The sequence below is a fragment of the Ovis canadensis genome, chromosome 6 (genome assembly GCF_042477335.2).
Source record: "Ovis canadensis isolate MfBH-ARS-UI-01 breed Bighorn chromosome 6, ARS-UI_OviCan_v2, whole genome shotgun sequence".
Classification (NCBI taxonomy): Eukaryota; Metazoa; Chordata; class Mammalia; order Artiodactyla; family Bovidae; genus Ovis; species Ovis canadensis.
Genome location: NC_091250.1, coordinates 115052144 through 115124232, shown reverse-complemented (window position 1 = coordinate 115124232; position 72089 = coordinate 115052144).

Here is a 72089-nt window from a genome sequence, read left to right as displayed (position 1 = left end):
AATTCAAACCATGGTTTTTCCTTCATCTTCTGCCAAGAGTCTTATTTGAGCACCAAGTACTTCAGCGTAGAAGAATTAAGGTCCCATTTGGACTTTTTAAAATGCTCCTCAGTTGACTCATTGGAAAAGACTCTGATGCTGGGAGGGACTGGGGGCAGGAGGAGAAGGGGACCACCCAGGATGAGATGGCTGGGTGGCATCACTGACTCGATGGACGTGAGTCTGAGTGAACTCTGGGAGTTGGTGATGAACAGGGAGGCCTGGCATGCTGCGATTCATGGGGTCGCAAAGAGTCGGACACGACTGAGCAACTGAACCAAACTGAAGGAGACTAAATAAGATTTCTTGTATACCGTTATTCCATATACTCCTATTCACTCAGAAAATTCATCAACATATATATTTTAAATATTTTGACAACATAAAACTTTAATGAACATTTTAAAAGGCCTTTAGGGAAGAATTTTTGTCTTTAAATAAAAATTAATATACTACAGATAGTCCTTAACTTACAAGCAAGTTTTTTCCAATAGTATATTTTCATGTCAACAGTGTAAGATTTAGAATGTATTTATCACAGGACACAGGAGTTGGCTTAAATGTACTAACTCATTTTATTTTCTATAATACTGCTGCTAAGTCACTTCAGTCATGTCCGACTCTGTGTGACCCCATAGAAGGCAGCCCACCAGGCTCCCCCATCTCTGGGATTCTCCAGGCAAGAACACTGGAGTGAGTTTCCATTTCCTTCTCCAATGCATGAGAGTTAAAAGTGAAAGGGAAGTCGCTCAGTCGTATCCGACTCTTAGCGACCCCATGGACTGCAGCCTACAAGGCTCCTTCGTTATAGGATTTTCCAGGCAAGAGTACTAGAGTGGGGTGCATGCTATTTAAAAAAAAAAAAAAAACAAACCTCCCACCAAACAAAACAAGGTTTTTATTAGAAAATGTGTTCAGAACTTTGTGACAGACACTTGTGGTTGGCTGACTCCACAGTTATTCACCAGTCCTTTCTCTCTTTCTTCCCTCTCTCTACAGTAGAGGGTGAAAAAACTAAATACTTGCTCTCAGTCTTTCTTCTAGCTGGAGGTCACCATGTGACATGGTTCAAGCCAGTTATAAGTAAGCACAAGTCTATTGGATCTTCAGTGAACTCTTCTGCCTCTTAACCAAGAAAGAGAAAAGAGGAAAGCTTCTTCATTGACACTTCCCCCTTCCTATTTTGGATTCAGACTTGATGCTGGCTATGGTAATCTTCTTGTGGTCAGGAAACAAAAAGCACAAGGCTAAAAATAACCTCCAAGAATGGCAGAGCAGAATAATGGAAAGAGTAAAGGATCTGTGACAACCCTGGAGCAGCCAGACCAGACACCTCCAGTCTTTCTTTCGTGTACTAATGGAAACTATATTAAAATAGTCAGTGGTATTCCATTTTCCTGTTACATGCAGCCAAAAGCATTTCTAAGTGAGACAACTGCCAACTGTGAATTCTACATGGCCCCTATTATAGCCAAGCTGTGGTTTCCTTATTTCCTCCTGTCTACTGGGCAATGGAGGGGGGAGGGGCTGGTCCAGATTCCCCTATAGGCCTCACTCCCTATCTGTTGTTTCAAATTTCCACTGGTCTTCATGTCAGTAGTGGAGTGACAGAGGTAAAGAGAGGCAAAGGGAAGAGATTTTTCACATGGGTTTCAAAGGAATTGAGGTTAAAAAAAATAATAATAAAGAAGTGAAGACTTCTAGTAAAAACACCTAGGGACTCACATCCATCCCATTTGATACCTAGAGCAAAATTTAAGGCTACCTCATTTCTTTTCCTCACTTTGAAAGAAGAAAGTGACACTCCCAATGCTCTACCCTCAGTACTTTTCTCATTTCCTTAACCTACTCAGTCAACAAGGAATCCAATCTGGTGTTTTGTTTTGTTTTTTTTTCTTGCCCACAGTCCTGAAGCAAGTACTCAGCTCTTTTGACATTTACTGAGAATATACACCACTGATCTGGCGGGAAACAAACAAAGGGAAAATGCTTCCCTTTTAGGGTAAAATGATACGACCTTTATGGAAGACAATGAACCCACATGAATCAAAATCCTTAAACTGTTAGAAATCTAGTTGGGTTTTGGTCTAACTCTTCTCTCACCTCAGCTGATTGGGATGATACATCCCCTGGATTTAAAAAGACCCCAGCTGGACTATTTACAATAGCTAAGACATGGAAGCAACCTAGATGTCCACTGGCAGATGGATGGATAAAGAAGCTGTGGTACATGTGCACAGTGGAATATTACTCAGCCATAAAAAGGAATGAATTTGAGTCAGTTCCAGTGAGGTGGATGAACCTAGAACCTGTTACACAGAGTGAAGTCAGTCGAAAAGAAAAACAAATGTCATATATTAACACATATTACAGAATCTACAAAAATGGCACTGATGAACCTATCTGCGGGGCAGGAATAGAGACACAGATATAGAGAACAGACTTGTGGACACAGCGAGGCAAGGAGAGGATGGGACAAACTGAGGGAATAGCATGGAAACATACACATCACCATATATAAAACAGGTCGCTAATGGGAATTTTCTGTATGACACAGAGAGTTCAACCCAGTGCTCTGAGACAACCTAGAGAGGTGGGATAGAGTGGGGAGGGGGTGAGAGGTTCAAGAGGGTGGGGACATATGTATACTTATGTCTGATTCACATTGTTGTAAGACAGAGACCAATACAACACTATAAAGCAATTATCCTCCAATTTTAAAAAAAAAAATGAAAGTTAAAAAAAAAAAGGTCCCCAGCTGGGAAGGATAACAGCTCTACTCCACAACAGAATACCACCTGACGTCATGTTTTAGCATCATGCTTTTTCTGTCCTCTCACTCAAAATCCTAATATACTGTTGAGACAGATACTTGCCTCGTTCCTTTCACTATTTTCCTTTGGTTTGCCTGGCTGTTTCCCTGCACAGAATTTTAACCTTGACTAGATGGCTGCTAAGGGGCTGCCTGGAGTGACACCCAGTGGTGGAAATGAGACTTGACAGTGGCTCCTTGTTTCCCAAGGTCAGCTAACTCACAAAGCCTTTCCCCTGAATGTTTCTCTCAAAGTTCCCTTCCAGAACTTTTTTCACACTTCCTATAAGCAAAGTTTTTTAGCCCCAAAGGGTATCCATTTGCTATCATCTCAATCATTTTTTTTTTTCCGTTCAAGGATCTTTGTTAACCATTGACCAAGCATCTGCTGTACAGAAGCTCCTAAAGAAAACCTATCAATAGCAAAGGACCAAGATTTTTCTTTTAATAAAATAACAAGGTGGGAGGCGTCTTCTTCATGAAATTCCTGTTGTTCAGTCCCAAAGTCGTGTCAGACTCATGTCTTCTATATTGATATCTTTCAACTCAAACTCGTTGCTACAGAAACTCCTTCGTTTATGAACTTTTGGGTGTGCTGTGCTAAGCTGCTTCAATCGTGTCTGACTCTTTGGACTCTACAGACTGTAGCCCTCCAGGCTCCTCTGTCCATAGGATTCTCCAGGCAAGAATACTGGAGCGGATTACCACGCCCTTCTCCAGGGATCTTCCCAACCCAGGAATCGAATTTGAGTCTCTCGCACTGCAGGCAGATTCTTTACTGTCTGAGCCACAAGGGAAGCCCCATGAACTTTTGCAAACAGGAACAAAACTACATGACAGGGAAGAACAAGCAAGCAGTAACCACTAACAACAGAGAGCACCAACCCGAAATTTCTGAACATCCTTTGGGAACCTAACCTGTTAATTAGCAAAGGAATTAACAGGAGCCCCAGGGAAACAGCAAAAGCAAATTGTAACAAAAATCAAGCAGCCAAAGTTTATATTCCAAAGTCCCAGTAATAGTTTGCAAAGGTCTTTCACAATTCTCTTATTTTCAGATCTCCTTCCAGTGACCTTCACTGAGCTCTCTTATTAATAGATAATAGATTTACATTCAGTTTTCCAAACACTATCTCCGCAGTGCCTCATCACATGCTGCGAAAGTGAACCGTTATTTCTGGCCAGTGAGAGAATCAAGGCCAAAGCAACCAAAAGAAGTCAAATCATTAAGTACTGTCAGAAATGAGGAATAGCATGGTTGTAAATGAGAAATGCCCTTTATTCTCAGACCCTGAGGGGTAAATATCTGTACCTTTATGAAAGGTAGGGGCATTTTAGAAATGAGAGTTACTATTCAAAACCCCTGTATTAGGAATATTCCAAAGTGGAATTGCGAGATCAAGTCTTGCCAGGTCTCTCAGCTGCATCATTGAGCCACTGGCAGGGGGCTGGGGGGGGGGGGGAGCGGCGCTGGTGGCTGGCACAAGCTTGGGACGAGGCTAAATGCTGTCCTTTCTGATTAGAGTTCTTGACATCAATGCAGTAGCCCACTGCAGTCAAGGAATCCTTACTATTCCCAGAACAGTAAGTGTTAATTGGGATTAAAATACCGACCTGAGACAGTACAGCCTATACAGTGTGAATAATGTCAGTTCCCACTGCTCCCACCTGGTTGTTGGAAAGAATGGGGTAATGTATGGACGCTGCCTAGCAATGCACTTCACACACAGTAACTGCTCGCCAGAGTTAGCTTTTATAGAGCTTCCCAGATGGAGCTAGCGGTAAAGAACCCACCTGCCAATGCAGGAGACATAAGAGATATGGGTTCGATCCCTGGGTTGGGAAGATTCCCTGGAGGAGGGCATGGCAACCCATCCTGGTACTGTTGCCTAGAAAATTGGAAAATTCCATGGACAGAGGAACTTGGCGGCCTACAGTCCATAGGGTCAAAAACAGTCAGACATGACTGAAGCGACTTAGCATGTATGCACTGAAAGAAAATCTAGGCTGCTTAAGTCTTTAAAGAAATGGACCTGGAGCAGATGTCAACATTTTCCACTTAAGAACACAAACTGTGTCTCAGTTTGGGGAATCCCCTCTAATTCTGTGGGCTTCCCAGGTGGCTCAGTGGTAAAGAATCCACCCACCAAGCGGGAGACTCAGATGCAGTCCCTGGGTCGGGAAAGATCCCCTGGAGAAGGAAATGGCAACCCACACCAGTATGCTTGCCTGGGAAATCCTAGTGACAGAGGAGTGTGGCAGACTTAAGTCCATGGAGTCGCAAGAGTCAGACACAACTTTGCAATTGAACAACAACAACTCTAATTTTACAGCAGAATGAGAAGGAAAAACCTGCATGTGGTCACCAAACAAAATAATGTTTTCTCTCCAATGTCAGGGAAAGCATCACAGCCAGCAATGTACTACTTTTGACCCCCTCCTGCAAATATGTTCCAAGGAGCAAGCTGTAAGGAGAAGGGTGTGCAAACAGGATGCCCCACTCATCAGTGTCTGCATCAGGGTCTCTTATCAATGAGAACCGAAAGTCACTAGATTCCATTAGCACAGAGCTATCAAGGTATTGATGAGGCTCTGAGAAGACCTGTCCTTTATTGTAAGCTGCCTCGACATGCTTTCCTGATGGGGAAGGGAGCCTGTGGTGTCCTCTGCATGCTTAAGTATTGTTAGAAATACAGGGCGAGGGGGAGGATACAATTAAACCAATTTTATCTTAGCCAAGGACTGCATCACATGTCTGAGATCAATATGACTCACAAGACATATAGGTGGTTGATAGAGAGTAAGTTATCTTTAGTAAATTAAGGTAGGAGGTGATGTGATTGGGGTGGGGAGGAGGCACGCTCTCTTTTGAAAGATTAAGCTGGAAACTTCCGCACATAATTTGACACATCTCCCAAAAAAATGTTTCCTGCAACTGAATCTAAAACATGTTCCATTCCCTAAGGTTCCATTTGCTGTGTAGCCCAGCTAAATAAATGAGAGTTGCCACTTCTAAGTCTAATTTTCAACATTTTTTTCAAACAGAACTATCTTCTAATAAATACTTACAAGCTGTACACGTACAGCTGGTTTCAAACGCCAGTATGTCGGCTATTGCTCTGGCACTGTTTCCCAAAGTACATAAAAGGGGTACCTCATTTTTCAACAGACCTGATCATAAACAGTTAGGAAAATCAGCACTGTATATTAATACTGTATTGTATATTAGTATATATTTATATTAAATAAGGTACAATTATATAATACATAATTATACACATTACATTTTATATAACACATAATTTTTAAGTACAAATTAAAATTATACTTAATTTTAAAAGCTATTTAAAAGGAACTCTGACTTGAATCTTTTAGAAAGCAAAATGTTTTTGTAATTCAATCATCCTCGCAATTATCTTATCCTGTGAATTTGCATTTGTGTTTTCTTAAAGCAGAATGCTTTTATATTAATAGATACAAATGCACATGAATGCATATGTGCATACAAATACACAAAATAATTACATTACTTATGTTTTCTTCAAGGTCCAGTATTTTGAAATATGAGTAACTAGGAGAAAACTCAGAATTCTTATCAAGTATGAGATAGAAAGCTCTGTTGAGATAATCATAAAGTAGACGGTGCTTTCTGAAAGATGTAAGAATGCAAGGGAGTGCAGGGTGTGTGTGAACAAACACACTTGAACAGAAAGAGACTCTGGGATCGGCAGCCATTATGAATGGTATGTGCCTGCGAAAGTGCTAAGTTGCTTCAGTTGTGTCCAACTCTTTGGGACCCCATGAACTGTAGACTGCCAGGCTCTTCTGTCCATGGGATTCTCCAGTCAAGAAAACTGGAGTGGGTTGTCAAGTCCTCCTCCAGAGCGATCTTCCCAACCCAGGGATCAAACGCACATCTCTTATCTCTCCTGCAATGGCAGGTGGATTCTTTACCACCAGCACCACCTAGGATGCCCTCTGCAAAGTATACTGAAATACAAAGAAATCAGAACTCCCAGAGATCTCTTTCTGAGTATTTTAAAAACAATCTTGGGTAACTATAGTTTCTTAATTTTTCATCTTTTTTTTCTCTAATAAAGAAGACATTTAAAGCTATTCCTTAAAAGTAATAATAATAATCTTAGAAATTTAAGGCACAAGCTTTATTCTTGTGATGACTCATATTCTAGATTTTCTAAGATGGTGTTACAAATTGAAAGAGAATATTATATGTGTCTATATAACCTTGGTCTTCGTCATCACCAAGGATACGTGGAATGCATCCTTTCCCAGTTTGTGCCTGATGACACAGTCCCAGGTATGCCCATATATCCCACCCTCCCAGAATGACCTTGGCCCTCTCCTTGGACATCCCACTAAACAAAACATGAACTACCCAGGGACTCCACATTGCCAAGTTACACATGGCCATTTCAGTGCCTTTTTTTGCTTATATACCAGCAAGGAAGCAGAGAAACAAATCAGCCAGAGGTGTCAGTCTTCAGGATGACAAAGATTCTGTGATATTTTTTATATTCAGAGTGCTAGGGATAAGTACAACTCCTAACACATTTACTATGGCTGTTATGCCTACTACCATAAACAGCTTAAAGTATCAGTTCAGTAGAGTTTTCCACAGCAGTCTTTCCCAAGAAGCTGATAAAGGAAGCATTAGGGATTTGGGTAACACTGTAGACTGAATGTTTGTGCATGCCTGCATGCTCAGTCACTTCAGTCGTGTCTGACTCGTTGGGAGCCTATGGACTGTAGCCCACCAGGTTTCTCTATCCATGGGATTCTCAGACAAGAATTCTAGAGTGGATTGCCATGCTCTCCTTCACTGAATGTTTGTGTCGCCTCAGAATTCATATGTTGAAATTCTAAGCTCCAGGGTGATGGTATTTGGAAGTGGGGCCTTTGGGAGGTGATTAGGTCACAAGAGCGGAGCCCTCATGAATGGGACTAGGGCCCTTATAGAAGACACCCCAGAGAGCTTTCTCACCCCTTTTGCCACATGAAGTCTCAGGAGAAGACATCTCTCTGTGAACCAGGAAGCAGGCCCTCCCCAGACACTGTGTATGCCAGCACCTTGGTGGTGGACTTCTTAGCCTCCAAAGTCAGAAATGTGAGCTTCCAGAAATGGAGCCTACAAAGCCTCCGAAGTGAGAAATGTGCATTGATCATAAGCCACCCAGTTGACTGTACTTGGTTATAGCAGCCCCAAGGGACTAAATCTAGTGATAAGTAGAGAAGGGAGAATTCCAACAGCATTTTGCTTGAACCTCTGTGGTGATGACTCGGCACATTTGTTATACGGGAGAAACTAACACAACATTGCAAAGCAACTTTCCTCCAATTAGAAAACAAACAAAAGATAGAATTTACAAGTGAAATTTTAAAAACTTAAACTTAAAAAAAAGAATTGATGTATATGGACATTTTCCTTTTACCACTGAACAAGAAGCACCTTGAGGACAATGACCACATTCTATCTTGGAGCCTTCCCGATGCACAGCTCTGTGAATCCTATCTTATAGGCACCCAACACAAACATTTGTTCAAATGTCCCCTCCTCTGAGAGGTCTTTCCAGACCCTGCCCCAATCTAGTCATGCAACTCCACGTGAGAGGGGATCTTATTTTTGCTGGTCTATCCTCCACACCTCAAGCAGTAACATAGTAGACAATAAATGCTTTTGGATGAACAAATGAAATATCTTATTAAATAATTCTAAGAGAAAATCTGAGAACAATCCTAAAGAAAGGAAGAGAAGCTTTGGGGGAAAAGCTTAAGCAAAGCTAAGACAGAACTAGGTGAGAGGCTATCAGAGTCACATCTGAGAAGAGGTTCATAGTACTCCAGGGGAGATGACTTTGACTGCTTTAATTTAGAGGTGTGTGGCCAGGGTCTAAGCCCTCTTTGTCATTGATATACTTGACTGGCAGGCATGGATCTGCCCTGTCACAATATCTGAGAGGCTAAGTAATGACAGGCGCCACTTGAGTGGAAAATTCTGCACACTGTCGATACAATGGGTGTCAGGAGCACATTTTTACCCCCTGGTAATCAGAGTAATTGTACACAGGGACGGCCCAGGAAAGAAAAGGAAATGAAGGCCTGTCTGTGGGCAACAATGCAACTTCATTTAACCTTAACAGACCAGGTGGCTGATATCATTTCTCCCTGGCACTCGCCGAGATGCTAGTGTCAAAACAGCTTCTCATTTGCAATGTATGACAATTTCCCCACATCTAAAAAGACACTGCCACAAGTCAATAGACTATAAATTGCACTTGGAAATAGGATCATCTTAACTAAAGCCTGCCTGCTTTCCCCAGGAGGCCAATGGCTGCTCCCCCTCCTTTTCATAATTTGTATGTTTAGGTGTTCGGTCAATTTACTCTACACTTGTAATGTCTTATAGTCAAGACCATCAATCAGATTCGGTGTGACAAAAATATCCTGCTACAATATTACAGGTTATTAAAGGGATGATGGGAACGAGCTGCATGCATTTACTGGGCCTTTTTTCTCATTTCAGAAAAGCTGTCATGGGCCTAAACCGGTGATTCATCTTCTCTTCAGTATCAACAGGTAGTTGCTAAGAGTGGACTTTGATGAGCTACTTTCATGCATCTTTAATCTCTCCCAACACCTCCAGCCAAATTTCTTTCTCTTGTAACCTTTTCTCTTTCCCTGAAAACAGGATAAGCTGTTGGAGAGAGAGAGCTATGTGGCAATCTGGCTTAGATCATTTTTACCTGGGTGCTCGGAAGACAGATGATATCCCATGGATTTGCTAAGCTATTCAGGTTTCCATTATTCTCCTACAGTGAAGGCCATACTGCCACTCAAGGGACACTTATTTCAGGTTTAACTGGGAACACGTTCATGCGTGCACATGTTCTGTCTCTCAGTGGTGTCCAATTCTTTCGTGACCCCATGGACTGTAGCCAGCCAGGCTCCATGGGAATTCCCAGGTAAGAATACTGGCATGGGCTGCCATTTCCTTCTCCAGGGAATATTCCCGACCACTGAGATTAAACTCACATCTCTTGCATTGGCAGGTGGATTCTTTACCACTGAGCCACCTGGGAAGCCCCACATGGAAAAACTATTTGTAAGTGAAAATGTCATTTTTAACATGTCTCTCTAACTCAATGTACTTGTTTGTTTGCTGCTCTTTTAGGTAATCAGACAAATATTAAATAGTTATCTGGATATACAGCACTTTACTTTTCTGAGTTTTGAAGCTAAAAAATAGCCACCAAGATATCACTAAAGAAAATACATGGCACAATTACCTCCACAGTTCCTTACTTCCCAGTTAATTTTCTAGCCTTCAACAATCATTTTGATTTTTAACAGAAGACTTTGATATCCTCTCTTGCTACCTTTAATACAAAAATCTTAAATTTCTATTAATAATAAGGCTTTTCACAATTGTTAATACGCTCCCAAGGAGGAAGTTAAGGAATCCTTTCACTGTTGTACAAAAGCTCAAAATGGAATTTTTGGACAAATCCATCAAGTCCAGCTCTAATGGAACTCTGGGTTCACATTACCAAAGTATGTGAAATTTGATGTTACTGACAGACAGATGGCTTTGAAATACTGATCACAAGCAGACAGCACCATGCTTCAAAGGCAAAAAGCATCACAAATGGATTTATAGGGTTTTGTTTGTTTATTGTAAGAGGAAGGGTTGCAACACTGTCTCTCTTATTTGTTACTCCAGAGGCAAAAAAAAAAAAAAATCAGGGATAAACAAATACACCATTACATTTCTTTTTAAAATTGTACATGTTGTTTAGTCACTAAGTTGTGTCCGACTCTTTCTGCAACCCAATGGACTGTAGCCTGCCAGGCTCCTCTGTCCACCAGATTTCTCAGGCAAGAATACTGGAGTGAGTTGCCATTTCCTTCGCCTAAAAATATATATATTATTAGGAAAATGAACAACTTAATTTTAAAAATAGATACAGAAATGTAATAATAGCTTTGTTGTCAGCTGACACTCTTTCCAAGTGGTCTGGGCCTACCTGCAGTGATGTGTAGTGTGTGTGTGTCTGTGTCTGTGTGTGTCTGTGTGTGTGTGGACCAGCATCCATATGGACCAGTATTCTTTGGTAGCTCAGATGATAAAGAATCCACCTGCAGTTCAGGAGACCCCGATTCCTTGATTGGGAAGTTCCCCTGGAGAAGGGATAGGCTACCCGCTCCAGGATTCCTGGGCTTCCGTAGTAGCTCAGATGGTAAAGAGTCTGCCTGCAATGGGGGAGACCTGGGTTTGATTCCTGGGCTGAGAAGATCCCCCGGAGAAGGGCATGGCAACCCACTCCAGTATTCTTGCCTGGAGAATTCCCATGGACAGAGAAGCCAGACAGGCTACAGTCCATGGGGTCGCAAAGAGTCAGATACGACTGAGCGACTAAACACAGCACAGCAATTTATTATATATTTATTTATATTTTACATATTATATACAATACACAATTACATATAACAAAATATGTTAAACATTATGTGTCATTATGTATTTATGTTGTATCTAATGTAGTAAACCTATTGTTGATATAAAATTGATATGTTTATAAATTTATATTTATTTATAAATTTCTCATAGATTTTATGGAATTAAATTAAGTTTTTTCAAGTCCTACAGGAGAATAAATTCAATGGAAATAACAAAGTTTTTCCAACATCAATTAAATGTCTGCTATGTTCCAAACACTGGGCTAAGGTCTATGAATGGGTGGTTGTTGTTCAGTCACTAAGCTGCATCTGACTCTTTTGCAACCCCAGGGACTGTAGCTTGCCAGGCTCCTCTGTACACAGGATTTCCCAGGCAAGAATACTGGAGTGGTTTCCATTTCTTTCTCCAAGGTCTATGAATAAGATCAACACAGGAAAAGCCCTAGAGCATGCTCTTCAGCTATATTTTAAAACTCAGAGGGACACAGTCTTATCTATGATGATTTAATTAAAGCTCAAAGCAAAAGCCTAAGAGCTACAGTAAGAACTGTTCTGTCGCAAAAGTTTCTGGACCATACAGGAAAAAACAGCTCAAGTCTATGGGATACTGACAATGAAGGAGGAATCCAGAATCTTCAAATTTCAGAGTTGGGAATGAAACCACAATCCCCCAGCTGTCAGAATCCACTCTGTAGTAGCCTGACTCCTAAGACTGATACCCAGCTTTTCATCATCCATTACTACCTCCCAGCATTCCAGTCTTTTTATTAGTTATTTTGTAAAATGAGTCTTCCATATTTCAAGTCTAAACTGCCTTTCATACATGTTCAAAACAGTTACAACCCCTCAGTGTTATCTTTCCTTCAATTCAAAGGTCCCAGTTCCTTCAGTCACTTTCCACTGAGATTTTTAGCCACCTTTACCCATCATGGCCTCCTCCTCTGGAAACACAGTAACTTCCCATGTCTCTTTATAATGACATAATGACATGCCCAGAACTTGGCAATTTACAGTAAGTTCTGAAATCAGGTCAAATCCCAGCCCTGCCACTAAATAGATGTGCAATGTGGGGATATTACTGAATACCTTTTTGTTCAATTCTCTCCTTTCATAAAATGGGAGTAATAATTGCACTATCCCAATAGGGTGAAGATTCCACAAGATATACTACATAAAGCCCTTAGGAAAGTGTAGGGCACACTGCAAACTCTAGTATTAGCTACTTATACCCAGACAAAAAGCTCCAGTACAGTGGGACTATTATCTCCTTTGATCTAAAAATTCTCTGAATTATTAACAGGCCTTATATTACATGAGCATTTTTAAGCAGCCACCTCACACTACTGTTGACTGGTAAGCTTGAGAGCAATTTAAATCCTCTCCTTCTTCAAATTAACATGTATTAACTAGCCTATACATATGTAATTGATATTTTAATAAAGTGTACACTTTACACTGATCTCTGCTGATTTCATCCTGTTTATTTTAGCCCATTATTCTAGATTGTCAAAGTCTTCAGAATTCTGATAATACAAGCATCTTTCCTCTGCTCCATTATGTCTGAGGCCTTGGTTTGAAAATATGAAGACAGTTTATTCTGGGAGTAATCAAGTTCTTCTCCACATGGGCATCTCAGTATGCTCATCTTCAACATGAGATAGCCTGTACTTCAGAGGACAGTAGCCAAGTTCCAAAGATGAACACAGAGAGAGAGCAAGCAAATGTGGAAGCTCCAGGTAGAAGCCATACCATCTTCAAGAACCTAGCTTAGAAGTCACAAAACTTCAGTTCTACCACACTTTATCCATCAAGATGGTTACAGAGTTGTAGTTATCAGAGGTGGGCAGCAAGGAAAGAGGGGGACTGAATGAAGGTGGTCAAAATGTACAAACTTCTAGTTATAAGATAAACAAGTACTAGGAGTGTAATGTAATACACAACATGATTACTGCAATTAACACTGCTATATGTTACATATGAAAGTTGTTAAAGAGAGTAAATACAAAGAGTTCTCATCACAAGGGAAAATATGGTTTTTTTCTTTTTAGTTTGTATCTAGATGATGGATGTTCATTAATTATTATGATAATCATTTCATGATGAATGTAAGTCATTACACTGAACACCTTAAATTTATACAGGTTGTGTGTCAATTTTAACTCATTAAAAAATGGAAGAAAAAAAAAAGACAGTTATGAAATCCCAATCAGCTTCAAGTGTCACCAACAAAGCCCATTAATAATGACCAGAAAATAAAAAGAGAATATGAATAATGAAATAAACCTATCCTTTTTTCTTTTGTACTTTGTCTAGTTTCACTTGTTCATAGGGTACCATGTGCAGAGGCCTTGCATTTCGGATCAGAGTTCTGAATGCAGAATGTCTGTACCCAACACTTCAACTCAACAAGTTGTATGCTTAAGTGCTGCCCACAACACTGTAATCCAAGATGACAGCGTGTGCTGTGTGCAGAGAGGCTGCACCTGGCACTGTGATCTGGAATTCTGTCAACAGCAGAGCTGTGCTCAGCCCACAAGAAATACCCCTCATCCTCAAGTACTCTATAAAGCAGCCCCACTGGGAGCCTTTCACGGGGAGTGTGTACTCTATAACAAGACCTCCAGTCTCTACATTCTTCACTCAAAGAATAAAGCTAGCTCTCCTTTGCTTCTGAACCAAACTTAGTCTTGTTCTACTGGCTCAAACAACATCAGGCAGAAGGACCCTTGTTGGGGACCAACTCAGGTGGGTCAGTGTAGCATCTGTGTTACTTAATCAATTCTGAAGAACAGAACAGGTACTCAGTTAGAAGAACAGCAAAATTATGGGCATATCAGGGAAGGCCTAAGAATGAGCATTTGCAGAGCCATTAGAATGCAAACTGGACACACACACTCACCTATTCCTTCCTGTGTATCCCGGAATGCCCTGCAGCCCTGCTAGGAAGATCCATCTTACATGAATTAGGGGCTACTATCCGCCTGCTGCTGCTGTGGACTTAGTTGCAGCAGCTAAGTCACTTCAGTCGTGCCCAACTCTGTGCGACCCCAGAGACAGCAGCCCACCAGGATCCCCCGTCTCTAGGATTCTCCAGGCAAGAACACTGGAGTGGGTTGCCATTTCCTTCTCCAATGCATGAAAATGAAAAGTGAAAGTGAAGTCGCTCATCGTGTCTGACTTCTAGCGACCCCATGGACTGCAGCCTACCAGGTTCCTCCATCCATGGTATTTTCCAGGCAAGACTACTGGAGTGGGGTGCCATTGCCTTCTCTAACAGGAGACAAACTAGAGATTGGCCTCCCTTTAGACAAAGAGCAAAGATGATAATGTTGATGACTAAGGATAAATCTCCCAGGACAGAGGAAGTCAACCTTCCTGGAGTAAATCCTGAGGTCTCAGCCTAGGGATGGATAGGACGAGCTGTAGAAGCCAGTCCCCTGATAGTCCATCTAAAACCCAGACATACATGGCCAAGAGGAAACAGTACCCTTTCCATTGGGAGATCTTGTTGGGCACTGCCCTTGTTCTGTTTGGAAGGAAAAAGGTATGCTTACTGTAGAGAATAACTTAGAAGCAGTACAGGTTCCAAAAAAAGATGGCAGTGACCTATCGTTGCAGCCACTAAAAGGAGGATGCAGAGGCAATAAAGGGAAACAACAAGACAGACACAACCGCCAAAAGGCTGGCCCTACAGTAGTAACAAGGGCGATACTTCTTTCCCCAAACTGCAGCTTATCAAGCCTTCAGCGAGGCTCATCGAGGAACTCACTCTGGAAGGGAAGCTCTATTTAATTGGTTAGTTGAGGTCATGGTAACTCCTGACATGAAAAGGATAATTAGTTGGATAATTGAGACATGCCCCATCAATACAATGAACAACTCTAACACCAGACCACCCTTTCAGAGGCCCCAAGATAAGGCCCATTCAGACAAGAGGAACACATGCTGGAGGAGACTGGCAGATCAATTTCGCTGTTGTGCTGAGAACACTTTCTAGGTGAACAGAAGTATTTTTCGCTAGAACTGAAATGGCAGCTGAAATGGCTAAATCATTACTCAAAGAAATAATCCCCAGGTTTGGGCTCCGAGGACTCCCATAAAGTGATAATGATCCAGCATTTGCGTCTCAAAAAGCAACGAAGGAAATGATGACTGCCCTGGGCATAAAATGGACCTTGCACTCAGCCTGAAGACCCCAATCACTGAGGAAAGTTGGAAAAACCAATGCTACCTGGAAAGAGACCTTACCTAAGCTATGTAAGGAAACTCAAGAAAGCTGAATTAAGTAGACTGTCCTGCTCCAAATGCAGTTAGTCCCAAGGGATAAGTTAAAGTTAAGTGCACTGATCTCTTGTATAGTAATCCATTCCTGGAACAACTCAAGTTGCCCCGCATGAAAACTCTAAAGGAATATGGTAACCAAGCGCTGCCCGCACCCACCAACGTAGCTGTCTACGCATTTCAGCCAGGAGACCAGGTGTCCCTAGAAACCTGGAAAACTGGCAACCTGCAAATCAGCTCACTCCTAAGGGGAACAGACCCCTTGACCACGCATGTGAACTTCTAACCTGAAGCTTCTTCTCCAAAAAGCAACAAAAGTGTGACCAGGGATGTTCAGGCTTGGCCATGGACCTCAACATCAGAGCACACTGTGCCCACAGGCAAAGACCTAGATACTTCCATTTTTAGGAAAAATTTAGCATGTACCCATTGTTCTCTTGCTAATATGTGGGCCACGCATCCTAAATTATCTGATGAGGGGAAAGCAGGTGGAAGGTGGAGTCACCCCACAGCCTGGGCTGGGTGAGGGCTGCACAAGGTCAAGTGGCACAGGCCAGCCTGCTGCAGTGCTGGCTATGAGCGGGACCCAATCTGCACTGACCAGCCAAGAGGACAGGTCACATGGGTCCTCAGGACAGGCAGTGACTCTGACTCCCAGAGGGACACTGATGAGTCATTAGGTTCCCATCTGCTCCTTTTCATCTGGCACCTCCCTCCTATCCTCTCCAACTGAGAAATCTTTATCTTATCTGAAGAAAGCAGGAAGAAAGCAAGCATATATTTTTCTAAATAGTTTACCTTATTAGTGAACTCTGGCATCTGAATTTGAAAAGCTGGGAGTTTGGGATGGACATGTACACACTGCTATATTTAAAATAGATAACCAACATGGACCTACTGTACAGCACAGAAAACTCTGCTCAATATTCCATACCAATCTAATTGGGAAAAGAGTTTGAAAAAAAAAAAAAATATATATATATACACACATGTATTTGTATAATAGAATCACTTTGTTATACACCTACAACTAACACAACATTGTTAACCACTGTAATCCAATATAAAGCAAGTTTAAAAAAAAAAATAGCAAATATTTAGCACCTTTATTCTCTGGTTTTATTCTGTCTAGCCGAGCACTGTCTAACAGAAACACAAAACAAGGCACTAATTTTAAATTTTCTAATGGCCACATTTAAAAAGTAGAAAGAAACAGTTCAAGTTAATTTTAATAATATAATGTTTAATGAAATGTATCTGAAGTTTTATCATTTCAACATGTAATCAACATGAAAATGATCGATGAGTTTAATATAAATTTATTTATTTTAATTGGAGGCTAATTACTTTACAATATTATATTGGTTTTGCCATACATCAACATGAATCGCCATGCGTGTACATGTGTTCCCCATCCTGAACTCCCCTCTCACCTCCCTTCCCATACCATCCTTCTGGGTCATACCAGTGCACCAGCCCCAAGCATCCTGTATCATACATCAAACCTGAACTGCCGATTCATTTCACATATGATATTATATGGTTCAATGCCATTCTCCCAAATCATCCCACCCTCTTCCTCTCCCACAGAGTCCAAAAGACTGTTCTATACCATCTATGTCTCTTTTGCTGTCTCGCATACAGGGTTATCGTTACCCTCTTTCTAAATTTCATATATATGCGTTAGTATCAGAGAAGGCAATGGCACCCCACTCCAGTACTCTTGCCTGGAAAATCTCATGGATGGAGGAGCCTGGTAGGCTACAGTCCATGGGGTCGTGAAAAGTCGGACACGACTGAGCAACTTCCCTTTCACTTTTCACTTTCATGCATTGGAGAAGGAAATGGCAACCTACTCCAGTGTTCTTGCCTGGAAAATACCAGAGACAGGGGAGCCTGGTGGGCTGCCCTCTATGGGGTCACACAGAGTCGGACACGACTGAAGTGACCTAGCAGCAGCAGCAGCATGTGTTAGTATACTGTATTGGTGTTTTTCTTTCTGGCTTACTTCACTTTGTATAATAGGCTCCAGTTTCATCCACCTCATTAGAACTGATTCCAATGTATTCTTTTTAATGGCTAAGTAATACTTCATTATGTATATGTACCACAGCTTTCTTATCCATTCATCTGCTGATGGACATCTAGGTTGCTTCCATGTCCTGGCTATTATAAACAGTGCTGCGATAAACATTGGGGTACACGTGTCTCTTTCAATTCTGGTTTCCTTGGTGTGTATGCCCAGCAGTGGGATTGCTGGGTCATAAGGCAGTTCTATTTCCATTTTTTTAAGGAATCTCCACACTGTTCTCCATAGCGGCTGTACTAGTTTGCATTCCCACCAACAGTGTAAGAGGGTTCCCTTTTCTCCACACCCTCTCCAGCCTTTATCGCTTGTAGAGTTTTGGATAGCAGCCATTCTGACTGGTGTGAAATGGTACCTCATCATGGTTTTGATTTGCATTTCTCTGATAATGAGTGATGTTGAGCATCTTTTCATGTGTTTGTTAGCCATCTGTATGTCTTCTTTGGAGAAATGTCTGTTTAGTTCTTCAGCCCATTTCTTGATTGGGTCATTTATTTTTCTGGAATTGAGCTGCAGGAGTTTCTTGTATATTTTTGAGATTAATTCTTTGTCCATTGATTCATTTGCTATTATTTTCTCCCATTCTGAAGGCTGTCTTTTCACCTTGCTTATAGTTTCCTTTGTTGTGCAGAAGCTTTTAATTTTAATTAGGTCCCATTTGTTTATTTTTGCTTTTATTTCCAATATTCTGGGAGGTGGGTCATAGAGGATCCTGCTGTGATTTATGTCAGAAAGTGTTTTGCCTATATTCTCCTCTAGGAGTTTTATAGTTTCTGGTCTCATGTTTAGATCTTTAATCCATTTTTAGTTTATTTTTGTGTATGGTGTTAGAAAGTGATCTAGTTTCATTACTTTACAAGTGGTTGACCAGTTTTCCCAGCACCACTTGTTAAAGAGATTGTCTTTTCTCCATTGTATATTCTTGTCTCCTTTGTCGAAGATAAGGTATCCATAGGTGCGTGGATTTATCTCTGGGCTTTCTATTTTGTTCCATTGATCTATCTTTCTGTCTTTGTGCCAGTACCATACTGTCTTGGTGACTGCGGCTTTGTAGTAGAGCCTGAAGTCAGGCAGGTTGATTCCTCCAGTTCCATTCTTCTTTCTCAAGATTGCTTTGGCTATTTGAGGTTTTTTGTATTTCCATACAAATTGTGAAATGATATATTTTTAATCCTTTTTTTATACTAAGAAATTTGATGTGTTTTACACCTACAGCACTTCACAAAACAGATGTTAAACACTTGATTGGTTTTTAAATTTCATAAAATGTACAGCTGAAAAGTAGATTCACATATCTAAGTTGGCCCAAAGATAATCAGAAGTCTTGCTATAACTGAATTGGATAACAGGGTTTTTTAATTTAAATCAATTTAAATGAAATAAAATTTTGCATTCAATATTTAGCTACATTAGTCGTGTCAATAGGGGGTCCTCTATTGGACAGTGTAGGTCTAGATGCCCACACTGTGCTGAGTGAAAGAGCCTCAGAGAATAAGGTGGAAGGAACCCTTTTAACAGCTGGATGGGCAGGGGTATTTCACAGAGCGGTTAAACATTCCATGTATTTCCCCAGCACAAGGATATTGTATAAAATTAGTGGCTACTCAGCATCAAGTTTAAAATTCTAACATTACCAGAAATCAAATGGTCAAAAGAGTAACAGACTAATTAGAATCACCTCTTCAGAAAGATAAAACTCCAGTTTAGGGTCAAAGTTGCAGTAATGAGCTGGCTCTGGCAAGACCCAGAGCTACTCCAACAAGGACAGACAAGAACTCCCCTCATGATTTCCTGAGCACTACAGCTGACTGGCATTTCTCTCAAGCTCTTGACTGAGTTCCTGTGCCTCCTAATCTAAGATGTGATTAAATTGAATTGCTTTCTAAATCTGTTATGTAATTTGTATGTAATGCCCTTAATATTGGGTTTGAATACAATTGCAGTAAGATACACTAATTGATTCGTTTAATTTTATTTTCCATCCTTTGAATGGAAGCCTTTGGGACTCAATATGTAAAGTGATATGCAAATTGGGACTTTGATGCAAGAAGACTTGGCAGTTTTTTTAAACAGGACTCAAGCATTACTTGGAATCATTTAAGAGAGTAATTTCAAACAAAGCAACCTCTACTTGTCCTTCTGGGTGATTAAATTTTGGTGTACGTAAACATATACATACAAAACATGCTCAAAATCGCTGAATATTAATTGAAGATATAGGTCAAAGAACAATTATACTTAACCCACAGCTATTCAATCCCTAACCATTATATAAAATAAAATAAGGTTTTACAGTTTCACATAACTTTTCACAGAGTGGTTGAAGCAGAGAATAGATGCAAAAGAGAAGTCAATCCATCAGCAAGTAATGAGTACCTTTTTTGGATTCATAATAATGTCAGCTAACACTTATTGAGTGCTTATTATAAGATAGGCACTGTGCTCGGAATTTTATCTGGATTGTTTCCTGCTAAGGATTCAGTTAGGAGCTTGCAGAGATTCACAGATGATAAAGCACATTCCTTATATCCAAAGAATTAAAAATCTAAGAGCCAAAGGTTGGTATCAACAAAAGATGCTCCAGGAGTTGAGAGAAGAGAAAGATATCCTTTGAACCCCCAAAATTTAGCTTTCTGTCTTCCTCATTTCCAAACTGTTGCTGTGGATACAAACGAGGATTCTAAGAGACAGATAGCCTCAATGTGCAGCTACAAAGATTTAAAATAACTCTTCTTGGTCCTCCACTTCCTCCTTCCAAATAAATGCCATTTTTCTGGGTTCAGAGGAGATCACAAATTTCAAGCCATGAATGTGATCTCTCAGTGTTGTCACTGTTCCCGCAGCTCACACAATAACAGTGCTAGCAATTTCATCGCTCACCGCAGTTAATATATTTCAGTATGATCAAACCATAGTTTACAGGAAATTGCTATACTATTGATGTCATGGATGAGGAAATCAGTACATGAGATAGCCAAGTTTTAGAAATCTGAGAAAATGAGAAGTTGCGGGGGGGGGCGGGGGGGTGGCAGGGATGAAGCTTGTTTGTTGTAGAGATAACATTAACAGTGTATGTGCCGTGACTAGATTTGCTTGGAGATGATGAATTAAAGGCAGACCAACAGCCCCAACATTTGAGAGGTTTCCCTGAGTCGAAATGCCATTGGAGAAGTGAGGTAAACTCTTTCCTAGAGATAAGGGAATTTTCATTGGCCGTGAGAAGACTGAGAGGTTTTTGTTTTCCCAGAGTTTCACAGGTAAAGACATCTTCATTAGTCTGCTTGGGCTACCATAACAAAATGTCACAGACTGTATGGCTTAAACAACAGGAATTTATTTTCTCACAGTTTTAGAGGTTAGAAAGCCCAAGATCATGGTTCAGCATGGTTTTCTGATGGGAGCTCTTTTCCTGACTCAAAACAGCCACCTTCTTGCTGTGTTCTCACAAAGAGAACCACCCCCACCAGCAATGTGACCTTGAAAAAGGGGCCTCAGAGGTCCCCTTTGCAGGACCTTGATGAACACACCAAAAGCCTCCAATGAGAACAAGAGCCAGTAATTGTGCGTCTGCTGTGTAAAGAGCTCCCAATTTCAGGTGATGAGAGAACCAGCCACAGGAGCTCCTCATCCTTGTCTCCTCCCTCCCCCACCTTCCCCATCCTGAGACCGACCCGGCAGAGGTCAGAAACAGCAACTGGCAGAACGAGCGCGGCGTGAGTATCAGAAAGCACAGCGAGCAGTTTTTCCCTACTTATCATGACAAAATATTTCGTTTTTAGGGTGGCCTCTAGGCAGGTTACCTCAGGTTCTTGGGTGAATTCCGTAAAGATTAGCTTCCAACACACTCAAGGCTCACTCCCTGAGAAGCGCTTGTAAACGTCTCTCAAGATAGTATAGCTATATAGAATACCAAAAACCTTGAGTGTAAAGTAAAACTTTTGAGTTAATTAACTCAAAATTAACTGAATTTCTTTCAGGGAAGCAGCTGTGCTGCAGTCCACCGGGTCGCGAAGAGTCGGACACGACTTCGCCACTGAACAACTTAATCTTACGTGTTGAGGTTGCTAATCACACTCGAAAATACACAAGTTTCTTGTGGATAAAACACTCTGGAATAGAAAAAAAAAAGAAGTTGGTTGACTGGCAATCAGAGTAATCTAGTCTCTTGTCTTGCTTGCTCCCAGGTCTCTCTGGGCCTCACTTTCCCCATTAACAGACAGGCACTGAGAACAGAACTTACCTTCCTCTAGGCCCCTGTTTCATCTCGAGAGGCCTGAACGCAGCGCCCCCTCCCTCGCCTCATGAAGCTACAGCGCGAGCTAGGGATCCAGCCACGCGAGAGCTCTGCGGGACGGGACCGGGCAGGGCGGGGCGACTTCATCCACGTGACCTGATGGCACTGGCCCCTGTGACCTGCCGTGTGTTCCTACCACCGACCAACCCACCTGACTGCTGATGCAAACCGACCCCGCTCTTCCAGGACCTTCGAACGGACGGCTTTAATCCTGTGTTTGACAAACGTGCTGCTGCTGCTAAGTCGCGTCAGTCGTGTCCGACTCGTGTGTGACTCATAGACGGCAGCCCACCAGGCTTCTCTGTCCCTGGGATTCTCCAGGCAAGAGTACTGGAGTGGGTTGCCATTTCCTTCTCCAATGCATGCATGCATGCATGCTAAGTCGCTTCAGTCAACAAACGTAGGTGCCATCAATTTAAGTATTTGTTCAGCTCTCCACATTTATCCAGATTGTAAACTCACCCAGGGGGCTTAATTCTAGAAATTTACCTTACAAAAATGTTTATCAAAGTTTGTCGTGATGCATATCATCTATGTATAAAGATGTTTATCGCAAAGGAAGAGTGACAATAGCTTAAAGAAGCATCAGCAAGGAAGTGTTTAAATAAAATAGTGTGTTGTGTGTGCTCAGTCCTGTCTGACTCTTTGAGACTCCATAGACTGTAGCCCACCAGGCTCCTCTGTCCATGGGGTTTCCCAGGCAACAATACTGGAGTGGGTTGCCATTTCCTTCTCCAAGGGATCTTCTTCACTGAGGGATCAAATCTGTGTCTCCTGCTTTGCAGGCAGATTCTTTACCACTGAGCCACCAAAGCTTTACAGAATACAGTGCAGGACTTCCTTTGTGGCTCAGCTGGTAAAGAACCTTCCTGCCAATGCAGAAGAAGAAAGAAACACAGGTTTGTGGATCCCTGAGAAGATCCCCTGGAGAAGGAAATGCCAATCTGCTCCATTATTCTTGCTTGGAAAATTCCATGGAAAGAGGAGCCTGGCAGACTATAGTCCATGGGGTTGTAGACTCTGACATGACTGAGCACCCCCCCACACACATGTGAATTACTTTGTATTCACATGCTCAAGAGCACATTTCATGATGTAATGAATGAATTTGTTGCTTATTTGTTTTTTTTAATGAAGTTTCAGGAGAAGGGGGAAAGAATAAGGTTTTGGACTCAATGAGTTCTGTGGTTCTGATTTTTTTATTTTCGTCTACGTCCTTCAGTATTATATAAGAAAAGGCATTCATCTGAAATCTCAAAATACCTCAGCTCTGTGAGAGGTGAGAGTGCCGCTAATTTCTAAAAGATCTCATCAGTGTGCCCTCACCCTGTTAGCATCTCAGAGATAAGGAAGGCTCCAGGGAATGTAGTTTGTGAAACACTGGGTTCATCTAAAGTCAGATAAAGAATTAAGAGTCAATAAAAGCCAAATATGTGGCCTGGGGGAAAAAAAAATTTAGCCCCCAAAACAGGACCTCAACTTAAGATTTGAAGGATTAATGACCCAGAGATCAGTAAGTTGTTCCATGTCACTCAGTGAATTAGTAGCAGAACAAGAAACAAATTAGGGCCAGAACAAGAAACCAATTAGAATCCAAGGCCAAGCATTTTTCAAAGCATTATGCTCCCTTTCTAGATAAGACAACATGATATCTCAAAGATTATCATAGCCAATGACAAACATCTACAGCTATTTCTGGCTATCCAAGACTATTACTGTGAGAGATTGCCAAACTGCCATAAATCTGTGTCCTGTATTCATGCTTCCCCTGGCATGGCACCTTGAGTGTCTCCTGTTCCGACTCTGTGCTCAACAAGGTGACATGCAATGACCAGAGGTACATTAGCAAGCATGACTCAAGCAGAAACTTGATGAGCACTTGTGCAGTGGGGCTTGTCTTCTTTCTGTCTGTCCTTAGAACTCTGAGTTGCCATGCAAATGAGCCCAGGCTATCCTGCTAGATGATGACGGACCTGTGGCTCCAACATCGCTGCTGTCCACCCTCCAACAGTCAGCCAACCCTAGAAACAAAACAGCATACCTAACAGCAGCTGACCACACAGATGTGAGTAAGCGCAGTTAAAATCAGCAGAATTATATTTAATCTGAGCCCAACTCAAATTACAGTACAACAGAATCCTGAGTTAAATAAATTGTTGCTGTTTTAAGCCACTAAATTTTGGGATCATTTATTACACAGCAAAATAACATCTAAATCCCTAAGCAAACTCTCAAAGGGATTTCAGCGTGGAGCTGAGAGCTATAATGAGCCAATGCAGTGAAGATAAAATTGTTTTAAAGCTCTGTGGACCTAACAGTCAACAGCAATATGCTGTTGTAGTTAGTTATCAGATCTAAGCAGATCCTTGAGAATCCAATATTTTTCTGAAAATCTTCAGGGTCACGTTTCACAACAGCCGTGGTGCATAAAATTCATTTATATGCACTACCTTACATCTTCTTAACATGTCAATGGTTCTGGACTTTACCATATTCTCTTTCTGAATTTAAATTTCAACACTGAATCTGAGCTCTATGAAGACATCAATGAGGTATTATGAGAAAAGAAACAAAGTACAGGCTATCTCTGCTCAAAAATAGTTCATAATTGAGTATTTGAATGGAAAACTCTCTCTGCTGTTAAGTTTATCTATACTGGTTTGACCAAGCTGCTGAAAAATCACTTCTTTTACATAGATCTGTGGGAATTATCTTGTATGTTTTTTAATTACAAATAAGAACTCTAAGAGCATATTAATTTGGTTAATTTATGATATTCTAATTTAGCAAAAATGCTACAGCTAAAGCAACTCTTGGAATTACAGTAGCATGTTTAGTGTTGTTTTTTAATCTCATAGATCTTTTTTTTTTCAGTTGAACTTTGAACATGCTCTAACATCTCTGCCTGTGGAGAGTTGGACTGAGGAACAAGCAGAATATTAAACACCCTCTTATATGTCTCCCCAGGGAGCCTTCTGCTAATATTATACATTGCAACAACATTGCTTGAATGGTTTATTAATGGCAGCAAAACAGAGTGAATGCTACATACAATGATAATAACAATAAAGGTTATTTATACTCTGCCTAACTGCCAAATAGCTTTAAAGGCCTTACAAAGATACACTTAAACCACTAGCAATACAAAATAAAAATGGGGAAAACTGCCTTTGGTTATGAGAAAGAATCAGAATGATGTGTTGTCCAGTCCCAGGAAAACTGAACTGTGAACTGTTGCTGAACAATTCTAAATTTATAAACATTTACATCCTCCCTTTGTTTCCGGATTTGAAATATACCCATGAACATGCCAAGCCATCATTTCAGGTGAACAGGAAATTCTGACTTTAAAAAGAAATGATCAGTATACCCAGCCAAAGACCCAGTGCATCTTCAGCATTTCCAGCTTTCTGTAAAGAACTCCCTTCTGAACCATAGATCCTGAAAAAAAAAGTTAAAATTGAGGAAGAAAGGAGGGGGGAACAGAAGAAAAGGGAAATGCATGGAGACAGTGAAATAGATAGTTCTAAGCACATTTTCTCTCTTGGAACTCTATCCAGGAGGCTGAATACATGATATGGCAACCTCTTTGCCTGCCACCTACCCACCCACCTCTGAAGCAAATGTTTATCAGTTAAGCATCCGTCAGGTCAAATCTTCTGGTAAACATACATATTCACACTAAGTCTTCATAAAAATACCAACCTGATTATATCCAGGAAAGATAAATTCCCAAATTAGATTTTATTTTTCTATTCCTAAACACTCTGCTCTAGCCCACACTGATCCAAAAGATTTACATCCCTAATTTAAATCATCTCTATCAGTTCAGTTCAGTTCAGTCTCTCAGTCGTGTCCGACTCTTTGTGACCCCATGAATCGCAGCACACCAGGCCTCCCTGTCCATCACCAACTCCCGGAGTTCACTCAGACTCGCGTTCATCAAGTCAGTGATGCCATCCAGCCATCTCATCCTTGGTCTTCCCCTTCTTCTCCTGCCCCTAATCCCTCCCAGCATCAAAGTCTTTTCCAATGAGTCAACTCTTCGCATGAGGTGGCCAAAGTACTGGAGTTTCAGCTTTAGCATCATTCCTTCCAAAGAAATCCCAGGGCTGATCTCCTTCAGAATGGACTGGTTGGATCTCCTTGCAGTCCAAGGGACTCTCAAGAGTCTTCTCCAACACCACAGTTCAAAAGCATCAATTCTTCGGCACTCAGCCTTCTTCACAGTCCAGCTCTCACATCCATACATGACTACTGGAAAAACCATAGCCTTGACTAGATGGACCTTAGTCGGCAAAGTAGTGTCTCTGCTTTTGAATATGCTGTCTAGGTTGGTCATAACTTTCCTTCCAAGGAGTAAGCATCTTTTAATTTCATGGCTGCAATCACCATCTGCAGTGATTTTGGAGCCCTAAAAAATAAAGTCTGACAGTTTCCACTGTCAGGTATAATTTTGGGTGAGTTTTTATAAGTGACTCAAAATTTGTAATTTACATTCCCTCTGCTATATTCTAAGAAAGGTGAATTTTAGTATCTGGGGTGTCTTTTTTCTGTTGAATGGAGTAATAAGTGAAGAAATATGGGTTTGGATGAGCTGGGGCAGAGCTAAATCATTCTGAGTTAAAAAAAAAAAAAAAAGATCCAGGACTCAGGATCCAGAATTGGGAGAGGTAGAGAATTGGCGAAAGGTGAAGTGATCAAAGGAAGGCCAGCATCCGAGGGCCAAGCAGAGTCTTAGGAGATGACTAAAGGGGTTCTGCAGGTCAAAGCTATGTGTTACATAATGTACTTTCTCCTCCTTGCTTATTTGCTCACCAGTGCCTATAGAGTCCATTTCCATCTTGAAGAATTGCAAAGAAATACTGAATCTTGCTTAGAGCATAGTGGGTATGTGTGGAAGAAGGTAGGGAGTGTGGAAGGGTGAAAACAAAGGCAAATGTGATAGCAGACATCATAAAGGTTATTATTGACACAAAAAATCATCCACTTATCATTCATTTTTAACAGTTGTCAAATATCTAAAGCCTTCCAGAAAATTCATACAAAGGCTGTATTAGGAATCTTGTGGTTCCAAGTGATAGAAACTAATAATCCAAATGAAAAGAGATCCTTTTTCCCAGCTGCTATATATTAAATCTCAAGAAAGTCTCTGAATGGTTGTACTTAATTATATATCTCTGAGCCAAACCCTGTGTCCAGGAATATGAAGTATTCTGAAAAAATTGCCTCTAGAAATTAATGAAAATTAATTAAATGAAAACCAATTATTTTATTTTGTTTTATAGTCAGTTTACTTATTTGCTTCTCCAACTGTATTAAAAGCATTTCTGGGATAGTAATATTATTCAGCTTTGAACCCTCAGTACCTGGAATAATACATGAAATATAACAGGCATTAAATAAATATTTGGAAGCTGCTGAATATTTGAGACCATTTGCTTTTCCTCTTCTGCAGAGTTCATTAGTCTCATCCCATCTCCAACAGTTCACCTCTTCCCATCCATCCCTTCTCCTGTCTCTCTGAGAATAAAAAATTAATCTGTAAACAATCAATCCTCTCATTTTTAAGATTTTTCTTGGGAGTTGGCAACAAATGATTGGTTGGATATATTTTATGAAGAAAATTATATAATGTACAATTTGGGATAAATTTATGATGACAGATATTGAGAACATGTTCTCAGAGAGGGATAAGTGTAGAGCTGTTCCTTTTATTGTATTATGTCCACTCAGCCTCTGACTCCAATTACTCTCTTTACATCCAACCTAAAAATTATACTTAGCTTGGAAACATTTACAAATTTCAAATTACATCAAGCACTTGAGAATTTACTGCTACAAAAGACTGTTACTATAGCTTATGACCTCATCAGAAAATCTGATTGATTTATGCCTTGTTAACTGTCCCTATTCATCATTCCACATTTAACTAATGAGACATTTTATTGAGGTTGCCAAAAGACAATGTTGATTATAAATATAGGAAAAAATACAAGTTGAAATATGTTGACATATTTCTAATCTAAGACATCCCCACATTAAAAAGTTGGTTGTTCTGGTTTGGATAGTGTAATAGCTATGATTGTATGTGTGTGTGTGTTCATAGATGTGTGTGTATGTATCTGTTTACTTGTGCTGTCTGTATGTATTTCTGTTAAAAGGATTGAAAAGATCCAGGCCTGATACAATTCCACAGTCATCAGGGACCCAGCTTCTTTTATCTTCCATGCTACCATCATCAACATCTCCTAGTCCAAGATGATTGCTCCAGATGACTTTAAGTTTACAGTCCAGCCAGCAAGAGCAGAAACACTCCTTTGGGCAGGTTTTCCTTCTTTCCTTTTCGGCCATAATGTGAAAATTGTACCTATCACTTCTACTCATTTTCCATTAGTCAGCACTTAGTCATGTGGCTACAACTAGCTACAGAGGTTGCTGGGATTCTATTGGCTAGATAGCCATTTAGTTCAGTTTAGTCACTTAGTCATGTCCAACTCTTTGCGACCCAATGGACTGCAGCACACCAGGCTTCCCTATCCATCACAGAGCTTGCTCAAATTCATGTCCATCAAGTCAGTGATGCCATCCAACATCTCGTCCTCTGTCATCCCCTTCTCCTCCTGCCTTCAATCTTTCCCAGCATCAGGGTCTTTTCCAATGAGTCAGTTCTTCACATCAGGTGGCCGAAGTATTGGTATTTTGGCCAATACCAATACCAATACCACTTCACATCAGTGGCCAAAGCATTGGCTGAGTTTATGGTAAAGACAATCAAAAGTGAATATTCTTTAATAGAGGAATAAACATCATGCTTATGAAAGTATAGGTGAGGGAAATGAATTCAAACTGACAGCCCAAAAAAACATTTTAAAGGAGGCATTACAGTATTTAGATGAAGCTTGACAAAAAGGCAGCTTTTAGGGGGAGAGTATTTGAGGAAGATAGCTTCATGTGGAAAGAAAAAGTAAAGATGTGGAAACAGAAAAACGCAGTATATTTGGGAAGAATGCATTTGTTTACAAAGGGGTATCATAGTAAAATACCACACATCGGGTGACTTAAGAAACAGAAATTTATTTCGCACAGTTCTGGAAGCAGTCAAAACGTTGGCAGGTTTAGTTTCCTCTCAGGCCTCTCTCCTTGGCTTGCTGATGGCCACTTTCTCACTGTATCCTCACGTGGTCTTTCTTTGTGCGTGCATCCCTGGTGTCCCTTCATGTATTCAGATTTCTTCTTCTTATAAAGACACCAGTCAATAGAGAATACATTTATGGTTTCCTGGGGACAAGGATAAGGGGGAAAGGATAGTTAGAGATTTGGGGGTCAACATATACACCGTGCTATATTTAAAATGGATAACCAACAAGGTCCTACTGTATTATAGTACAAGAACTCTGCTCAATGTTATGTGGCAGCTTGAATATGAAAATCTGCTGGAGAAGGGATAGGCTACCCACTCGAGTATTCTGGAGCTTCCCTTGTGGCTCAGCTGGTAAAGAATCCGCCCGCAATGTGGGAGACGTGGGTTCGATCCTTAGGTTGGGAAGATCCCCTGGAGAAGGGAAAGGCTACCCACTCCAGTATTCTGGCCTGGAGAATTCCATGGACTATAAAATCCATAGGGTCGCAAAGTGACTTTCACTTTTCACTTTCAAATGGGAGAGGAGTTTGTGGGAGAGTGGATACACAGATATGTATGGCTGCCTCTCTTTGTCTACCTGAAACTATTCTATCCACCTGTCTACCTGAAGCTATCACAGCATTGTTTATCAGCTATATGCTGATATAAAACAAAATGTTTTAAATAAATAAATACACCAGTCAGATTGGATTAAGACTTCATTTTAACTTAATCACCTCTTTAAAGGTCGTGTCTCCAAAATATAGTCACGTTCTTAGTTACTGTGATCTTCAACATAAGAATTTCAGGAAGGGAGACATAATTCAGCCCATAAGGAGTAACAAATAATGTGATGGAAGAAAATAATACATGGGGAAGCATAGAGGAGAAGGCAGATAGAATAAGGGCAAAAAATATCTGCAACTTCTTGAACTCTTACTATAAACCAGTCTTGTGCAAGTTTATTTAACCCTCACCATAGCCCTGGAGAGTCGATATTATTATCATCCCCATTTTCAAGGAATGAAACTGAGGCATACAGAGAGTAGACCCAGGTGGTCCTATCCCAAGAGCATATTCTTAACCTCTACACTAAACTTTCTAAGGAAAGCAAAAAGTAGTCAAATCTTGGAGTACTTTCAATGCCAGTCTGAGGAGATTGAATTTAATTCTTTAAGAAATGGTAAACCAATGGTAACTAAGCAAGGGAGAAGAATTTTTTTTTTTCTTGAGAATTTCAGCTGCAGTATATAGAATGGACTGAAATGGAAATAAGGCAGCATGTCATTATATTATATTACATATAAAAGAAACATAGAAACTTTGTCTATTGGTATTAGATGTGGGTCATCTCATAAAAAACACACAGGACTTGAACCAAGTCCAAAGATTTTAAGACAGGTTTATTGCCATCATTACAAATTTATGATGGACTTCTAAACAACCCAAACAACTGTTTCTGTCCTTTTCATTCCCTGTATATTAATAGCAAACTGTCAGTAGTAAGAATTCATATGATACCAATAATAGTATTAATTGTTTAGATGTGGTAATTTTTGGTGTATTTGCTTGGTTGTTTTTTGCTGTTTTAATTATATCACTTTTTTCTTACATCAACACTTAGAGGTTAGGTTGCACATGAAGGAACTAGAGATGAAAGAGATTTAATAACTTAATGAAAAGCATGTGGACCATAGAATAGAGAGATCCATAGAGGCCTAGCAACCTGCAAAGTCTGATTCCTTAAGCACATGGTGAAAATTTTTAACAGTTTTATTAAGACATGATTGATGTACAACAAACTGCATATATTTAAAATGTATACTTTGTTAAGTTGAATAAGTATACACTCATAGAACCATAATCAAAATCAAATAATAAACACATCTATCACTCTCAAGAGTTTCCTCATGCCCTTTGTAATCTCTTTTTCCCACCCCTTCCCCTTCTCAACTCTCCCTTCCACAGGCAGTTCACTGATCTGGTCTCTGTCACTATAGAGATGTTTGCATTTTCTAGAACTTTATATTAATGTTACCATACAATGTACACTATTTTTTACTGGCCTCTTTCACTCAGTGTAAGACCTCTGAGTTCCAGTCATTGTTGCATATGTATTCCTTTTTGTTGCCAAGTTTTTCCCCAATTTCTTTTTCCATTCACAGGTTGATGGACATTTGGGTTGTTCCAGTGTGGAACCACTCACTACAAATACAGCTGACATCACCTTATGTATGAGTCTTTCCATGGACATTGCTTCCATTTCTCTTGGATAAATATCTAAGAATGGAATGGATAGGTTATATGGTAATTGTATATTTAATTTTTTAAGAAAATGCCAAACTCCCTTCTAAAATGATTGTACCATTTTACATTTCTATCAGTAGAGTAGAAGAGTTGCTGTACATTCTCAACAACATTTGATGTGGTCGGGCTTTAATTTTAGACATTTTAATATGTGTGTAGTAAGTATCTCACTGGAGTTTTAAAGTACATTTTCCTAGCTGGATGTTAAGCATCTTCCAATATGTTTATTTGCCATCCATATATATTCCTTGATGAAAAACTCAAGGAATATTTGTTCAAAACTCAGATTTCTATTCATATCTTTTCCCCATTCATTTTATTGAGTACTATTAACCTAGATAGCATATTCAAAAGCAGAGACATTACTTTGCCAACAAAGGTCCGTCTAGTCAAGGCTATGGTTTTTCCAGTGGTCATGTATGGATGTGAGAGTTGGACTGTGAAGAAAGCTGAGAGCCGAAGAATTGATGCTTTTGAACTGCGGTGTTGGAGAAGACTCTTGAGAGTCCCTTGGATTGCAAGGAGATCCAACCAGTCCATTCTAAGGGGGATCAGTCCTGGGTGTTCTTTGGAAGGAATGATGCTAAAGCTGAAACTCCAATAGTTTGGCCACCTCATCTGAAGAGTTGACTCATTGGAAAAGACTCTGATGCTGGGAGGGATTGGGGGCAGGAGGAGAAGGGGATGACAGAGGATGAGATGGCTGGATGGCATCACTGACTCGATGGACATGAGTTTGAGTGAACTCCGGGAGTTGGTGATGGACAGGGAGGCCCGGTGTGCTGCGATTCATGGGGTCACAAAGAGTCGGACACGACTGAGCGACTGAACTGAACTGAATTGACTTTTAGAGTTCCTTGTGTGTTCTAGATATTGTGCTAGATATTTCACATGCTAGCAAGGTTATGCTCAAAATCCTTCAAGCTAGGCTTCAGCAGTATGTTCTTCATACTGCTGCTAGCTCTTCAGCAGTATGAAGAATTCCAGATGTAAAACCCCAGAGATCAATTGCCAACATTTGTTGATCATGGAGAAAGCAAGGGAATTCCAGAAAAACATCTGCTTCATTGACTGCACTAAAGCCTTTGACTGTGTGGATCACAACAAACTGTGGAAAATTCTTAAAGAGATAGGAGTACCAAACCACCTTACCTGTCTCCTGAGAAACCTGTATGCAGGTCGAGAAGCAACAGTTAGAACTGGACATGGAACAACAGACTGGTTCCAAATAGGAAAAGGAATACGACAAGGCTAAATGTTGTCACCCTGCTTATTTAACTTCTATGCAGAGTATATCATGTGAAATGTCAGGCTAGATCAATCACAAGCTGGAATATAGATTACCAGGAGAGATATCAGTGACCTCAGAGATGCCGATGATGCCACTCTAATGGCAGAAAGTGAGGAGGAACTAAAAAGCCTCTTGATGGGCATGAAAGAGGAAAGTGAAAAAGCTGACTTGAAACTCAGCATTCAAAAAACTTAAGATCATGGCAGCCAGTCCCATCATTTCATGGCAAATGGAAGGGGGAAAAGTGAAAGCAGTGATTGATTTTACTATCTTGGGCTCCAAAATCACTGCAGATGGTGACTGAAGCCATAAAATTAAAAGATGCTTGCTTCTTGGAAAGAAAGCTATGACAAACCTAGACAGAGTATTAAAAAGCAGAGATACCACTTTGCTGACAAAGATCTGTATAGTCAAAGCTGTGGTTTTTCCAGTAGTTCATATACAGTTATGGGAGTTGGGCCATAAAGGAGGCTGAGCACCAAAGAATTGATACTTTCAAATTGGTGGTGCTAAAGAAGACTCTTGAGGGTCCCTTGGACTGCAAGATTATACCAGTCAGTCCTAAAGGAAACCAACCCTGAATATTCATTGGAAGGACTGATGCTGAAGCTGAAACTCCAATACTTTGGCTACTCGATGTGAAGAACCAACTCATTCCAGACCTTGATGCTGGGAAAGACTGAAGACAAAAGGAGAAGGAAGTGGCAGAGATGAGATGATTAGATAGCATCACTGACTCAATGGATATGAATCTGAGCAAACTCCGGAAGAGAGTGGAGGACAGAGGAGCTTGAAATGCTGCAGTCCATGGGGTCACAAATAACTGGACATGACTTAGTGACTGAACAATAACAACATTTATCAAATATTCAACTTGCAAATATTTTCTCCCAATCTGTGATGTCATTTCATTCTATTATCAGTGTCTTACAAAGAGAAGTTTGTAATTTTGATGAAGTCTAATTTAATTTTTTTTCTTTCATGGATCATGTCTTTGTGTTATTTTTAAGGAAATTTGCCTGTCAGTCACAATAATTTTCACCTATTTTTTCCTGTAGGTTTAATAGCTTTATGTTTTATATTTATGTCTAGAATCCACTTTAAATTAATTTTGGTCTGTGGTGCAAGGTATATATATCCAAGTCCATTATTTTGCATATGGGTAACCAATTGTTTCAGCAACATTTGTTGAAAAAGACTATCTCTTTTCCACTAAATTGTCTTTTCGGTTTAGAAAAATCAATTCACCATGTATGGGTGAGTTGATTTCTGAACTCTCTGTTTTGTTCCATTGATTTATATGTCTATCTTCACACCAATACCATACTTCCTTGATTAATGTAGCTTTGTAAGAAGACTTCAAGTGAGGTAGGGAAAGTCCTCTGATTTTATTCTTTTTCAATACTATTTTGGCTAGTCTGTCTGGGTCCTTTACATTTCCATATGGATTTTAGAATTTACTTGTCAAGTTTCTACGGTTTGCCTACTGGGATTCTAAATGGAGTTGTGTTGAACATATACATCAGTTTGGGAACAGTAACATTCTTCTGATTCATAAATAGATTCTGTTTATAGATTTTCAAAACTTCTCGGCAGTGATATATAGTTTTAGTGTCGCGATTTTGCACATCTTTTGTCAGATTTATCACTATATATGTCTTATAGTTTATGCTGTTTTAAGTGACATTGTTCTTTATCTTCAATTTCCAAGTGATCTTTGCTAGCATGATCTTGTATCCCAAAGCTTTGTTAAACTCATTAGTTCTAGGAGTTTTCAGTAGTTTCATAAGATTTTCTACATAAATGGCTGTGTTATTTGTGAATAAAGACATTTTTACTACTTCTTTTCCAGTTTGGTTGCTTTGTATTTCTTTTTCTTGCCTGACAGCAAAGGCTAGAACCCCTAGTATAATACAAATAGAAGTGGGAAAAGTGGACATCTTTGTCTTGTTCTTGATCATAGGGTCAAAGCATTTAGTCTTTAACCATTAAGTGTGATTCCAACTGTAGTTTTTTCATGAATGCCCTTTATCAGATTGAGGAAGCCTCCTTCTTATTGGTATTTGCTGTGATTTTTTTAATCAGGAATGAAATTTGGATTTCACTTAATGTTTTATCTGTATCTATTGAGATATCACATAATTTTCCTTTTTTAATCTATTAACATGGTGAATTCCATTAATTAATTTTCATTTGTCATTTCTATCTTGCATTCCTGGGATAAACTCCACTTGATCATGATGTGTTATCATTTTTATGTATCATCACATTCAACATGCTAGAATTTTGTTAAGAATTCTTGTATCTATTTTAATGAGGAAATTGATCTATAGTTTTCTATTGCTTATAATGTCTTTGGTCTTAATATCAAAGTAATTCTGTACTCACATAATGAAAATATGTCCTCCTCTTCAGTTTTGTATAATTGGCATATATATTTTCCCCTAATGTTCAGAAAAATTCACCAGTAAAGCCATCTACAATTGGGGTTTTCTCTGGCAGTTTTTTGTTTTTCTTTTTTACTACAAATACAATTTATTTAACAAATTCAGAGTTATTCAGTTATTCTGTTTCAACTTGAGTGAACTCTGGCCACCGAAGACTTTCAAGGAAGTTGTCCACTTCATCTAAGTTGTTGACCTGTTGAGAAAAGTTATTTATAATACTATGTTGTTTTCTTTTTAATATCTGCAGTATTTGTAGTAATATCATCTCTCTCATTCCTGATCTTGGCCTTTGTGCTTCTCTCATTGTTTCTCTAATCATCCTAGCTAGGGTTTTATCAATGTTACTTACCTTTTCAAAAACAATCCCTTGTTCCATTGATTGTCTCTATCATTTTTTCTGTTTCATTGATTTCTACTTGCTCTTTGTGATGGTTAATTTTATACGTCAATTTCACTAGGCTAAGATATGTCCAGATAACTGGTGCTATTATTATATAACTATTTATAGTATAACTTCTGATTATCTGGTATTTCTGGACAAGATTACCATTTGAATTGGTTGATAAAGTAGAGAAGACCACTTTCACCAATGTGAATGGGCATCACAAATCTATTGAGGGCCTGAAGCAAGCACAAAAGCAGAAGAAGGATAAGTCCACTCTCTAGTTGAGCTGAAACTTCCATTTTCTTATGCCCCTGGGCACAGCATTCCTGGAACTCAGGCTTTCAGTCTCAAACTGGGACTAACACCATCAATTCCACCGATGCTCAGGTCTTGGATGCTGATGCAGAAATACACCATCTCTTTCTCTGAAACACTGTGTCTAATACAGTCTTTGTACTTTCTCCCATTTACTTTGAAAACTTAAATTAAGGATCCACTTCTGGTTTATACTTCTTCAAGTATAAACTGAGATTATTGATTTGGAACTTTTTTCCTTTCCTAAGATAGACTTCTGTTTCTTTCCTGGAGAATCCCAGGGATGGGGGAGCCTGGTGGGCGGCCATCTATGGGGTCGCACGGAATTGGACGCGACTGAAGTGACTTAGCAGCTTAGCAGCAAGTACTGCTTCAGCAGCATCTCAAAAACTTCGATACGTTGTGATTTTATTTTCATTCAGTTCAAAACACTTTCTGATTTCCTTTTTATTTATCCATTGACCCATGGATCATTTAGAAATGTGTTTTTTAGTTTCCAAATATTTAGAAATTTTCCAGATGTCTTTCTGTTACTGATTTCTAATTCATTTCTAATATGATTAGAGAGGGTACTTCATATGACTTGAAGCCTCTTAAATTTATTGAGATTTGTTTTATGGTCCAGAGTACAGAATTGTAATAAATGCTTCATGGGCATTTACAAATAATTTTTTTATTCATGCAGGATTAGGCAGGTGGGAGAGCAGCCAGAAAGAGTAACCTTGGCTGAGTTGACACAGAAGGACGCCAGGAACTGAGTCTGTAGCTCTTATCAATATGTCTTCCATCAGAGGGGCTCACAGTGTTACCAGGTGCAGCCTAGCCCTAGCCCTCGCCTCTCTGGGGGAAGCAAGCAGAGAGATGAGAAGGAATGCCACAAGACTGGATGCAAGATGCAGACCTGAATACCTGCTCAAAATACAAAACTAAAAGAATCTCCACCAGGAAAGCAGATGAAATATCTCTTCACTTCTTCCTCCTGGGAGACCTTTCTAGAAAGTGGTCTGAGTGTGAAAAGATGTTGACTAGCAGCTCCCAAACAGATAGTTAAAGTAAAGTCACTAGGTTTCTAAAAATCAGCACAGGCAGGCAATTAAAAGCTAAATGACTGAAGCTGGTCCAGTCCAGGTCTAAACAGGAATTCTAATGTCTCAGAGTAAAATGCTGAATATTGCCTTAGAATATCATCCAATTACAGAAAATGATTTAGCCAAAGTTCAGATGATGTCTGGTTAGCTTGTTTGAACTTTAGCTAAGTCATTTTCTATGATTGGATGAACTTCTTAGGCAATATTCACTAATTTACTCTGAGGGGAAAAACATTTCTTCTTGGTGATGACTGTGATATTACCAAAGAACATAAAATTGGTATCAACTTGATGGTACATTTTAACCTATAAAGGTTTCATTGCACACTAGAATATTCTATGGCTGTTCTGTAAAATTAAATTTTTACTTTAATCTAATTTAATTAAAAATAAAATGAAAGTATGCCAGTCCCCTGCTGGTTTTGAAGGCAACCTAGAAGTATCGGTGAGGGTCTTGGCACAAAACAGATGACCTGTTTGGAAGACTTGACCTAAAAGAGCTTTTGAAGTTGTAAAGAAAGTTAAAGAAACCCACAAAATGCCATGACACCTCCAGGCATCAGCAACAATGAACTTCATTATGTCCCCCAAGTCTGAAAGATAGGAGGCGGGAAGAGTGTTTCTAGAGCCTGGAGAAACCTGGGACCCTGAAATAAAAGTAAGCCAATAAATGTTACATTCATGGTAGTCTCAACTTGAGATCCTATCCTTAATCAGAGGATTACACTGTGATCAATATCATTAACAATAATAGCTAAGACTAATCATGGTATTACTACATGGCATCCACTGTGATAAGCATCTGGCTTGCATAGTCTCATTCAGTTCTCAGAAGAACCCTATGAGATGCATACTATTTTCATCCTCACTTTGCAGAGAGATTAAATAATGAGCTCAGTCACAATTTGTAAAAGGCTGAATCCAGATGTGAACCCTGCAGCCAGTTTGACTGCAGAGGCCACCCTATCAACCACAAAAAAAGGTTTGTATCATTAGAATCATATGCCAGTATAATCCTTACAGTGAATCAGAAGTCAAGGGATTTGCTCCAGACTCCAGTCTCTGATTTGGTTGGTTTCCTTTAGGCAGAGAGATTTCTTTAATTACGTAAAACCTATCTGAGGAATTATTTCCTGATTCATCCCATGAGGAAAAAAAAAAATCAACAGCAGCAATAGCAACAACGAAAATAAAAAACAGAATCTTTGCATCTTGAAATGTTAAATATTTTATCTTTTCAAAGCTTCTGGTGTTTCTGTGCATATCTTCAAAGATTTTATACACAACTGGACCAGAGGCTGCCCGTCTACATTTGGTCCCTAGCAAGGTCTTTCCATCTACTACATCCTGCCTGTATCCAGGCCCTATGTTAACTCTGAGATAGACATTCAGAATACTGTTTTGTGAAGGACTTATTATAGGATGAGGGGCCACTTCTCTTAGAAAATGTGAGATTTTATTCACTCCTAACTTCCTGCCACTCTGAACTCTCATCCTCAATGTCATCCCTGTTTTTAAGCAGGAAATTTGCATATTCTTCTAACTTGTATTGTTCTTTAGAAACAGATTAGAATCTAGCTTTGGAAAATTCATCATCTAATACATTTCATCAAACTAAATATCCAAATGCCATTTTTAAATTTTTTAAATTAATTTTTATTGGAACGTAGTTGGTTTACAATACTGTGTTAGTTTGTACTGTACAGCAAAGTGAATCAGTTATATGTATACATATATCCACTCTGTTTTAGGTTCTTTTCCCATATAGGTCATTACAGAGTACTGAGTAGAGTTCCCTGTGCTAGACAGTAGGTCCTTACTAGTTGTGTACTTCATATACAGTAGTGTGTATATGTCAATCTCAGTCTCCAATTTATCCCTCCCCTACATTTCCCCATTTTTAAGTTTTTATGGATAGATTATTTCTTATGGAAAAAATGCGTTAATCAAAAGTATGTAGCTTAAGTAATTATCAAAAGTTCATACACTCCTGTAACCACTACCCAGGTAAGATATATACACACACACACACACACATAATGAAATATTAGTCAAAAAGAATGAAATTTGCAACAATGTGGTTGGGCTTCAAAGGCATTGTGCTACCTGCAATAAGTTGACAAAGACAAATACTGTATGATCTCTTTTATATGTAAAATCTGAAAAGCAAAGCAAAATAGAGAACAGATTGGTGGTTGCAAAAGGCAGGGGATAAGAGGTAGGAGAAATGGACAAACTTTTTTTTAGTTTAAATAAATAAAAATTATAAATCAAAGCAAACTTTTAAGTCTGGCATTATCCACTAAAATTGAACATATCTTATTTTTAACTATAAATTCATTTCTGTTTTTAAATGCATTTTTCAAATACATCCTTAGAGGAAAAGGCTAGGCAGTGATTTATGTAAAACTATTAATACTTCCGGAGTCTTTTAACTTTTCACACACTTAATATGTGCCCTTAGAATTATACAGCAACTAAAAAACATAAACAAAAACAACTATTACTTACATTAGTTTTTAAAGGCTATCCAGTTCAACCTCATTATACTCCGCCAAGATTATACTTCATGTAGATTACTGCAACCAACCATGATATTTTTGACACCACAGTGATAATTTCAAAATGAAAGTGGAAAAGGGTTCTGCAGACTCATTCAGATGGTGATTAAATAGTGCATTACTCACTGAGCACTATGAGTCGGAGATGACATCAGGCAAAGGAAGTAGGTTGGAAAAAAGACAACTAAAGGCAAAACATTTAAATAGTTCTAAATCTGTCACATTTCAACACTCCACTCATTCTCCCTAGGTGATCCCCTGTACTTTAGTCTTCTGTGAATCTTCACCTGTGATCTCTAGGCTTATGATTTCTTAAATCCTTTTATCCAGATATCACCTCTCAGCACCCTCTTTTTGCCTCTGCTTCCTACTGGGTGTTCTGCTCCTCAAACTACTACAACTCAACACTTTTTAAAATTTTATTTATTTTTTATTGAAGAATAATCACTTCACAGAATTTTGTTGTTTTCTGTCAAACCTCAACATAAATCAGCCATAGGTATACATATATCCCCTCTCTTTTGAACTTCCCTCCGGCCTCCCTCCCCATCCCACCCCTCTAGGTTGATACAGAGCCCCTGTTTGAGTTTCCTGAGCCATACAACAAATTCCCGTTGGCCATCTATTTTACATATGGTAATATAGGTTTCCATGTTACTCTTTCCATACATCTCACCCTCTCCTTCCCTCTCCCCATGTCCATAAGTCTATTCTCTATGTCTGTTTCTCCACTGCTGCCCTGTAAGTAAATTCTTCAGTACCATTTTTCTAGATTCCATATATATGTATTAGAATACGATATTTACCTTTCTCTTTCTGACTTACTTCACTCTCTATAATAGGTTCTAGGTTCATCTACCTCATTAGAACTGACTCAAAGGCCTTTCTGAATGGATAATGAAGTTTCTGTACATATACACAATGGAATATTACTCAGCAACTCAACACTTTTTAAAAAGTCTCCCTTTCTACCCCCGAGGGTGGTTATAGAGTTCACACAGTCTCTGAAGCTAGAAATCAGTTAATCATCTTTGGATGCTCCTTGTCTAATCTTCAGCATCTATTGAATTATTAAAGCCTGCTGATTTTAAATCCACCTTCCCTCCATCCTCTTTTATAAGCACCTGCCTGGACTACAAAAGCAGTCTCCCAGTGGCCCCTCTTTACTCCAGTCCCACGCAATTTCAGCAGCAGCTCAAGTCCTCCCAACACATAATCTGATTTGTTTGATCTCCCTCTTCAAGCCATTCAATGGTTCTATGTCACCTGTAGCACAGAGCATAACCTTTATCAGTGCTTCCCTGGTGGCTCAGTCCGTAAAGAATCCACCTGCAGTGCGGCAGACTGCCTGCAATGCAGGAGACTCAGTTTCAGTCTCTAGGTCAGGAAGATCCCCTAGAGAAGGAAACAGCAATCCACTCCAGTATTCTTGCCTGGGAAATGCCATGGACAGAGGAGCCTGGTGGGCTACAGTACATGGGGTTGCAAAAGTTGGACATGACTTAGCAACTAAACCACCACCGCATAACCTGTGTCATCTCAGTTTATGTCATAAAAGCAGAATATATTCAGAAACTGGTAACTGGTTTCTTCTTAAAAAGACAACTTGTTGACTGGTATAAAGGGACAATAGAGAGAGACATGCATTGCACTGTATACTCTTTTTTAAATTTGGTACCAGAGTCAGATTATAGCACCAGATTTGAAAAATACCTTTTAACATATGCCATAAGAGTCTGCATATTTGCAATATGTGTGTTAGTCGCTCAGTCGTGTCTGACTCTTTGCGACCCCATGGACTGCAGCCCACCAGGCCCCTCCATCCATGAGATTCTCCAGATAAGAACTCTGGAATGGGTTGCCATTTCCTTCTCCAGCATATTTGCAATAAGTGGATTATAAATTTGGTTCTGAGCATCCTGATAGCCAAAGAAATGAGGGAAACTATCAGGTTTAAGTGACATATCCATTAAGATAAAAATCAAACCAACTCACAAGAACAAGCCCAGCTCTCATGTTTAAAATAAAAAAGATATTTCCCACTGGGTCTTCTGAAAAGAACATTGCATAGGGGAAATCTTCAAGAATACTCCCAAATACTGTAATTTCAACAGAGACCATCAGGCTGCAGATTCTTAGAACATCCCTCTAGGCAAGCCAAAAGCATAATCCAAAAGCACAACCTGAAAAAACTATTCTCCCATGGGTTAATTTTCTCATTTTGGTGATTTCAGATGCTCCATTCACAGTGGACTTTGTGATATGGTCAGTACATGATGACATTATTTTTCATTAATATTATATATGAAAGAAATTCATACAAGTCAGCTACCGGTGATGAAACAGTCTGATTATGAGGCAATTAGCCTACCTTCAATATTGGGTATATTATAAAAGCAACTGTGTTGTGTGTTAGTCTCTGTGACCCCCATGGACTGTGAACCCCCAAGCGCCTCTGTCTATGAGATTTCCCAGTCAAAAATACTGGAGAAGATAAGCATTCCCTTCTCCAGGAGATCTTCTTGACCCAAGGATCAAACCCAGGAGTCTCCTGCATTGCAGGCAGATTCTTTACTATCTGAGTCAACTATTCAACTCTAATGAATATTAATTTTTTAAAAAATCAGGAATACTGTAGACAGATCCTATTCTTGCTAGAAGTTTGGAGGGGATAACTTCTAGGATCCCTTTATACATTAAGATTTCATAAGGTGATATGTCTATGCATCTTGAAATGACCTATTTAAAGTACATCTCTGTGTATAAAGAGTTGTTACTTAAATAAATTTAAGAACTTGTTCATAGGGCCTCATGATATTTAGGAAATTCCCTGAATACAATTACAAGTGTTATTAGCATTGGTTTAAAGGAAGCCTAATGGAGAAGGGAATGGCAATCCACCCCAGTATTTTTGCCTGGAGAATCCCATGGACAGAGGAGCCTGTCAGGCTATGGTCCAAAGGGTCGCAAAGAGTCAGACACCACTGAAGTGACTTAGCAGGCACACGTGCAAAGGAAGCCTAAAGTTAAATTTGTAACTAGTGAGGCATTTAAGAGGACCCAGTAGCCCTGAGTCCCAGTTCCACATCTAGCAACCAGCCTCCATGCTTTATAAGGTTAAATAATCCTTCAAAAACAAGCAACATGACTCCACCTCTTGCCCTAGCTTTTCCTACACAAGATAGATTATCTCGGCCTGGGTCAGCACAATAAGAATCAGAAAGCCAATTCCTCTTTTAAGTACGCACATGCACACTTCAAAACTGACATTTCCCTTTATTTTAAAAGAAAGAGGAAGGCAGGGGAGAAGAGAGGGAGGGAGGCAGGAAAGAGAGAAAGGAAGAGAGGAAAGAAAAAACTCATGGCCTCAGTTTACAAGGGATGAGTCCGGGAGGAGATGAGTGTCCTTTCCCCAGGGGCACAGCCTTTCACTGGCTTTGCCTACTCCCCACATCTCTGTCTTTACATTCCATCGGCGCCTGAAAGGTAAGTACCCCTCCTTCTAGCCTGTGGCTGAAGGGAAACCCGGGGAGGGAGAAAGGTTGAGAACCATCTGGCTGGGAGTATATGCAAACTAAATCAAATGTATTGTTCAAAATTTACAGTGGGTCATCTCTTCTTTTTTCTTATTTCTTTTCAATATCGAATGAAGGGCTGACCAGCAAGGTCAAACTCCCCTTATTAATGAGGCATTGCTGGGGCTCTGTCTCATTAGGGCACTCAGAGCTGCGCATTTACTGCAATTTGCGGCACTTAATAGAGAAAGGTCAGAGCGGGTCACGTTCAATTTCCACTTGGCAGAGGGAGGAAAAATGGAAGCAATTCATTTGCACAAATTTGAATAATTCTTCTCAGTCTCCTTTTCTTTATCTACGTATGGATAATTCCTGCATCTTACCTCACTCACAATCATTTCAGAACTGCCAGCAGCCGGATTTCTATGAAGGCTGTAATGGAGCTGACAGATTCTATGAATCCAGGTGTCAAAATAAAGCCACTGGCTTCGTCCCCCGCCCCTCTTCTCACAACAGGGAATAGGAGCTGCCTCTAGTGAGCTCTTAAACTTATCATAAATGTATCAAGATTGCTGTGGGCCATGAAACAGCTGTAGACAATTAATCTTTCCACAATTCTTCGGCATAAGAATTGCTTTCCCCGCAAAGTAACATCTGCCGTGCGGAGGTGATTATTCACGGCCGAGGGCGCCACCATAGTTTCATGCATAGAGCCATCAGTGGCAATGAAGCAAAATTTATAGTTTTCCCTGGTTCAGTAAAAATAACATTTCAGCTGCATTAAAACATCATCCATCAGCATTGTCCCAGAGCCCGGAGCCCCATCTCATCCAAAGAAATTAAAAAGTATTCATTTTAATGCTAACTTCTGAAGCTTGCAATGACATTACTGCCTTTTTTGGAGGGGACAGGGAAGGGGAAGTGATGGCACAAGGAAGATGGAAGGAAATGGTGATGCAGAATAGCTAGGTTGAGTATTAAATGTGCTACTAGATAGCAGTGATGTCCCAATTACCAATTCCAACTGTGGTGCTGGAGAAGATTCTTGAGAGTCCCTTGGACAGCAAGGAGATCAAACCAGTAAAGAAAATCAACCCTAAATATTCATTAGAAGAACTGAAGCTGAAGCTGCAATACTTTGGCCACCTGATGCGGAGGTGACTCATTGGGAAAAAAAAAAAAAAACAACCCTGATGCTGGGAAAGATTGAGCGCAGGAGGAGACGGGAACAACAGAGGATGAGATGATTAGATGGCATCACCGACTCAATGGACATGAGTTTGAGCAAACTCTGGGGGATAGTGAAGGACAGGGAAGCCTGGCCTGCTGCAGTCCATGGGGTTGCAAAGAATTGGACACGACTGAGCAACTGAACAACCCGATTACCAGACAGCTGGTTCTTATTTATTCATAACCCCTGAATGCTATATCAAAACTCCTTGAGTCAAACTGAACAACTAAAGAGGGAAAGTTATTTCACAGAAACAAGATAACTCTTTGGATTGAAGGGAAGTGAAATGGATACCAAAGCAACAGTTGCCTGCTGCAATTCAGTGGGCATTAGGAGTTCACTCAAACTCACGTCCATCAAGTTGGTGATGCCATCCAGCCATCTCATCCTCTGTTGTCCCCTTTTCCTCCTGCCCCAAATCCCTCCCAGCATTAGAGTCTTTTCTAATGAGTCAACTCTTCGCATGAGGTGGCCAAAGTACTGGAGTTTCAGCTTTAGCATCATTCCTTCCAAAGAACACCCAGGGCTGATCTCCTTCAGAATGGACTAGTTGGATGTCCTTGCAGCCCAAGGAACTCTGAAGAGTCTTCTCCAGCACCACAGTGCAAAAGCATAAATTCTTCAGCTCTCAGCTTTCTTCACAGTCCAACTCTCACATCCATATATGACCACTGGAAAAACTATAGCCTTGATTAGACAGACCTTTGTTGGCAAAGTAATGTCTCTGCTTTTCCAGGTACTTTGGAACCCTGTTTTCAAGAAATGACCCATTTCAGGATTGGGTTATGATATTTGAACATAAAAACACAGAGGAAGAGAAAGAGGGAATCTTTGGGGTCATCTGATCTACACAGGCCTTCATATACAGGGCAAGTCTTCAAAATACTCTAATTTGGAAGTAAAAAATAAAATATAAATAATATGTTATCCCCACACTCACACCCACTACAGTCCACTGAGCCACCTTATAATACCTATGTCTTAAATTTTTAAAATAATGAGTCCATGCAGTCAGCATTTAGTTGAGCACTACATTCCAAGTCCTGTGCGATATGGCAAGAGTCTGCATACTCGTAAGAGGGAGCACCTGCCTTTAAGCAGCTTATAGTCCAGAGGAAAAGCCCATAAACAACTAACTAAAATACAGGTGGTAAGTAACATAATAAAAGCATAAATAAAGTGCTATGGTCCCATAGAAAATACAACTACTCAGATGAGGAGAGTGGAGGAGAGATATCAGTTCAACAGAGTTCAGAGAAATAGAGGGTATTTGAATACCCGTCACTTAAACCACTAGGCACTAGTGGTAAAGAACCTGCTTGCCAATGCAGGAGATATAAGAGATGCAGGTTCAATCCCTGGGTCAGGAAGATACCCTGGAGGAGGGCATGGCAACCCACTCGTTGTTCTGGCCTTGAGAATCCCATGGACAGAGGAGCCTGGTGGGCTACAGTCCATGGGGGCACAAAGAGTCAGACACCACTGAAGCGACTTAGCATGCAAAGATCATCTGGAGACTGTGTCATCTAAAAACACTACTCTTCAAGGTCATAAACAAATTGATCTACAAAAGTCAGTCCAATAACCAAAGCTAAGGGGTCCCCACAACCAAAGCTGAGGGGTAATGAGCTGGAAGGCAAGATGTTAGCTCCAGTGCCATTGCACTGATCTATCAATAGTGGTGCTGCCGAGTGAGGTTTGATAAGGTGCAGCACTCTATAACCCTGGAGAAGGAAATGGCAACCCACTCTGGTATCCTTTCCTGGAAAGTCCCATGGACAGAGGAGCCTGGTGGGCTGCAGTCCAAGGAATCACGGAGTCAGGCACGCCTAAGTGACTGAACACACAGCGCTCTATAAAGGATCCGAAAATCAATGTTTGTCCTTGGCATGTTTTCATCCAAAAGTGAAAGCTAATCATTCTTTTACTCATTGGAGATTCTCCTAATTTCACAGTCAATGAAACACAGATTTCAACGCAAGCCAAAACTTGAATTTTGCAAAGGTCAAAGGGAAAGTCCAGGTTGCTGTGTCAGTGAGTCTCAAACCCCAGGATGAGAGGTGCTGGTCTGTCACAGCACAAGGATCTCAACACGGAAGTGACTCCAAGCCCAATGGGGAGAGTTCAGGAGAACACAGATCCCAGGATGCATTCAGTACAACAGAGTTCTCCAGTATTTTGAAGCGACTCTTTTATCTTTTCTTTTCCAATGTAAAAATAGTTTGGGAAATTTGGAAAGATCTTGTGCCTTCTGGTGAATGAACTGTTATGTCTCCTCAATAAACTTATACTCAGTTAAGTTTAAGGTATATGCTGCTGCTGCTGCTAAGTCGCTTCAGTCATGTCCGACTCTGTGCAACCCCATAGACGGCAGCCCACCAGGCTCTGCCATCCCTGGGATTCTCCAGGCAAGAACACTGGAGTGGGTTGCCATTTCCTTCTCCAATGCATGAAAGTGAAAAGTGAAAGTGAAGTCACTGAGTCGTGTCCGACTCTCAGCAACCCCATGGACTGCAGCCTACCAGGCTCCTCTGTCCATGGGATTTTCCAGGCAAGAGTACTAGAGTGGGATGCCATCGCCTTCTCCATTAAGGTATATATCTATAGATAAGTAGATACCAAGAGAGATAGAGAGTTGTTTAATATAATTTTAAAAGTTTTATACATGTAAAAACATATAAATTTATATATATATGTACCATATAGATATAAATACATGAATTTATATCTAATCATCTATATATACATATATAACTCAAAAAATACACTAAATGTAATAATAAATGTATATAAACAGCTCTATATAGATAGCTAGATAGATATCTGAATATTTATACTCAATTCTCATCACATAATTTTCCACAGCATGTGTCTATTTAGCCCCTCCTGAATGTATGTAAACAGAAACTCTAGGAGGGAAAATGGTTCTGGAAGGACACAGGACTTTCTACCAAAAGCTGATAATGCATTAAAAAGTTATTCTGATGAAAAAGAAAAGTGAAAAAGGAGTAAGGAGTGTACCCTAATAAACTTAGGTTTAAAAATCAAAACTGAAAATCAAAAGAGAACATATAACCTACAAGGAATTTTTCTAATTCTACAAAGCTGAAAGAATATTGTTTTAAAAGCTAAAATCCAAAACTGATTGAGGATTGGGGAAAATTCTGTAGACAAAATGTGCCTGTTTAAGCTGAATTTATTGTCACAAGAACAAAGAAAGCATCATGGAAAACTCACCCCGTGGAGTCAGATCTGTTCAACGGCTATTTTCTTTCACTCTTTTCTATCAGAGCATGACCTTCACTCTGGAAAGGAAAGTGCCAATGTGGTTTAAGAGGAATGAAAGCACAAGAAAGGTGGAGGACAGTGAGGACACAGCCAGCAATTTTAAATAAATTCAAGACCCAGAAGAAGTACATTCCAGAATATTGAAAAGACCACTGTAAGGATCCCACACACATGGTCAACGCTTGAGATATTTTGGGACTAGGAAAGATTCCCAGGATCCAGATAGGAAAAAATATCTATATATTTTTTTGAAAATGGATTCAAAAAACATTTTATATTGAACTTCAGGATAATTGGTGTGTGAGCATTTGAAAGTGAAAATAAACTGAATAAGCTGGACTAGCCGCATTTCCTCTGGGATTGCTAGATGGATAAGCAGGTGGAGGTTTATTCTATCTTGATTGCATCAGAGCATTTAATAAATTGTCTCAGATCTTTGTCTTCAAGATAGAGAAATATGGGATGAATGAACTAGAATATGCAGGATCCATAGCTGTTGAATGGTGTTAATTAAGTAACAGTAGGAAGCTGGCATGTAGAGGGCAGGGACAAGAATCTGTGTGCAGTACTATCTTTTAGAAAGAAGACCTATCTCTGGAGCTGCAGGTGGCCCAGAGAGAGAAGATGGGCTAACACTGTATGAGGCTGCCTGCCTCATCACTTTTATATAAGTTGAAATCTGGCTCACAGGTCAAAGTAGTAAGATAAAATGTATTAGATATAAATGTAAAGTCTACATTCCAGTGTTTGCAGGCCACAAACCAACCTTAAGCTAATCAGTGACCTAATAAAAGAAGTTCCATTAAATGCAGTAATAACATAACTATCATTTCATATTTAACAAAGTACCAGTCAGTTTAATAATGCATCATTAATAAAGATGAAAGTATAAGGAGAGATAAAAGATTGCTATCCAGAAATCCCAAGAGAGTCAAACTATTGGAATTAATTTTAAAAGCTGATCAAAGTGGTAATAGAAGATTAGAAGCAGTAATAGAAGTTACAGAAACTGCATGTTTTCTTTATGTCTAAAAACACCACTTTGAAAATGTAAATATTTTAAAATCTAGATACTTTGGGGGGGGGGGGGGGGGGTCATTCCCAAATCACTGCAGATGGTGACTGCAGCCATGAAATTAAAAGACACTTGCTCCTTGGGAGAAAAGTTATGACCAACCAACACATTAAAATGCAGAGACATTACTTTGCCAACAAAGGTCTGTCTAGTCAAGGCTATAGTTTTTCCAGTAGTCATGTATGGATGTGAGAGTTGGATTATAAAGAAAGCTGAGCACCAAAGAATTAATGTTTTTGAACTGTGGCATTGGAAAAGACTCTTGAGAGTCCCTTGGACTGCAAGGAGATCCAACCAATCAATTCTAAAGGAAATCAGTCCTGGGTGTTCACTGGAAGGACTGATGCTGAAGCTGAAGCTCCAATACTTTGGCCACTTGATGCAAAGAACTGACTCATTGGAAAAGACCCTGATGCTGGGAAAGATTAAAGGCAGGAGGAGAAGGGTACAGCAGAGGATGAGATGGTTGAATGAAATCATCAACTCGATGGACATGAGTCTGAGAAAGCTCTGGGAGTTGGTGATGGACAGGGAAGCCTGGAGTGCTGCAGTCCATGGGGTTGCAAAAGTTGGACATGACTGAGTTCCTGAACTGAACTGAGGGAAAACCAAAAATAACTTGCAGGATCCATATGAAAAATCTAGTAAAAATGTACAGAGTTTTTTTTTTAATTTGAATGATTAAAGAGATATGATGTTTCAGAATGTTACTGAAATTCTAATTAAAATCTCAATCAGATGTTTTTGAAATTTGAAAGTCTAAATTAATGAGAAAGAATAAAAGAGTAGGAAAATCTCATTTTAAAAATAAGCATCATGAAGCAATTGTAGTCCCATCAAATATTAAAACAAATTTAAAGCTATAATAAATAAATCAGCATGGTATGACTTGAGAGTTGTTAGATCAGTTGAAAATAATAAAGCTATTGCATGTAATGAAGACTGCTTCATCAATCAGGAACAAAAGACAGCTTTTAAAATAAACAGTGCTGCTGAGAGTTGTCAATTGCTTCAAAATTGAGGGCAGCCATAAAAAGTAAAGAAAACAATCCTCTGCAAGTACATTTACCTTAGATTTTCAACCTCCAGAACTATGAAAAAAGAATATGCATCTGTATACACATTAGGATCTCAACTATATTTTAAATTTTTCCTACGCAAAAGACTACAAAGAAATAGATACCGTCATGACAATGATTGTTGCCTCTGAGTGGTAGAATTAAGAGTCAATATTTTTATTCTTCTTTGTACTTTAATTTTCAAATGCTTTACAATGAACCTATACTGCTCTTGGAATTAGAGGGGAAATGTTGCATGTGAAAGCCATATTCAAAATAAAAGGTAATTACAGAGAGTAAACCTAGAAGCAGTGAGTGAAAATTATAGGCAAAGAGATTATAGTTCAATACTAGGAAGAACCAACTAACAAATCATTCCAAATATGTGAGGCTCAAATTACCATGTTTGGAAATTTTGAAAGGAGGTATAGTCAGAGTTCTCCAAAGAAACAGAACTGCAGAACCAATATGTGGATAGAGAGAGAGAGGAATAAAGAGATTTATTATAAAGACTTGAGTCATGTAATCATGAAGGCTGGCAAGTCCCAAAATCTGCCAGATGAGTTGGCAAGCTGGAGACAAAGGAGAGTTGATAGTGTGGTTCTAGCCCAGGAAGAGCCAATGTTTCAGCTCTCATCCAAAGACAAGAAGAGCTGATGTCCCAGTTGGAAGAGTCAGGACAATCTGCTTTACTCAATCCACTGATTTAAATGTTAATCTTATCCCCTAAAATCTTCACAAAACACCAGGAATAACATTTGACCAAATATCAGGGCACCTCATGGCCCAGTTTGAGGGCAGGAGGAGAAGGGGTTGACCAATGATGAGATGGTTGAATAACGTCACCAACTTAATGGACATGAGTTTGAGCAAACTCTGGAGATAGTGAAGGACAGAGGAGACTGGTGTGCTGCAGTCCACAGGGTCACAAAGAGTCAGACACAACTTAGCAACTGAACAACAATGAGCATGGCCCAGTTAAGTTAACCACCACAGGGCAATTCCAAAATGAGATGAAAGTTTGACTGATAACCTCTAAAATCTTTTTGCAGGGAGAGTAAGGATACTAGATCTACCAAAATATTCAAGGTTCTTTCCAAGTACCCAAAGTACCTCTGTGTTTCCAGGAAAATTGAGGCTGATAATTAGTTTTTGCATTTTTATGTAAAGTATCATGATATCTCTGACACTTGAGAAAGTAATGGAAGAAAAAAAGGAAAATAGATAAAGGAAAATTAAAAGTAATGGAAGGATGCAGTCTCAGAACTCAGAAATGCTGGTGAACTTAAAAAATTAGTGAATTGAAATGGGCTTGTCTGCTTGCTGCTTCTCTGGAAGTGCACTTCTTATTTAAAACAAAGCAGCAACTAGGAACTGTTCAGAATTCCCCTTTGGCATCATATGTATCACAAAATATACCATATTTAGAGCCATAAGATCCAAGTTCAAATTCCTGTTTCTAAAACACCATGATTTTAAGCAAATCAGTTAATCTTTCAAAATATTCTTTTGCTTACACTCAAAGTATTATTTTCAAAAAGCTAAAAGCATGACTCTCATTCAAATATATAATCAATATAGTCAAAAATTTATTTATCTCATTAATGAGGGAGGCAGCAGGACGGTACCATCACCACCCTACCCCAGGAGACTTAGAGAACCCTGTCAGACACTGTGACATGAAAAGGACATGTGGTCATCTTTTTGCCTGTATCCAAATTTTGAAAATTTTTCTCAACATCTGATTATTAAGAGTAACATCTACCTTCCAGTCGTTATGAGACTTACAAGACAATGTATATGGAAGTGCTTTGTTCTGAAAAGCACTACCCAAATACAAAATATCATTATTACAATGGCTTTCCAATTGAATCAGCCTCTGCTAAACACAGTCTACCTGCTCACTGTCTTTCCCTCTCCTCCTATGTTTTCCCAAATTCATCCACTAGCCATGAACTAGTCATTAACTTGAACACTATCTTTACTCTTATTTCATCCTTCAGTTCAGTTCAGTCGCTCAGTCGTGTCCGACTCTTTGCGACCCCATGAATCGCACGCCAGGCCTCCCTGTCCATCACCATCTCCCGGAGTTCACTCAGACTCATGTCCATCGAGTCCATGATGCCATCCAGCCATCTCATCCTTGGTCGTCCCTTTCTCCTCCTGCCCCCAATCCCTCCCAGCATCAGAGTCTTTTCCAATGAGTCACTCTTCGCATGAGGTGGCCAAAGTACTGGAGTTTCAGCTTCAGCATCATTCCTTCCAAAGAAATCCCAGGGCTGATCTCCTTCAGAATGGACTGGTTGGATCTCCTTGCAGTCCAAGGGACTCTCAAGAGTCTTCTCCAGCACCGCAGTTCAAAAGCATCCATTCTTCAGTGCTCAGCCTTCTTCACAGTCCAACTCTCACATCCATACATGACTACAGGAAAAACCATAGCCTTGACTAGACGGACCTTAGTCGGCAAAGTAGTGTCTCTGCTTTTGAATATGCTATTTAGGTTGACAGAACGTGGTCCACTGGAGAAGGGAATGGCAAGCCACTTCAGTATTCTTGCCTTGAGAACCCCATGAACAGCATGAAAATGCAAAATGATAGGATACCAAAAGAGGAAACTCCCCAGGTCATTAGGTGCCCAATATGCTACTGGAGATCAGGAGAAGTAACTCCAGAAAGAATGAAGGGATGGAGCCAAAATGAAAACAATACCCAGTTGTGCATGTGACTGGTGATAGAAGCAAGATCAGATGCTGTAAAGAGCAATATTTCATCCTTACCACCCCCAATATCCTGTCAACCACCAGGCCTTGCCTGTTGACCTCCTAATCCTCTCCATCTGCTTGTTTATCACCTAATTGCCTTTCAAGGCTCTACTTCAATGCCACATTTCCAGCGTTTTATTTCTTAATCTCCAGGAGGCAAATGTTCATCCCTTTATCAATTTGATCCCATTGTTGATGTTGTTCAGTCGTTAAGTCAAGTCTGACTATTTGCAACCCCATGGACTGCAGCACACCAGGCTTCCCTGTCCTTCACTACCTCCTGGAGTTTGCTTAGACTCGTGTCTATTGAGTTGGTGATGCTATCTCATTCTTTGTCACCAACCATCTCATCCTCTGCCACCCTCTTCTCCTCCTGCCCTCAGTCTTCCCCAGCATGATCCCATGACATCCTGTATTTCCCCATTCCTTGAACATCACACAACATGAATAAAAATTTTAATTTTTTGTCTGCATCCCATCTTCTTTGAAGGGATGTTTCCTTTATTGTCTTGTTCAGTATTTACATGCTAGGACTTGGCATATTGTGGGAGCTCAACAAATATTTAAATGTATAAATGGAATGAAAATGATCCACCCACCAGAAGTACATATTTTTTTAAAAATAAAAAGTCATCATAGGTATATGCATACATGTGGCTGATTCATCTTGCTGTATGCCAGAAAATAACACAACATTGTAAATCAACTATACTCCAATAAAAATTTTAAAACATAAAAAAAAATTTGTTATCATAATAGGATATGAGAGAAAGAAAAGCATGGTTTAGGAAGGAAGAAAGTTTAAAAAATAAAGGGAGCTGATACAAAGACAACCTTAAAATTTGAGAGTTGGGAAGACCTCAGAAATCATGTCAATTCCCCTACTCATCTCACAAGTGAGGAATCCAAAGCATTAAAGCAATTTGCCCATGTAAGCTGGTGACAAAGCAAGGATACTCGTCTTGGTCTCATAATTCCCTGGCACAATATCACCATGCTATGAGTGTCTGCAGAGAAGAGAAGGGGCGAGGGGAATAAACTGGGTGTCTACTTTGAGCAAAGGTGCTGGCACCCAGTTACTTATTGAGTTTCACGGTAATAATACGAGCTAGAGAGTCGGCATTCTGATTCATCGTTCCCTGGGCCCATGCCCATTCACCTTACATCTGAGTAATAATGTCTCCCTGTGAGACCATACTGTCATTCTCGTAGGAGTCCTTGAATACTCTCTATGGTCTTGTGGGAAATGGAGGGTTAGGAGTCGCTTTTCCATAGAAGATGCAGAGTGGCTAATTTCCTTCTTTCCTCCCCCACACATCCATTTCAAACTCATCCATCAGATCTCAGGAAAGTACAATACGTGAAAGAACAAGAATAAAAGCCTTTATATTAAATTCCTTGTGGGTGAGCTTTGCAGATAAAGCAGAACAATCTGATCTTAGCAAGTTAAATGGTTTGCAAATCACAATGTGCTGCACCCTTCAGATGCATCCTTATGTAAAATAAATCACCTAGTATTATCATAACAGTATTGGGGAAATTTGCAAGTCCAGTGGAGGAAGAGGGTTTGCTTCAGAAAACATGCATATATTTATAAGTATTTTTTATATATGAATTTATACCAGGGGTCTCAAGCCATTTGGTAAGAGACAAATAATGTTTCATTTACCTAAACTCATAATAGCTTGATAAGAATATAGAGACCAGGGAAGGGGGAACTAAAATGTAGAGGAAGGGAAGGGAAGAATAGAGGATGTCTTCACTGAGTTCTTGAGTTTATAGAATCAGAGACAAGGGCAGAAAAAGATGGTTTATCACTCTCTATGGAAATCAAGGGGAAGTAAGCTTCACAGAAAGATCACAGGACAGGATAAAGCTAAAGATATTCTGTTGATATTGCCCTGTTGATTGCAGACTATATATTTTATATGTGTATTTATCTATATTATTATTATTATTATTCCAGTGGTCATGTATGGATGTGAGAGTTGGACTATAAAGAAAGCTGAGTGCAGAAGAATTTGATGCTTTTGAACTGTGGTGTTGGAGAAGACTCTTGAGAGTCCCTTGGACTGCAAGGAGATCCAACCAGTCCATTCTAAAGGAGATCAGTCCTGGGTGTTCTTTGGAAGGACTGATGCTAAAGCTGAAACTCCAGTGCTTTGGCCACCTCGTGCAAAGAGCTGACTCATTGGAAAAGACCCTGATGCTGGGAAAGATTGAGGGCAGGAGGAGAAGGGGACGACAGAGGATGAGATGGTTGGATGGCATCATCGACTCAATGGACACGGGTTTGGATGGACAGAAGTTGGTGATGGACAGGGAGGCCTGGCATGCTGTGGTTCATGGGGTCACAAAGAGTCGGACACGACTGAGTGACTGAACTGAACTGAATATACATTATACAACTGCAAAGTGAAAGTGAATGTCACTCAGTCATATCCAACTCTTTGTGACCCCATGGACTCTATATACAGTCCATGGAATTCTGCAGGCCAGAATACTGGAGTGGATAGCCATTCCCTTCTCTAGGGGATCTTCCAAACCCAGGGATAGAACTCAGTTCTCCTGCATTGCAGGCAGATTGTTTACCAGCTGAGCCAAGCGCAGTATGTATGTAAATAAATACACATGCATTTGAATGTATACACAAACATACAGAGAGATTGTGCTTGCTATATGAACAGGCAAAAGATATTAGTGGTTTGCTGTTGGTAGAACACCTACCTTCACACTCTGCCTTGATCCTACTGTATAGTTTTCCATCATTAGTACATATTTAAAAACAATTTGCCAGGGTTAGGCCTTAAACTTGCATTTAAGAGATGAACACAAAGCAAACCATACAATGACTAAATCTACATGTGGTATATGCATGTTTGTGGGGGAGTGAGTATGCACGTGCACAAACCTACGCTGCTTTAGTTAATGAAGCCAGCTGCTGATGCTGCTCAGTCACGTCTGACTTTTTGTGACTCCATGAACTGGAGCCAGCCAGGCCCCTCTGTCCATGGGATTCTCCAGGCAAGAATACTGGAGTGGGTTGCCGTTTCCTACTCCAGGGGATCTTCCCAACCCAGGGATTGAACCAGTGCCTCTTGCATCTCCTGCATGAGCAGGCAGGTTCTTTACCACATGCACCACCTTGGAAGTCCAACGAAGCCAGCACTTGCTTCAAAATTCATCTGCCCAATAGCAATCCCATTACTCTGACTATGCCTCAGCAGATCATACTCCCAAAGACAAACAGTAATACTAAGGGAGCTTTTCAAGCCAATTGAAACAGTTTTAGAGTTCTTTAATAACATAACTGTAATAATAATAGCGATGATTTTAGTAAATGTTTCCTTCTATACTAGAAACTGTGCTTTAAACAAAACTCTATCACAGCTCGGACATGAGCCCTACTGAAGAAACGTTAGTAATATCATCTTTATTTTAAAAGACAGTGTGTATATTACTGACTTTAAAATACAATGATCACACATGAAAAATTCCCCCAATGCTGATAAGACAGAAGTTGATTTATTTTACTTACTCATGTACCTGAAAAGTACAGCACATTGCAATTTGCAAATCATTTAATATACCAACTACAGATTGCTCTGCATTTATTGCAAAGTTTAATCAGATAGTATATATCAGAAAAAAATTACTCACCACGGTTTCCATGCATTATCCTCTTTAATTCTAGAGGGGAAAGTGAATGTTTTATTAAATAAAAGCTGAAAAATGAAGTTAATTGAGGTGGCAATTTTTTCAGATAAATAATTCAAGATTGACAACATGCTTCTGTAAGACAAAGAGGCTCCTGGAAGGGTGTACACTCTGTATCCTGTGGGGAATCTGAAGTTGCTGAAGGTCAGTAGGACAAGCAGTCGAGAAAAGCTGGATGCAAACTGGAGGAAAGCAGGGACAAATTTCAACCTGCACCTGCCTCTCACTGCAGAAGAAAATGGCAACCCACTCCAATATTCTTGCCTGGAGAATTCTATGGACAGAGGAGCCTGGCGGGCTACAGTCCATGGGGTCGCAAAAGTCAGACACAACTGAGTGACTGACATACACACACCTGCCTCTCACATCATCTAACCCAGTAATGAAGGTGTCTGGCCTTCTGTCTGCCTTCGAGCTTCACAGGGACCTGGCCTACAATTCAGAGAAGCAGAAGTTGCTGGTACAGCTAGAGCTGGTGGGACTGGAGGTCCAGCTGCTGCCCCCATCGGGGACAGGAGCCAGCAGATCAGTCATCCCCAGAGGACCTTCCAGCACAACAGCCCTGCTAGCAGACCTGCCGTGTGCAGTGGCTGCTGCTGGGCTTCTGTCTGCCAGTGTTCATCCAGCTCCTTCTTCTGGTCAACCCTAATTCAGAACCACAGAGGAAGCAAATTCCGGGAGACACAGCTTCCGCTTAGCTAAGGTGACACTGTTCAAAGCCAACTATTTGGATTAATGAGATTTTTATTTCCTTTCTATGGTATGTTTCTGCTGACTGTGGACCACATCACTGAGCTACCTGGTGATAGACCTTCATGTGCAGATCAAGTCAATGATTTGGATTTCCAAGTTCCAAAACAGATGAAAAAAAATTGCTTCTGGTTCATGATTCCACTGCTGTGTGCTGTGCTTAGTCACTTAGTCATGTCTCTTTGCAACCCCATGGACTGTAGCCCACCAGGTTTCTCTGTCCATGGAGATTCTCCAGGTAAGTATACTGGAGTGGGTTTCCATGTCCTCCTCCAATGGATCTTCCCAACCCAAGGATCAAACCCAGGTCTCCGGCACTGCAGGAAGATTCTTTACCATCTGAGCCACCTAGCCCAAAAGATGTTTATCTAATTTAAAAATATCATTAGCTGTGCATCATCTCACAACCTAAGAAACTCTACCAAGAGCAAACATACCTTCATGAACCTGCAGCAAAAGAGGGGGAATTGAGCACTTAGAGGTGAAGCAGTGAAGCAGTCAGTTTAAATCTTCATCTTTACCTTACAATTTAAAAGTCCATCTTCTTTTATATACAGATATTTACTGTAAGGAACTTCATTAGTGTGAAAGACATTCTTTCATGTTAAATGTTGAGGTCCTTGAAATATAGAAGACAAAAAAAAAAAGATGACAGCTTCTTTTTTCAAACACATTAGACCCTTATCTCTATGATTTTTCAAAATTGTGAGGCACAGATTGTCCAGAGCAGAACACGCTGAGTCTCTTTTCTGGCCTGTAAAGTCAACAGTTATGGTGCTAAAGTTTAATCAATCCCATAAAATGTTACTCAGAAAGTGACCTGGTGTTATGTCTGAAGTACATCTCCTACATTAAAAAGCACTTTCAGTGCAGCCAGAGCAGTGTTATTGAAAGAGATAACTAATAGATACCTGGACGAGGATGAGAGGAAGCAGGATGGTCGTGGGGAAGAACAGTCAAACAGGAGAGAAGGCCACGAAAATCCCATTTTCCAGCATTTCCCTAAGGAGATGTGGTTGCATAGATGGATGCCCAGGTTGAATAATAAAGGTCTTTTATATTATTTCAAGCAGAGAGCTCCATGAATTTCATAGCGAAACCAGGCACGGTGTGTCGTTCTGGTACAAACTAGAGATGCCAGCACAGAAAGCAGTAGGAATCCCTGCACAGAGGTCACCAGTACAAGTGCCTGTTGTGGAATTTCAGTGCTACTCATGCCAGTTACCTTTTTTAAAAAACAAATAAGGCTTTCAATAGTTACTACACAAACCAAGGAGTGAAAATCACACGCACTCACTATATGCGTAGACAGTGTTTGTTTAAACAAGTATACATGCATAAGAACTGAAAATGTGTTAGATTTTGAAAATGCGAATTTAAAAAGGTAAAATTAATTCAAACTCTACCATTTTTCTTTCCAAATTCTACCATTTTGGAGAAGAAATGCCCATAGTAAAACATGCAAGTGCTTCCATTCCCCATATCTCCAATTCTACTTCCAAAAGGTAACGTCTCTAAACTGTTGGATGTTTGTCCTTCCAGAAATTTTTCTACACGTTTACAAATAAATGCAGCCAGTATGTCTTTCCCTGCCCCTGAGCGAAAACTCAAGTGTCTCTTAGATAAGAGTCACAGCTATGGTCACTTTAAGCTCCTAACAAAGAAACATGTATTGAATGTGTCTAAGCAAGGTAATAATCAAAACTTCATTTGGGGCATGAAATTCAGTTTCTCTCCTGCAGGTATGTGGATGCTGCTCAGACTAGCCTCAGGTAAGACACTGTATTGGGGGAAGAGAGCATGATTGATTTTTTTCCCACTTTCACCAGCTAGTGTGTCTATTCATTCTTCTAAACTGCATCTTCTGCTCCTCCATGGGTTACTTCTTCAGGAGGAGGGAGATGGCCATCTCTTAATTAATTGCTACAAGCTGAATTTAGGCTCCCCAGGCCTTCAGGAATCTAACGCTTGTCCCCCTTCCACTCTGTATTGTCGTGGCTCTCTCATCTGTTGCTCTCTTGCTCATGCTTGTATTCAGCGGCTGTAGTCGTGTCCGACTCTTTGCGACCCCATGGACCGTAGCCCGAATCTGTCCATGGGATTCTCCAGGTGAGAATACTGGAGTAGGTTGTCATGCTCTCCTCCAGGGGATCTTCCCAACCCTAGGATCGAACCCGCATCTCTTGCACCTCCCACCCTTTCTACTCATCGGATGGAAGTCAGACACTAGTCCACCAACCCCCACTTGCAGGCCACACATGCCATACTTTTCAGTGGCCCTACTGAAACCTCTCTCACCAAGTTCAAGGTGACAGCTGGCACCCCACAACCTTCATCCTAGAGGAAAGGAACGGAACTTAGCACATCAATAAGTCTTCCCAAATATCCTCTTCATAAATCCACTTTCAATTTTCTTGTCCCTAAATGTTGTACATCCTCAAGGTTTAGAATTGTTCATCTGAATTTCAGCCTTATTTTTGTAACTGATACAAGATGTTTGGTTTCACCAGTCACTCTTTTTTTTTTTTTAATAAAATTCGTTAATCCTATCCATTTAATTGGAGAAGGCAATGGCACCCCACTCCAGTACTCTTGCCTGGAAAATCCCATGGACAGAGGAGCCTGGTAGGCTGCAGTCCATGGGGTCGCTAAGAGTTGGACATGACTGAGCGACTTCACCTTGACTTTTCACTTTCATGCATTGGAGAAGGAAATGGCAACCCACTCCAGTATTCTTGCCTAGAGAATCCCAGGGATGGGGGAGCCCAGTGGGCTGCCGTCTATGGGGTCGCACAGAGTCAGACACGACTGAAGCGACTTAGCAGCAGCAGCAACAGCAGCATCCATTTAATTGGTTTATTTGTTTTTTTCACCAATTACTTTAGTATCTGACATCTTTCAATTTAGAGACTTGGTTGAAACTCATTCTACTATCATTTTATATATATATACATGATTGTGTATGTGTAATCATGAATGTATGTATATATCATAGACATAAAATAAAATTATTTTATTTACACCCGAACTTCATAGAATGTTTAGACAATGAGTATTCTAGCTAATCTGAAAATGCTTATAATTTTGAACACAGTTGTTAAAATATTATAAGATGTTACAATTATTTAAATTAATTGATTCAAAAAAGTGACTGTTTATATATGCTCTTGATTTACCTGTTTCTTTTTAAGTTGAGTATTACTGAGAAAAGTCAGTTAATTCAGAGCAGAAATGAGACAGATTCAAGTTAACATAGATTTTGCCCTACTCATCTTTTTTACACATATATATATGGAATTTAGGAAGATGGCAATGACGACCCTGTATGCAAGACAGGGAAAGAGACACAGATGTGTATAACGGACCTTTGGACTCAGAGGGAGAGGGAGAGGGTGGGATGATTTGGGAGAATGACATTCTAACATGTATACTATCATGTAAGAATTGAATCGCCAGTCTACGTCTGACGCAGGATGCAGCATGCTTGGGGCTGGTGCATGGGGATGACCCAGAGAGATGTTATGGGGAGGGAGGTGGGAGGGGGGTTCATGTTTGGGAACGCATGTAAGAATTAAAGATATTAAAATTTAAAAAATTTAAAAAAAAAGAATGAAAAAATTTTTCTTGACCAAAAAAAAAAACTTTTTCAAAAAAAAAATTTTTTTTCCTCCCTTCTTTGTCTAAACATATCAAGTGTATTTTTGTTGCTGTTATTTTTCAAAAGACAGCAACAAACTGCAGATCAGGGTCTGATCAACTCTGAAGAAAACCTCTCCCTAACTTTTGAGTTCCTTGAAATGTTATACATGAGAGAAAAAGTATTTTCCTAACTTTTAAGAAACTTCAACTATTGCTGTTTTCTTCATGGAGGATAACAATGGTTCTCTCTAAATAAATAAATAAATTCCTAACTTTTCAACTTCTTACAGTGTGCTTATTCACTGTCCTTAATACAAAGGATTAGCAATGATTCCTCCTATGACCCCAGGAACAGAAGGGATACTGGCAGCCAACATAATATTCTGCTCAAGAATGGTTTAAGGCATCCTAGAGGAAACATTCTCCAACAAAGTCTGTTTTGTTATGTGTTCAATAACCATATGTTCATTTCTATGTGAATAATGTACAGCATAATAGATACCTGCAGTGATTTGAGGAGAAGGCAATTATTGACTCAAGGGGCTTTTACTGATTAGACTCTGAATGGTTCAAACATGACCAGAACTCCAATTGAGCATTATTAAAAGTTTGATTTGATTCTTGGGTATTTTTTCTTTTGTGCATAACTAGCTTCTAAAAAGCATACACATTACCTCCTGTGTTCAGCGAATGCTACGATTTGTTATGATCCAAAGCCACAGTGTCATTTTACATTTTGAATAAACCTTACTAAACTTGCTCCCAATTGAATACTTTTCACACATGAAATCATAACTTTAATTCAAAATAAATCCTCTGGGACATTTCCAGGACAGTAAATATGAGTCTACTGAGTGGATATGTGGAAAAATGAACAAAGCAGTCCTACAATGAAGGTAGATAAAAAGGAACCTGAAAAGTAAAATGGGAAAATACATTCCTGGGCAATTCTTCTGCCCTTGGCAGCAGGGGCAGGGGGGCAGGCAGGCAGTTAACCAACATGAACAATCTCATCAAACATTACAGAAAATTCAAACATCTCACAAAAGCCTGTTTAGTGGGTCTGGGTAGAGGATCATTAATCACAGATAAAGCTACTGAGATTTAAACAGCTTATCTTTTTCCATAAGGTTATATTACTAAGACTTGTTCATTCAGCTTATATTTAAGGATTAAGTTGTTGTTGTTGTTTACTACCTAAGTCATGTCTAGTTCTTTGTGACCCCATGGACTGTAGCCCACTGGGCTCCTCTGTCTATGGAATTTCCCAGGCAAGAACACTGGAGTGGGTTGCCATTTCCTTCTCCAGAGGATCTTTTCCTGCCTTGGCAGGTGGGTTCTTTACCACTGAGCCACCAGGAAAGCCCAAGTACCTAGAAGTAAAATAATGTGCTAGAATAGAAAATGACAGGATGTGGCAGAGATTGCTTAGTCATGGGTCGTGAGTTTTTGCATATAAATCATTATTTTTTGAAAGCCTATATTTTCAAATTTCTAAAAATAGTTTGCATAATCTGGATGTTGTTGATCAGTGGCTAAGTCATGTCTGACTCTTTCCTACCCCATGGACTGCAGCACGCCAAGTTCCTCTGTCCCCTACTATCTCCTGGAGTTTGCTCAAATTCATGTCTATTGACATGTATGTCATAGCATACTATCTAACCATCTCATCCTCTGCCACCCCCTTCTCCTTTTGCCTTCAATCTTTCCCAGCATCAGAGTCTTTTTCCAATGAGTTGGCTCTTCACATCAGGTGGCCAAAGTATTGGAGCTTCAGCTTCAGCATCTGTCCTTCCAATGAATATTCAGGATTGACTGGTTTAATCTCCTTGCAGTCTAAGCAACTCTCAAGAGTCTTCTCTAGCATCACAATTGGAAAGCATAAATTCTTTGGTGCTCAACCTTCTTTATGATCCAACTGACATCCATACATGACTACTGGAAATGATTGTTATTCAAATTATTTGCTAATTTAGATTTACATAAAGCGGCACACACAACCTTTTCCCTATCAGCCCTAAAACAAAACTAGAATACTAATTTAAATGAGCTTCTGAGAAACAACCAGAATGTCCATCTTTTTTATCTTACTCAGAAACAAGGCAGAAATTTCTTGAGAGGAAAGTCATTGACTCATCTTTGTAGTCTGAGCTGCTGAAGGATAACTTCATGCATTAAATTCTTCAGAAAGTCAAAGTAATTCACACACACACAAAAAAACATCAATTCACTGTGAGGTTACAGAAAAAGTTTGCATATTTACAAGAAACTTAATTGGTAAAGTTGGTTTCCTCCTGGGAAATTTAACCATGTAATCTCAGATAATTCACTGGAAACGAACTAAGCAGAACCCTCAGTTATCAAGACATTTCCCAATACTAAACTTTCAAAACAAGAAAATATAATCTTAGAAATATAAAATGTATTCATAAAAATAATTTCCTTTCCCTGATAATAAACACTTATATAGCCCTCCCACATGTACCATGTTTTGAAAGATTCTGTGTTCAAAGTTGTAATTATTAAATATTATTTAGTATTTATTAGTCAGTGATTAAGACTTCCCATAGCTATCATTCTGAGTGTCAGATTAACCATTGAACAAAATTATGGTCAAAAGCAAAGAATCTAAAATATCAGTTAATCTGGACAACCTCATTGAGGTTAATATATAATTTATGTTAAATTTGTTACAATAGCAAAAATAATTCTCTGATGCCCATTATTACATTTTTTGTTGTTGTTGTTCAGTTGCTAATTCGTGTCTGACTATTCGCAACCCCATGGACTGCAGCACGCTAGGCTTCTCTGTCCATCACTGTCTCCCTAAGTTTGCTCAAACTCATGTCCATTGAGTCAGTGATACCATTTAACCATCTGATCTTCTGTTGCCCTCTTCCCCTCTTGCCCTCAATTTTTCCCAGCATCAGGGTCTTTTCAAATGAGTCAGCTCTTATCAGGTGGCCAAAATATTGGAACTTCAGCTTTGGCATCAGTCCTTCCAATAAATATTCAGGATGGACTGGTTTGATCTCCTTGCTGTCCAAGGGACTCTCAAGAGTCTTCTTCAACACCACAGTTCGAAAGCATCAGATTTTCAGAGCTCAACCTTCTTTATGATCCAACTCTCACATCCATACACAACTACTGGAAAAACCATTGCTTTGACTAGATTGACCTTTGTTGGCAAAGTGATGTCTCTGCCTTCTAAAACAATGTCTAGGTTTGACATAGCTCTTCTTCCAAGAAGCAGGCATCTTTAATTTCATGGCTGCAGTCATTGTCCATATTGATTTTGGAGCCCCCAAAAATGAAATGTGACAGGTTCCACAATTTCCCCACCTATTTGCCATGAAGTGATAAGACTGGATGCTGTGATTTTAGTATTATTATATTGAAACCCAAAACCCTGATTCATCTAATTCTAATGGATCTTAGTCTACAAACCAAAGTTCTAACATTATCATAAATTAAATTTACTTTTCTAAACTTATACCATAATTGTATATTGAAAAATTATATATTGAAAATGTTCAAAATAAAGGCTGTAATGTAATATATGAATCATCAAAATTAAAACTGTTCACCACATCAAAAAATATATTATTTGCAAAGCACCTTAGTAATCAAGGAATACAAAAGCATAATGTATTCTCTTCATAAGCTCAGAGGACCCTGAGAGCTATATTTATCATTTATCTAATCAGCAAATAAATAGTGGACACCACTTATGCACCAGGCTTTGTTAAATATTTGGAAATTAAAGACAAATCTCTGTCCTCAAAGTACTCACCAACCAGTAGAGGAGGAAAATAAGGGCTACTGATGGCACTGATGTAGAGAGGATTAGAGGCACGAGGGTGGGAGCAATCAGCAACACTTGGGGTTTCAGGAAATTCATTATTTAAAGGTGATATGAACAGAAAAAGAAGATACTAGACATATGGGCTTAGAATAAGATATTCCTGGTGATAGAAAAGTGGCTAATGAAAAAACTAAAAAACAAAAAGCCATCACAGCCTGGCACTCTTGGAGAACTTCAAGCAGGATATCAGTAATAGGACAGATGCAAGCAGGAAAAAGGGTACAGCAAGGGATAAAAATAGGAAAGTTTACAAATTAAAGCAAATACATTTTAAATTTTGATATAAGGTGGAATACTGTCAGGGTATTATGGGCTTAATCTCCTAGACAATGAGAATCTATTGTAGATATTTAAATAAGTAACTGATGAGATTGCTATCTTATATTTTCTAAATAAAAATAAATTAAAACATTTTTGGGGGGGAAACCTTTGATACTAAAATCAGAGAAAGTGAAAGTGAAGTCACTCAGCCGTGTACGACTCTTTGCGACCCTGTGGACTGTAGCCCACCAAGCTCCTCCATCCATGAGATTCTCCAGGCAAGAATACTGGAGTGGGTTGCCATTTCCGTCTCCAAGGGATCTTCCCCACCCAGGGATTGAACCCAGGTCTCCCGCATTGCAGACAGATGCTTTAACCTCTGAGCCACCAGGGAAGCCCCTAAAACCAGAGAAAGAGAATACAAAAAGAAAACTATAGAAACAGATATCTCATGAACATAGACATAAAATTTTTCAAAAATAAAAAAAAAAGGTAAACTAAAGACCTAGGATACATAAGAAGAATCATACATGAAAACCATTTGGAGTTTATCACAGAAATAAAAGAAATGGGTGAATATTTGAAAATCAATCAATGTAACCCACCATAGCAACAACAGTTTAAGGAGAATAAAACCATATGATCATATCAACAGATGCAGAAAAACATTTGACAAAACCCAGCATCCATTTATGAAAACAAACTGCATCCAACCAGGATATAGAAAAGAATACCCTCAATCTGAAAAGGAACATCTACCAAAATAAAAACCTACAGCTAACATCATACTTAATGGCAAGAGACTGAATGCTTTCCCACAAGATTGGGATCAAGGCAATGTTGTTCAGTCTCACCACTCCTCAGTTCAGTTCAGTTCAGTTCAGTCACTCAGTCGTGTCTGACTCTTTGCAACCCCATGAATCGCAGCACACCAGGCCTCCCTGTCCATCAGCAACTCCCAGAGTTCACTCAGACTCACATCCATCGAGTCCGTGATGCCATCCAGCCATCTTATCCTCGGTCGTCCCCTTCTTCTCCTGCCCCCAATCCCTCCCAGCATCAAAGTCTTTTCCAATGAGTCAACTCTTCGCATGAGGTGGCCAAAGTACTGGAGCTTCAGCTTTAGCATCATTCCTTCCAAAGAAATCCCAGAGTTGATCTCCTTCAGAATGGACTGGTTGGATCTCCTTGCAGTCCAAGGGACTCTCAAGAGTCTTCTCCAACACCACAGTTCAAAAGCATCAATTCTTTGGTGCTCAGCCTTCTTCACAGTCCAACTCTCACCACTCCTACTGAATATCATATTGGAAGTTCTACCTAGTGCAAAGATGAAACAATAGGAAATAAAAGCCATATAGATTAAAAAGGAGAAGAATTAAACCTCTATTTACAAACACTATGACTGTGTAGAAAATTTGAAAGAATACCAAAAACAAAAAAACAAACAAAAACCTCCTAAAATGAAAGAGTTTAACATGGTATAGCATACAAGCTCAGCAAATAAAAATCAATCATTTCCATACGTTAGCAATTTACAATCAGAAAATAAAATTTGAAAGCAATACCATTTATAACTGCTCCCCCAAATTAAACACTTGTGTCTAAATCTAACAGAACATGCACAAGACCTGAGTTCTAGACTTCAAAGAAAAGAAATGCCTTTGGGTACCTGAGAAAATGAGATTATTCATAAGGAAAAAATTACTCATAAGGGAAAAAGTTAGATTCATTGCACATTTCAGCATCAAACTTTATTCTAAAATAAACTGGAGAGATATATTTAAGACATTTGTAATACTGTTCTCCAGAGAAACAAAGCCAATAGGATATGGAGAGAAAGAGTGTGTTTTAAGGAAAGGACTCTTGCAATAATGGAGGCAAACAAGTCAAAACTCTGGACTTGCAGGTTTGGAAAACTGAGACAGTCAATTTATAGTTCAAGAGCTACTAGTCTGGAGAAAAGAAAAGAGACGATACTATAATTTAAGGTGGAGAATTTACTCTTGCTTGGAGGATGTCAGTCTTTTGTTCTGTTCAAGCCTTCAACTGAATGGGTGAGGTCTAACCACATTAGGTGGCTCAGTGGTAAAGAATTCACATGCCAAGGCAGGAGACACGAGTTTGATCCCTTGAGTGAGAAGATTCCTCTGCAGTAGGAAATGGCAACCCACTCTAGTATTCTTGCCTGGAAAATTCCATGGACAGAGGACCTAATGGGTTACAGTCCAAGGGGTTGCAGAGTCAGACAGGACTGAGCATGCACACACCCACATTATGGAGAACAATCTGCTTTACCAAAATCCACTGAATGTAAATCATCCAGAACAATGTTTGGCAATATATGGGTACTGTGGCCCAGCTAAATCAACACTGAAATTAACCACCACAATACTTGAGGAAAAAGACACATAAAATAGAAATTTTATACCCAGAAAAACTGCTTTCCAAGTATAAAAAGGCATAAACAAAATGTCAACATCAGGAACTCAGGGAACAGTGTGTTCCCGAGTCCTTCCTGAGAAATCTATGGATAATGAGCTGCAGAAAACTAAATTAACTAGAGAAATATTAACATAAGAATTGGCAGAATTGAGCACCAGTGGCTTCTAAAATTACCAAAAGGAAGACCTGATGGGCTGTGCCTCCTGATGAAGGAACACAATACCACATACAGAACATTGCTGACAGAATTGAACTTGAATATGATAGAGCCTCTGGATTCACTGACCATTTGCAGAAAATACAGAGGACAAAAGAAAACAATCAGCAAGATGCAATCAGCAAGAGCCAGACTGGAAAACTACAGGTCACAGGACTCAGGTTCTTCAACAGATCTTAAGGCAAAGAATGGGATGAAATAATGATCTATAGAAGAAAATAAATTCAAATCACAAAATGTTTAAAAACAAGGTAAAACTAGTATTTAAGGATGCACACTGGAGTGATCAAATTGTAAAGGAATGTAATAAGCAATTAAAATAAAAATGTCCATTGACAGATGAATGGATAAAGAAGATGTGTTACCTATATACAATAGGCATGTTACTCAGCTAAAAGGAACAAAATTGTGCCATTTGTGGAAACGTGGATGGACCTAGAATCTGTCATACAGAGCAAAGTAAGTCAGAAGAAGAAAAACAAGTATCACATATTAATGCGTATATGTGGAATCTACAAAAATGGTAGAGATGAACTTATTTTCAGGGCAGGAATAGAGCGCAGGCGTATTAGACTGGACATATGGACACAGTGGGTGAAGGGGAAGGTGGGGTGAATTGGGAGATTAGGGTTGACATGTGTGCACTACTCCGTGTGAAACAGCTAGTGGGAAGCGGCTGTACAGCTCAGGGAGTCAAGGAGCTCGGCCCAGTGCTCTGTGATGGCCTTGATGAGTGGGATGGGGTGGGGAGGGGGGCTGTGGAAGGGAGACCCAAGGGGGAGGGGATATATGTACACATGTAGCTGATTCACTTCGTTGTACAGCAGAAACTAACACAACATTTTAAGGCAACTGCAGCGGTGGGGATTCGCTTGCTAAGTCATGTCAGACCCTTGCAACACCACGGACTGTGGCCTTGCAGGCTCCACTGTCTGTGGGATTTTCCAGGAGTGGCTTGCCATTTCCTCCTCCAGGAGAATCTTCCCAACGCAGGGATAAAAACTGCATGTCTTGTGGATTCTTTACTGCTGAGCCACCAGTGAAGCCCTAAAGCAACTATATTCTAATAAAAAAAAAATTAAGATAGTGATTATTTTTGAAGGTTAAAAGGCAGCTGCAGTTAGAGTATTTCTAAGCAGGACCACAGTAGGCCAGAGGTACTTTTGCCTTTTACAAGTTATAGTTTACGGCTGTGTTGGTTCTTCTGTTAACTGTGAGGAACTATCTTTCATGCCCCCAGACCAGGAACCTCCATTCATCTCTCGGTCTCTTTCTTCCACCACAGAGGCTAAATTTCCTTTTAAAGTGCAACAATATTCATACAATGCTGCTGCTGCCAAGTCGCTTCAGTCGTGTCCGACTCTGTGTGACCCCATAGATGGCAGCCCACCAGGCTCCCCAGTCCCTGGGATTCTCCAGGCAAGAACACTGGAGTGGGTTGTCATTTCCTTCTCCAATGCATGAAAGTGAAAAGTGAAAGGGAAGTCGCTCAGTTGTGTCCGACTCTTAGCGACCCCATGGACTGCAGCCTACCAGGCTCCTCCGTCCATGAGATTTTCTAGGCAAGAGTACTGGAGTGGGGTGCCATCGCCTTCTCCTATTCATACAATATTTATATGTTAATATTGTATATTGAAATAGTTCTCTGTTTTTCTTCAAAGAAATAAAGGCATTTCATGAGCCCCTGAAATAATTCAAAATATTTTAAGAGAAATTCAAATGCTTTCATGGTGAAGTCTCTCTTCCCTGTTCAGAGCCAGTACCTTCTCATTGTATCCTCACATGGTAAACGGGGCTAGGGATCCCCATGGAGCCCCTTTCATAAAACACTAATCCCATGATGAGGGCTCCACTGTGATGACTTTAGCACCCCCCAAAGATGTTATCACCTAATATCATCATCTTCATGTGTTAGGATTTCAACATATGGATTTAGCGGGGGACACCTACATTCAGACCACAGCACAAACCGATAGAACAGAAAGGAGAGTTCAGAAATAAATCCACACCCAGAGATACATTTTTGATCTTCAACAAGGGTACCAAAAACACAAAAGGAGGAATAAGTGTTCAATACATCATGGAAAAACTAGATACCCAGATGCAGAAGAATGAAATTGTATTCTTATCTCACATCATATATAAAAATCAACTCAAAATGGACTTGAACATAAGACCTGAAACAGTCAAACTACTGGAAGACAATGTAGGAAAAATGTTTCTTGAGTTTGGCTTGAGCAATATTTTGGATCTCACCCCAAAAGCACTAGCAACAAAAGCAAAAATAGAGAGGTGGGTTTGTATAAAACTAGAAAACTGACTCACAGCAAAGGAAACAATCAATGGAGTGAAACCTATAAACTTAAAGGAACTTGCTGAAATCATGACCAAGTGCTGAGCTTCTTACAGAGTATTGGGAAGTCTATATTTTATTTAAATCTCATAAGATGACTAGAGTTAACATCTGGATCAATGTATTTTTGCTTTTGTTTTTTATATCCCCACTATCACCAAAAGCATTGGAAAGAATCTCAGAGAAACACAGATTTAATTGAAGATAACAAAGGTATCATAATATTAGAAATAATCCAAATAGAATATCCTCATGAAACAAATCAGTATCTGGATAACTTTCATAAATTTCTAGCTACCAACATGATGTCCTTGATTCAGCTTTGACTTCCATCCCTGATGCTATGTTTAGTACTGTAGGTGCCCAAGAAACTATTGTTGAACTAAATAAATCTATCAACTAAGACTCTATCCTTATTAAAGTCTTTTCCTTAATATAGAATATTACATTTGAGTTTTCACTAGACAGTTGGTATTCATGCAAGCAAGCACAACTAAGGGACTTTCAAATTTCTTAAAGCATAAAAACACCACTCTAGAAATTACTTATTCCTGGAATAATTTTTTTTTCAAGAACTGTCATTAAAAGAATGAAAAAAAAAAAGACATAGTATTTGGCATAGTGATAAAGAATCCATCTACCAATGCAGGCAAGGGACACCTTGGAAGAGGCTATGACAACCCACTGCAGTATTCCGGCCTGGAAAAGCCCCTGGTGGGCTACAGCCCCTGGGGTTGCAAGTGACAGACACACTGAGCACAGAATGCACGTGCACGCTGAACCTCAAGACACACACTCACTAAAGCAGAGTCTCTGCTTCCGAATACTCAAGCATGTGCACGCTGAGTTGAATTCGAGAAATGGTGACTATTCCTTCTTTTCACTAAATTAATATTATACATGTATACCTTACAGGCAAGACCACCAACAAGAAAAAGGGATTGAATGAGTCATTGTATAACTAGTATAGACACAGCCACAAAATACTGAAGAAAATTGTAGAAAAGAAAACAGTAACTTTTGGGAAAAAAAAGTTTCTTTTTTCCAAAAAAAAAAAAAGTTTTTTCCAATAACTTTTGAAAAAAAAAACCTATTTCAACTACTGCTAGAATAATTACATTAGTAGATAATGCTGTGTTTTCCTCCCAAATCTGTTCATTGAAACACTTCTACTGTGAAAGAGATAAATGAAAAACATAAATCAACCAGAGTTTTCTTCAAAAAAACAATTTCTTAACGCAGCAAGATAAAAAAAAATAATTAACTTCACAGCTCTATTAAGAGGAAAGATCATTTTAGCTTAAAGGCCTTCATTCAGTTGAACTAGTCCATATAAAAGAGAGAATTTAAGAGAGGAAAGAAATGGTCAGTGTTCCAAAAAGGAGGAAATGAGAAAGAGAAGTGGAAGGAAAAGGGAGAGACAGAGAAAAAAACAGATAAGAATCCACATACCCTGTAGTAACTTCCCATCTTGAAAAAATCTCAAATATTTAGCAAATGCTTATAAAATTTGTTAGATCTTTGTTGAATGTCACCTTATGTGGGGGTGGAGAAAAATCATCATAATAGGGTGAACCTTGCATATGGGATGTGAAAGAATTCTTTTCAGAAAGTTTTTTTAATTCTCATAAACACAAGTCAATGACTTGTCTCACTCATTGATGAGGGCACCAGCAGGATGGAGAGCCTGTTCCAGGAGCACCGGGGGAGCTGGGTGTCTATGTCTATAGCCACGGGAAGGGCTTCCCTCGTGGCTCAGAAGGTAAGGAATCCGCCTGCAATGCAGGAGACCTGGAGTCCCTGGGTCGTGAAGACCCCCTGGAGTAGGAAATAGCAACCTACTCTATTATTCTTGCCTGGAAAATCCCATGTGAAACCATGTGAAAAAAAGTGTTAGAATAGCATTTTTAGATTAGATACAAGATGCGTTTGTATACTGCAGGACAATAAAAACATAAATTCAGGATGTAAATCATTCACCTCTAGTAGGTAAAAGATTCAGAGGCTAACTTTAATTTCACTCTGGGCTTTTAATCATAGCAAATAATGAGTGAAAAAGGACATCCTCCTTTTGGAAGGTTGATATAACTGTGGCCTGCAGACTGGCAACCTGGTTTTAAAAATATCTCAGGGCAAACCTCTGAGATGTTGATGGTTTGGTTCCAGAACATTGCAATAAAGTGAATATCTCAATAACACAAAATTCACGAATTTTTTTGGTTTCCCAGTACATATTAAACTTACGTTAACACTATACTGTTAAGTATATGATAACATTATGTCTGAAAAGCAATGTGCGTACCTTAATCTAAAAATACTTTATCACTAAAAAAAAAAAAAAAGTTCTAGCCATCATTTTACCCTTCAGCAAGTTGTAATCTTTTGGCAATACTAACATCACTGATGACAGAT